This window comes from Pyrus communis, chromosome 15 (assembly GCF_041283825.1).
Source record: "Pyrus communis isolate YQ-2024b chromosome 15, ASM4128382v1, whole genome shotgun sequence".
Classification (NCBI taxonomy): domain Eukaryota; kingdom Viridiplantae; phylum Streptophyta; class Magnoliopsida; order Rosales; family Rosaceae; genus Pyrus; species Pyrus communis.
In genome coordinates this window covers 2,374,283-2,430,646 of record NC_142579.1, presented here as the reverse complement: position 1 = coordinate 2,430,646, position 56,364 = coordinate 2,374,283, and the positions used below count along the sequence as shown (strand labels likewise).

Genomic DNA, 56,364 nt, shown 5'->3' with positions numbered 1-56,364 from the left:
CTCATTTTCATTAACAGCATCAATAATTCTATTAAATTCAATCTCGCGCACGACGCGTAAGATTAATTATAAGGGCAAACAAAGAAACATATTATTTCACGAGGGTTGAAGTCGATTGAACGCAAACCCCGTCCCCAATTAAAACTTCCTCCCATCCCCAATTGAAACTCCTCCGTGCCCAATCTCATATTCCTCAACTTCCCATCATATTGACCAATCCACTCGGAGCAAATTGGATCAGTTTCTTCGACAAGACCCTCATCGGAGAAACAGTGAGGAGCTCAGATGCAAAAGGCTCAAGTGAAATCTCTATCTTCTCTGATGGCTTCAACTCTTCAAGAGCTTCATCCTGTTTTGCTGGACCATGTACACAGCAAATGTGGTCCCTCCTTTTATTGAAATTGGTTCTTCCCTTGATTTAATTCCACGTCTTTTGCACTAGCAAAACAAGTCGCATGCTTTTAGCAGTCGGGGGCGATTTTGTTGCGCCTGGATTTGTAGCAGTCGATTGTAGGGAAGCAAATTGCTTTTATTTCTCTAATGATCCTGTGATGAAGTTAAGTATTCTTCTTCTACTGCTTCCGGATAGTACTAGTGACATCAAAATGTTTAGATCAACCAGGTTGTTCGAGGTTATTGGATTTGATGTCATAAAAGTGGAAGCAACATTTGAAAAACTTTACAGTTGGTTCTGGGCATATTGTTAGGTAGTAGTGATGCACATTATGGATTTTATGCATGTTGTCTTCCTATGTGAAATTTGTGTGTTGCACTGTGCGTGGTGGACACACCGAGCATATATCATATTCTCATGGCTCACTACAAAAGATGACAAAGTCACCTCGGCCGATTTTCCTTTGAGGTATATGCCGACAAGAAGAAACATAAAGCAACGTTTCCTTCTTATTATTCAGGACGGGAATTTGAACAACTAAAGTTTTTGTAATTGGATGTTAGTAGATATGAGGTGCCAATGTTTCATACAATACATCTTTTGAAACATAATTGTTTGGTTATTACAGATAGGGCGAGTTATGTACTCATCTATTGGATATAATCTCAAAGATCTACAGCGATTGCGTAGACATAGTCAAATTTATGTTGAGATGAGTTAAAGTGCATTTTTGTTTTAAGTCACTGTTATTTTTATTTGCGTACACTTTTTAATTGTTTTCTAAGCAATTATTCTATTTTGCATATGACGTCAGAATAAACCTTAACAAAGATGTTCATTTAGTGATTTCGGTTGATTTGGTTGTCATTGTGGATGCAAAGGTTAAATTATCTTCCCTTAAGGCAAATTCTAAGTGTAAAGAACATAAGTTTAAGTTTGTGGGAATTGGTAAAACAAGATAAACATTGAAACCGTACTAATGGGATTTTGAAACAGAGTGACATTCACCTTGGAGAAACGGATACATACGACCTCAGTAATATGTTTCGATTCGCACAATACGATTATAGGTGAGTTTTAATTTATGTTTTGATTTATTTATTTTATTTGTTTTCTTTTTATAGTTTTTATTTTGATTTTGGACCAAAAAAAAAAAAATTAAAACTATAGGTTATTAAGAATCTTACTATAAGGTCCCACGTTAAATCGTTCGAAATAGCGAAACCGCATAATTATTAGACATGGTCAAAGTTGAATGATAATGTTGTTATGTTTGATGTAAGAATAAGACTAGACAATTAGGAGATTAATGTTTAAGGAGATATACAAGAAGAATGTCATTAATAGGTGGAATAATTGGAAGGATGAATTAAAAAAGGGAATGTCATATGAACTTGTACCTATTTTTCAATTTGTCATATATACTAAAATTTTAAGTAATTTGTCATACCAACTTTTCAAAATCATCAATTGTCAACTCATCCTAACTCCGTTAAGTTTTTCATCCAAAATAAGTCATGTAACTTGAATTTTATATGGGCTTTGTAATATAAGAAACGTGTTGAGGTTTGGTGCCACAAATGGAATTATAGATGCATATACCCTGCTCGAACACAATGAATGATCCACATGAATACCCTTGAACACAAAATTTAAGAGTTTTACTAAAGAAAAGTAAAGAACTTGTAAAAAGATCTTAAATGACAGAAATAACCATGAACACAAGTCATTTGCCTCACACATGACTTATTTTGGATGAAAAAATTAACGAAGTTAGGATGAAATGACAAAATGATGATTTTAGAAAATTGGTATAACAAATTGCTTAAAATTTTAGTTTGTATGACAAATTGAAAAATGTGAACAAATTCATATGACATTTCAAAAAAAAAATTCCATTAAAAAATGTGTTAGAGACACAAATTACAAGTAGTGAACATAGCATGTAGATAATTTTAACACATTCGATGGTTGTGATGCGTTGTAATTTTGCGGTTTAGTCATATTGCTGTGATACATACTAAAGAATAAGTATTCCTACTAGATTTATCTGTGTTCATAGTTTTTTTTTTTAAATTGTGTTAACTATTTGTTTAATTTTTTTTTTTCTTTCTACCTTTGCTAGAGTAACGGGAGGTGGATCGTGTCTTAAGAGATAGATAGCTTGACTTTATGCGTATCGCTTATCCACCTCCTCATCACTCAGTCAAAATTAGAAGGAAAAAAATAGTTAACCCAAAAAAAAAAAAAAAAAAAAAACAAACAAACAAACAGCGAAGCCGGATAAATCAAGTAAGAACAGCTGAGCTTCTTTGTGTATCACAACAATACGGCTGAACTGCAAAATTCCAATGGATCAGAACCATCGAATATGTCGAAATTATAAATTGGGAATATTATTTCCTCATTCATCTAAAGCCATCTCCAATCGAGAGCTGACCAGATGACTCGTTTTCGATCTCTGGTCCTCCAAGATCTTAATATTTTAATGATCAGTACATGACCATATTTGCCTTCGCCTCCAACCGAGGGCCAAAGGGTCAAAGAGCTCGTTTTAGCCCTATCATAAAAAACCGTCTCCAACCGAGGACCAAAGAACCATAGGGCCAAACATAATTTATTATTTAAAAACTACAGCTTAAATGTTGTTTAAGTTTCATGTTGTTAAATGTTTTTTTTATGTAGTATAATTTTTATGTTGGTTAATGTTATTTAATGTTGTTTCATATTGTTTCATGTTGTTTCATGTTACTTAATTTAATTTAATGTTGTATAATGGCTTAGGAAGTTATAGGAAAAAAATAGAATTAAAAAAAAATATGAAACAAATTTTGTGAAATAGAAGTTACTAGAATGCGTATGGAGAAGCAGAAGAAGAAAAAGAAGATGAAGAGGGGGTAGTCGATAGCTTACCCGACACTGGCCGTGGTCGGAGTTGACAGAAATCAACGAAGCCCTATGCGATTTCATCGTTGTGAGCTGTGAGAGAGAATACGATGGTCACATCATGATTTTATCACCTGAAGGTCGACTTTTCCAAGTCAGAAACAGAAAAATTAAAATTCAGGAACAATAAACTAACAGAAACAAATTACAGAAGAGGAAACAATCAAATTACCTCAACAAAAATCCATGATTATTCCATGAGTGCTGATTCTATAGGTTCTAAAGGGGGAAGGTTTTTTTATTTGAGATGGATGATGTTCGATATGGGGATTTTAGGTGAGCAGATTGAAACTAAGGGAAAGAGAAAGATAATGATGAAGAGAATGGGATCTGAGGGAGAGAGAAATAGGGGAAGGAGAGAATGGTAAAGTGACGATCGCACCCTGCCTTTCCATGATCATCAACACTCGGCGTCAAAATCAGCGGCAGAGAGAGACAGTGGCAGCTTCGTAAATAAACTGAAATGTGGTCCAAAACACTGTTCATTTCTACAGTGCAATTTCACCTCCTTCTTTAGACTAAAGTAATAGGAAAAAAAATAGAATTTAAAATAAAATGAAACAAATTTTGTGAAATAGAAGTTATAGGAAAAAATAGAATTAAAAAAAATATATATATGAAACAAATTTTGTAAAATAAAAGTTATAGGAAAAAAATGGAATTTAAAAAAATATATGAAACAAATTTTGTAAAATAAAAATTATAGGAAAAAATAGAATTTAAAAAAAATATATATGAAAAATAGAAGTTATAGGAAAATTTTTGTAAATAAAAAATAATAATAAAACTGTAAAAAAAAAAATTTAAAGCATTCCCGTCGATTATAACCGACAGGAATACATTCCTATTATTTAGTATAAATGTATTATTGTCGGTTAACCGACAGTAATACATTTATATTAAGTAATATAAACGTATTCCTGTCGGTTATAAGCGACATGATTTCCATTTTTTTTGGCCAACCCTTTGGCCCTTTCAGATTCCGTGGGGCCCTCTCAGATTCCACGAGCCCTCTAACCTAGTCCTCGATTGGAGACAGTTTTAGGGCTATTTTCGGCCCTCTGGCCTTCTGGACCCTTCGGTTGGAGATGGGCTAACAAACGACCTTGGCCAATCGGATGCCGTCATATGTAGGGCCAAACCCTAGCCCTGTGGCCAGCTACCTCCTATGAATACCTTATCTCCACCATTCATTGGTAAGCTTTTGCTACGTATACAGGTTCTAAACACTCACCCTTTTCAAAGAAACTAACGTAGGCATCAGAGATTCATTGGCCAAACCCCCATTTTCGTAAGTGCTTGAGACCTTGGTCTTTAATTAAAGGTGTTAATTATTTTGTAAGGACAAATTTGTTAAGACTGAAAACGATGGATATTGCTACCAAACCACTGGTTTGGTATTACTGTGTTTTGAAAAAAACTGCTTCTGCTATGCTATGAGAATAAGTAGCTGTGAAATAAAGCACATGAGTGTTTGGTAAACTTTTTTTTAGTCATACCACATTTGTGCATATGTTGTCTTTGTTTTCGATTTTGTTTTTGTCTCGTGTATTTTTCAAATCACAAAATGAAGCTGGTGTTATTGTAATTTTCATAGGGTTGGTTAACTAGCATTACAAAGTTATATGGTGCTAGCAGAAATTAGGAAGGGCCATAAAAGCATCCTTCCTTATAATTTATATATCTATCTAGAAATTAGTCCAGATTGTCAAGTAAATAATCATTCTGAACTTATAACGATCTATATTTCTAAATGTTCCTATAGATCCTATAGATTTGGCAAGTCTCAAGCAAATCGTGTAAGGACACTAAGTCAAGTGCGTTGGTGCTCGTTGATGTATAATGTTTGAAATTTCATCGTCACCATTGCAAGTGCGACTTTGTGTCATTCCAACATGGGAATTCAAGCTCTGTCTACCCTCTTTAGAATAGCCAATGGAGACCCCTCTACCATCTTTGAGGATTTATTTAAGACCTACTCCAGGGCAAGATCCAAACCTAAATATTTGGTTTTAAACAAAAAAAATGCAATCTAATAGAGGGACTTAAACCTAAAAAGTTTGGCTTTTGACCCAAGCTAAACCCAAATTTGAATTGTATTTTGTTGACCCTTATTTTTGGGGGCCCCACCTGTTTTTTAAAGCAACGGGCGAATGATTTATTGAAGTGGCCGCCACCTAAGCCATTGATCACTAACGGCACAGATTAAAATCCTATCATTTAGCAATTTTTAGATTTTGATCTAGTTGTTCATGTTTGTTTCTTCCAAATCCAACAGTAAAAAAAAATAAAAAATTTAAACGACTGAAATTAAATTCAACGTAAAAATAATAAAATAATTTTCTTAGAGCATATCCACTTTAAATTTGGATGGTGTGTGTATTGAAGTTTGGTTGGTTGTTTGTATATTGAAGTTTGGTTGGTGTGTGCATTGAAGTTTGGTTAGTTGGTTTGTATATTGAAATTTCATTGGTATGTGTATTGAAGTTTGGTTGGTGTATGTATTGAAGTTTGGTTGGTTGGTTTGTATATTGAAATTTGGTCAGTTTGTGTATTGAAGTTTGGTTAGTTAGTGTGATTTGTTCGGATTTGTAATTTTTTTTTTAAATTCATTGTTTAGGTTAAAACACTTGTAAAATTAAATTAAGATATAAACTCAAAGTAAAAAAAAAACAAACCTATTGAAAAGAAAATAAATTGGGTTAAACTATTTTCCACAACAATCAGTACATTTTAGGTCCTAAAATTTAGGTCTTGTGGGTTGGATGACATTCACTGTTTATAGATCTAAATTCCATCTTTTAGGCCATCTTCAACAGAAGGCTGGCCAGAGGACTCGTTTTAGCCCTCTAAACCTCCAAGATATTAATATGTTAATGAACAATACAAGACCATATTTGCCTCTATCTCCAAGCGAGGGCCAAAGGGCCATATGGCTCGTTTTAGCCCTGTCACAAAAAACCGTCTCCAACCGAGGGCCAAACATAATTTATTATTTAAATTTAAAAACTACAACAACTTAAATTTAAAAACAACAACTTAAATTTAAAAACTACAACTTATATTTAAAAACTACAACTTAAATTTAAAAACTACAAATTAAATTTAAAAACAACATTAACTTAAAATTTTTAAATTCATAAAATAAAAAAATTTGGCCCAAAAAAAAAATATTGAATCCAACAATAACTAGCCGTTGCATTTGAAAATTTGGCATAGCAGCCATCTCCAACTGAAGGCTGGCCAGAGGACTCGTTTTAGCCCTCTGGCCCTCCAAGAAATTAATATTTTAATGAACAGTGCATGGCCATATTTCTTGCCATCTCCAACCGAAGGTCAAAGGGCCATAGGGCTCGTTTTAGCCCTGTCACAAAAAACCGTCTCCAACCAAGGGTCAAAGGGCTATAGTATGGAATGTGAAGAATTGAAATAAAACGAGGTAAGAAAGTATGGAATAGTGAAAAATATGTGAGAAATGGTGTAGGAAAAAATTAGAAAAAAAAAAAAAACATCCAAAAAAAATAAAAAGGCTGCTAGGCATAAAAACAAAAACTGGGCTGGGACCATAAAAAAAAAAAAAAAAAAAAAACTAAGCCTTAAACCCTAAAGTGGGCTAGGCAATGGAAAAGAACCAAAAAAAAAAAAAAAATTTGAAATTGGGAAGTGGCCAGCCGGTTGCCCCTTTGACCTATTTTTGTCCAATGGGGCCCACAAGTCCTTTGGCCTGACCCTCGGTTGGAGACGATTTTCGGGCTATTTTCGGCCCTCTAACCCTCTGGACCCTTCAATTGGAGATGGTCTTAGTAGACTAAATATTTGGGTTTGGGTCCAAGGGTTAGAGTTGGTCTAAGGACTTTAATGGAAAATAAGTACATTAATGAACACTTAAGTAAAAATTCAATCATCAGTAACCACATTATTTAATATAAAATTTGATTTAAAAATTTGATCTCTCTAATATTATCTAAATAAAAAAAAATATGAATAGCACCAATTGGATAATAATTGTCCTTCCCTCTTTTCTATTGACCTCTCTCTCTCTCTCTCTCTCTCTCTCTCTCTCTCTCTCTCTCTCTCTCTCTCTCTCTCTCTCTCTCTCTTTCTTTTTGGTGAAATGTTCCTTATTTTTTAATATCTCAAACATTTTTTATTTTTCTTGAATTTTAATATCGATTTCATTGCTTCACTGATTTAAGAATATTGGTTGCCTTTTTGTTTAATGTTATCGGGAAAATAAGGTGGGATTAACTAGTTTAAGAAGAAGAAAAAGAGGAATATTGGTTGCCTTTTTGTTTAACTAGTTTAAAAAGAAGAATATTGGTTGCCTTTTTGTTCAAAGATATAGAGATGATCGCGTAGCACGAGTCAAATTTATGTTGAGCTAGGTTAAATGCATTTCACTTGAGTGTTAGTTTTATTTATGTACACTTTTTTACTATTTCTTGGTATTTTTTAGGTAGTTATACATTTCCATGTATTACGCTTGAAAGAACATTGGCAAAGATGGTTGTTTGATGTTTTCAGTTGATTTGATTATCATCGTGAATGAAAGGGTTAAATTACATTTTCCAATTAATATTCAAAGTGGACAAAACATATGGTGAAAGAAGACATAAATATATAACATGCATGGTGTAGTTAAGTAGATTTTAAGTAAGAGTGGCATTCGCATGAGAATAGTCAATGCTTATACACTAAGAATATGTCTGAATTCGCGCTATATGATTATATGTGAGTTTTAGTTAATTAATCTGTTTTATTTGTTAGATTTTTTATTTTGAATACATGGTCCGGTGTTAAATCGTATGGAAGGGCGAAATTGGATCTGTCATTGGACATGGTCAAAGTTCACCGATAGTGGTGTTATGTTTGGTGTCAAGAATAAGCCTAGACAATTGTTGAGACTAGTATTTAAAGAGATATAAAAGAAGAATAACATTAGTATGTGGTATAATTGGAAGGATAAATTAAGAAATGTGTTAGGAGTAACAAAATACAAGTATTTGACGAATCATGTCGATAATTTTGACACATTCGATGGCTGTGATTCCTTAAAATTTTTGCCGATCAAACGTATTGTTGTGATACACATAAAAAAGCAGATATTCTTACTTGATTGTTCGTGTTCACTGTTTTTTGTTTTTTAAAATTGTGTTAACTATTGGTTTTCTTTTTTCTAGCTTGGCATGAGTGACGAATAGATGGCTTGTGCCTTAAGCGATCTTTATCCTGCCTTTATGCATTTGCTTTTTCAGTTGATATACAACTTGATGCAATGGCCGGTGGAATTCGATTCCACCTATAATTTCAAGTAAGATATAAATATTATTATTTCACTTTAAATTCTGCTTGAGATTTCAGGTGGATTAGATCGAGATATATACCTTGATACGGCCAGATCAATGTTTATATCAAATCAAAAAGCAAATGCATAAAGTCAGGATACACATCGCTTAAGACACGACAACCTCCTCCTCACTCAGACAAAGCTAAAATAAATAGTTAAAACAATTTTAAAAACAAAAATAGCAAAAACGAATACATCAAGTAAGGGTACCTGATTTTTGTGTGTATCACAACAATACGACTTACCGCAAAATTTCAATGCATTAGAGCCATCGAATGTGTCGAAATCATCTATATGATCAGTCCAGTACTTGTATTTTGTGTGACATAGTCGATGCTTATACGCTCAAGAATACGACTGAATTCGCGCAATATGATTATATGTGATGGTGCAGCTTGTGGATCATGGGGATTGGTTGGTACTGGCGGTATCTTTTGTGATCATTTTGGTTCATGTGCAAGGTGTTTTACTACTTCTTTAGGGGTGGCTACCTCTTTTGAAGCTAAATTGCATGTTGTAATTCATGCGGTAAACTTAACTTGGGAGAAGAGTTGATGTTCCTTTTGGATTGAGTGTAATTCATCATTGGCTGTTCTTTTCATTTCTGCTTCTCATAATTGTATTCTCTGGCATTTGAGGGTTCATTGGTTGAATTGTCGAGTATGTGCATAAGGGTTACACATATTTTTTGCGAAGGGAATCAAGTGGCTGACTATTAGAAAATTTTGGAGTGGACCATCCTGGGATTTATTGGTGGAACTCTTGTCCTCCTTGTGCTATTGGCGCGTATCATCCTAATTTTTCTCTTCGCCCCAATTTTCGATTTTGTTAGGATGGGTTTTACCTTGTTTTTTAGTAATTGGGTTTCTTGTTTCAAGTAGTTTTCTACTTCTTGCTAGGATTTGGCTTCAAAAATTGTTTTAGTGGGTATTGGCCTAGTTCCCCCACTTGCATTACTTTTTCATTTTTTCTTAATATTATTAATAAAATCTAATAGAGGGGGCGGGCGGGCAGTTTCTAGGTGAAATCCTTCAGGAGAGGGTTGGTGCCTCATACACAACTGTTGATGAAGAGCTAATCTTGCTTAATCTATCTCTACAAAAAAAAAATTAAAAATAAAAAAGTTAATTGATTCGTTTTATTTGTTAGAATTTTTATTTTGAATACATAGTCGGGCATTAAATCGTACGGAAGGTGCATCCGTTATTGAACATGGTCAAAATTCAAGGAAAGTGGCATTATGTTTGGTGTAAAGAATAAGCGTAGATAATTGGTGAGACTGGTATTTAAAGAGATATAAAAGAAAATTGACATTAATAGGTGGTATAATTGGAAGGATGAAGTTAAAATGTGTTAGGAGTAACAAAATACAAGTATTCAACGAATCATGTCGATGATTTCGACACGTTCAATGGATGGCTGTGATTCATTAAAATTTTTGCCGATCAACCGTATTGTTGTAATACACACAAAAAAATCAGGTATTCTTACTTGATTTTGTATTCCTTGCATACATAACTGGTATGCATTAATCTGCTCTACATTCATTTAATATTTCTGATTAGTAACTTACTAAGATGTTGGGTAAATTGAGTGCATTTTGTTAGACAGGCCAGTGGCCGCCATCTTTTCAAGTGAGTTTGTTTAATAGAATCCCGTAAATGATGTGTGATTTGATTACGATTTACATTCTTACTTTGTTGGTGATGGAATAATGTGTATTTGATCATGAAATCTTCTTGAATGGAGTTAAGATTTTATAGGAAACAATCTAATGAAAACTTATCAGTTTATCTCTCTTTGCTTGTCACCTTAAATGTTTAGATATATTTTTTCTAATATTGGGTACTATGTGTTTGAAGAATGATTATTTGCAAAGACTGAGGGGGAAGGACTTAAAGTGTAATAATAGTTTATATGTTAATGCCTAACCCATAGACAAGGATTGGACACAGTTGCAGGGGAAACGGCAAATAAGAAATGAAGGAAGAAAGGGGATTTGACGATTCCAGAAATATTTCGGAAACCGAGCCTAGTACTGATAAGATTTCAATAAGCTATATTGGAAGAGAAAGTGTTATCGACGAAGTGTTCCATGAGGCCTCGAGTAGGAGTAATATTATAGAAACTAAATTTATTAACTAAATTTACAAATTAAATGATGTGTGATTCATAGAAAATGAGTATGTTTATCAACGTTCAAGTAATAATCCAATCATCAACTTTTATGTCATTTAGTTTACTGAAAATATAACTTTAGTCTCTAAAACTTAATTTTCTCCACATAAAACCCAACATAAGTTTTTTACTCGAGTAAAACTTATTTACTAGATTCCATGACACACCCCGACCGAGATCAGGGCGTGCTGGCCGTCACACGAAGGTGACGTAACCATGTGCACGTGCGGAAGCTAATAAAGTAGCAATATAAAAAGTACGAATAATTAAAAACTAGCATACAAAGTACTAAAACAAGTGCTAGCGTAAGTGAGACACAAATTCAGAGCAATAAGTCTACAGCAGTCCAAAAGAAAAGATGCGGCAACAGTACACCCGAAGGTGACCCTACACTGGTTAGCGCCTGTCAGAAAAGCCGGGAGAAACCTCTGGGAAACCACCGAAACTGCTAAGCAACTAGAACCTGGAGGGGCGCAAAACAAAAGCGTGAGTGGGCAAAAACAAAGCTTTTCTAAAACCATTTAGTAAAATACATTCTAACCCCTCGCCATAAAACATGTATACTTCCCAGAAAATAAACATATATACGTATGTATATAGATATGCCAATCATGCTCAAGAATATACCATGACGAAATCTCATAATGAAATGCAAGTGCTCAGGTATATCTCATAACGATAACATATAATCTGGCAGCCGGAGTCACCTAACGTGACCTGTACGGCTGCATATAGAGCTCAAATCTCAAACTCAATAACTGAACCTGCCCACGAGTCGGAACCACCTAAAGTGGTCTGTACGACAGGCCTGGGTGTAATACATATATACGCTCTAGTGCTACGATCACGTGAAAGCTGTGCGAATAATCGCGGGTCACCTACGAGTCGGAACCACCTAAAGTGGTCTGTACGACAGGACTGTGCACCTAACTTGGATCCAAGCTGAGCGTGTGGTGCGGGAGGTGAACATCACGTGAAGGACTGTGTCCTACTCTGGGCGAGAGCACTAACACCGGGGGTGCAGGTTATGAGCTCTCTAAGCATCTCAAACCACTACTGAATATAAACATGCATACCACTTACCTGGCACTTACCTGTGCGTCCACAGCACCCAATATGCATATGTATGTGTAAGCAACTAATAATGCGGCTAAGGGTGCATAATCAATAATAATAATATGCATGGCATAAGACAAATAACCCTTTTTACTCAATTTCTGGGAAAATAATTGTATATAGGTATATACGGAAAACCAAAAGCCCACTCACTGATATGTGGAAGGGTCGTAGCCCCCCTGCCTCGAGTGACCACGCTCGTCCTCGGGGTACGTATCACCTATATGCGAAACAACTATAAAAACGTCAATTTTAAAGCACATAACCAACTTCTCGTAATAACTTCTCATACATTGCTCAAAATGGACCAACGTGCTCTACACAACCTCAGGATCACACCCAAATTTTTAGAAAAATTTTCCACCGCCGCACGTGCCTGGCACGCTGACGGCGTCAACTGACGCCGTAAGGAATATTCCGTCAGTTTTGACAAATTCCGTTAACGGCGTCAGGAATATTCCGTCAGACTTGACGGAATATTCCTTCTCCTTCTCCGGCGAACCTCCAGTGACGTCGCCGGCGCCGGAAAACTGGGGAGTTTTATAACTTTGATTTCTCTCTCGTTTTTCAACCATTTTTCACAATTCTTGTACCAAAATGACGCCTAGAACTAGGAGAACATAAATATACTACATTTGAGGGTCAAAAGCTACTCGATCATACCTGTCCAAACCTCCCAACTCAGGCCAACTTCAAACGCAGCGATTCCGACGTCAAAACCCTTCCAACGAAACACTCCGAGACTCCTTGGGACCTCACCAAGTCACCTACGAACTTCAAAATCCCAAAAACTTGCTAAATTATTTTTGCATGAATAGTACTCAAATCGGACCTTGTGAAATCGACGTGAAAACGTCGGAGTTCTTACCTGAAAATGGTACGATCGTGCTCCTCTCAACCTCACGAGCTCGAATATGGGTTTAGTTCCCTCGATCTGCAAAGATTTGATGGGTTCTTGGTGTGTCCGTACGTATGTGTTTGAAAGGGAGAGGAAAGGGAGAACGGGAGAGAGACAGGGAAAAAGACAGAGAGACAGTGAGAGTGAGAGGGTGTGTGTGTGGCCCAACACATGCCAACACAACCCAAAACAGCCACTAAGCGTAAACGAAACGAACTAGGGGTAAAAATGTCATTTCACAGGTACGTTTTCGATATTTCCGGGACGGGATGTCACATTCCACATCAGTAAATTCATTAATTATGTTTGACTTAACATATTTAAAATTTTCTGAATGCTTAAAATACCTCTATTTGAATGTTTGATGTACACAATTAATGTCATGCGAATTATAAAGGAGAATTAATAATTTTACTAAAAAAAATTTGTTATTCATTGCCTAATATATAGTAACAATATAAAATGTCTAATATATTGACATGCTTAATTAAGTCACTAAAATTATATTTTACATATTAATGTAGGTAAATTATTTCACACACATATATAAAAAAAAATGACTAATATATGTAAAATTTCATGCAATATAATTTACCTAAAAAAATGTTATTTGATTCAAATAGTGCACCTATTATTAAAATTTTAAAATGTTAGATTGCTCAAAATAATTTACCCTATCTATGCAAAATACATGAAAAATAATTTACCTACATAATAAACAAACTCCAACATATGATAATTTATCTACATAATAAAGCAATATTATTTTATTTAATACTAATTTACCTATTAATTTACCTACAAAATATATTATTTGCTAATCATAAATTTACAAATAGGTAACTAATTACATATAATAATTTTTTAACATATATGTTAGCACTGCGCATATATATATTTGAACGTATAGTAGTACTATATACATATAGGTAAATTATATGTATATTGAATTTTTAGTAGTATGATATACTTTTGAATGTATTTATGTGTGTGTGTGTGTGTGTGTGTGTGTGTGTGTGTGTGTGTTAGGGGTAATAGTATGTGCAATAATTATTTGTTCATTATAATTAAGGTAAGTACTAATACTTATTGGTTTGATTTGAATATTGTGGCACAAGTTGTAAATATTTTGTAATAATAGGTCAATTACTTTTCTATTTGGCAGTCTTTTTCAAATTTGGATTTTATTTTGATGTTTATAATTATGTGGGTTTTGTATCTAGGAAATAAGAGTTGCAATGGTCTATATCTAAAGAACTCTTTAGTTTACAAAATTTCGTCTATAAATTTAGTTTCGGTAGCATACTTCTCGAGTAAATATGGATATAAAGCAGATGCTAATGACTTTTCAACAATCGATACCCACCATATCTCAGGATCTACTTGCATATATTGAGTGCTTTTACTTGCATAGGCTGGAGTAGAGTGATAAACTGAGCATAGCATGAATTATAACCCTCTGTTGTTGTAGTTTGCATAGGACCTTTAAACTTGTCGGATTTTAACTCTTTTGAGGCCTTCTCTTCTGTTAAAAATCCTAATAGCTTATTGTAAACTCAAATCTGAACCACCGTTAGAAAGTTTTCTTATGCATGAATAGCTGCATCTTTTGTGACTTTTACCTTTTCTGTAAAGCCTTACGCTGATACTTCCTGTGATATTTAAGGTACCGAGCAATTTGGACAAAGAAATGGAGAATTCAATTGGCACTACTAGTCAAGAATAGTCTTATGACATCTTTCCATTGAAAGAATCAATTGATGAAAATGACGATGACGAAAATGTCATGCCAAACGGTAAATTTATTCCTTCGTGGTCAAGGTATGTTCTACAGCTATATACGAAATATGATTGGTTAATGATTGAAATTAGTTTTTGTTGTAACACGTTCTATTTGGTTGTGATTAAGTTGCAGTTCAAAGAAAAAACTACATACACTCAACAAGAAAATGATGCGTTAAGAATAGAGTGGGCTCAGTATGTTGATGACTTCATCCCAATAGATGAAACACTAGACTAGCTAGTTTGTGAAATTTTAAATCAAGTGAACTAAATAGTTTTTTTTAGTAGGAAAGCTCTACATTTTATAAAGTGTGTTGACTGTGAGGTTGTCTTTTGTAATACTTTGGTGGTGGATGAATTACAAATTTGTGAAGCAATATTGGTTTATTTCAGGTAAATATCTTGCTTTCTGGATGAATTATGTAGGTCTTGTTTTCAAATTAAAAATACATTATATATGTCATCAAACATATTTCAGGACATGTAGTGGACATTTTACGACAAACTTTGTGTGTCGTTGCTAATATTCAATGACGTTGCAAATGGTTTAAGTGCTAGTACATGACGCTATACAAATATCATGTTTAGTATACCATGATGCTCATTCCTCTGTTTATGAACACATATTCCACGTCTCAAATTGAAATAGATGACATACTTTTTAAATTCAATGACGCTTGTTAGGTGTCTCTAAAAGCTATACATGACACTATGTGAATGTCATGTTTAGTATAACATGACAATCATTCCTCTATTTATGACACTTATGATGCGTCTTAAATATTAATAGATGACATAAGTTCCTAATTCAATCATTGTTCTAAAAATTCTCGCCTAGCACCGCCCAGGCCCTGCCAAATGCTAGGCGGCTAGCCACCGTCCCGATTAAGCCCTAGGCATTTGAAAATAAAGAAAGAGCCCCTAGACCTGCTTAGGCGGCCGCCTAGAGCGCCTTGGTGCCCGCCTAGGCACCTGCCTAGGTGCCCGCCTAGGCACCTGCCTAGGTCGCAACTCTCACTTAGATAGAAAATAGATAACTTTCATTTTGCATTTTATTTTTTTAATAAATTTTAAAAGATACATAGATTAACACACACTATATGTCACATCCCGGCTCATGCCCCCACCACATTCCGGCCTTGACTCCACCGTAGCACGATATTGTCTGCTTTGGGCTCCAACCACGCCCTTACGGTTTTGTTTCTGGGAACTCACACGAGAACTTCCCAATGGGTCACCCATATCCTAGGATTGCTTTAGCGTGAACTCGCTTAACTTTGGAATTCCTACGGAACCTGAAGCCAGTGAGCTCCTAAAAGGCCTCGTGCTAGGTAGATATAGGAATATACATATAAGGCATAGAGGATCCACCCCCCTGGGCGATGTGAGATCTCACACTATATGTTGTTCCCATGTTTTTATTATATTCTAATACTTAATAATCTCCATATCATCATATTTTGCAATTTATGTATCTCAATGCAATTATGTATTTTTTAAGTATAAGAAGACAATTTTTTATACAATATGTAATAGATTTTACTTAAATCCGCCTAGTCCCTGCCTAGGTGCTAGGCCCTAGCTGAACATCCGACTAGCGCCTAGCGTTTTTTAGAACCTTGAATTCAATGACGCTTGTTAGGCGTCCTTAGAAGTAATGCATGACACTCTTTCAATCTCATAAAAAATATCTTTAATGACACCCACAAGGATAACATTAAACCCTTGTGTCATTAAACTTTTAACATGACCCATAAACTGCGTCATGTATGTAAAAATTTGTAGTAGTGATCTAACACAAAAATAAGATACTGAAATTCTAACAGTGTTACCCAAAATGACTATTGTTCTAAAGTTTGTTAAGTTTGAATGCAGTAGTCATGAAATTTTTGTTTATGGAAAGTACCAAAAAAAACCATTAGCCGACAAAGATGTTTTGCTGGGAAAAGTGAATTTTTGTCGTTGAAGATCTTTTCCGTTTTTCATTGTGTGAAAATCTCATCTCTAAAGATATTAGACAATAAATATATGATTTTTATGGTATGAGTAGACATGTTACAATAAATATATGATTTTTATGGTATGAGTAGACATGTTACAATAAATATATGATTTTTATGTCGTTAGAGATAATGTGATCAAAATAGTTTCTTTGCTAAGAAAGTTGGATGTTAAAATATTAATTTCGTCGTCAGAGTAGTAGAGTGTCCGTGTCAAGTGTCGACCAAGAACCTCATAGAAATACAGCGACAAAATATTGCATTGATTGTTTCATGAGGAAACATTTTGCGGTTATACATCCTAAAAGATGTTCAGGGTTTTTACAGAAAAAAAATTCCCATGACCCACTATAGAGCCAGGGAATGTAATTTCACTTCCAAGATGGTAGAATGTTAGTTCCGTAAGAATATACATGAAAGCAAACAAATTAAATGCTTGAAAAGAAGACCATTGCCATATTTCTCTTTGATTGCCTTTTCAACCTTCTGAAAACACGAAGAGGAAAGTAGAGAGATCAATAAAAGTGAAGAATGTCTTAATCTATATTCCTTATTCAGTTGCATCAGTTAAGAAACTTTTCCAGTTGACCTGCGATCCATGTGCAAGGGAAAAAAATGTAAATGATCATTTGCTTATGTTTGGACCTAAAATGACAGCTATGAGCTGAGAATGATTATGGGTTCGGCCCAGTATATAAAATGGGGGTATCTTAGCATATACCCAAGAAAAGCCCAACCCAGTGAAGCTCGCCCAAATCCTATCAGAAGACGATCTCATCTGGATAGGAGGGTTGGCCGAGTCCTAATATAGCAAGGAGACCTTGGATACCATTTATACTTCGAAACAAGAAAGATGCAAAGAATCAAGGACTAAATCTAGAGAATAATAGAGTTGGATTCAGAGTTCTACGTGGACTAGGATTGGCTAAAGAATTGTAGTCCGAATGGGACTTTACTTCAGTCATGAGAGAATTACTACTATAGATAGAGAAGGGATTGCATCATTCAAACCCCCACCAAATCAACACACAAAACTCTCATGCGCAAATTCTTGCTCTACCCATAACCTCTCAAACATCTTGAGATTTTTATTTTACATTTTTTTTCCCATCAACACACATCTTCAGTTTGGATAAACAACACTACTTCGAGACCGACTATTTATCTATCCAAGTCTCGGTCAACAAGGAACCTCTAAATCCTTGTTGGAAGAGGTCATCTCATTAGCCTTCTCGGCGAAGTGGGGTGTTACTAGGTTACTTAGCATTCGGCACATTGAAAGCCGAATTTGATATTGAACTTCGCATAAACTAGTAGGCTCTAGAAGGCTGAGACATGTTCCTTCCTCGACTGCAATCGCAAGATTCAAGACTCATCAGCGCCAATAATGCCACAACAATATTCATTTACTCCCTGGCTGAGCTCGGTCGACAAGTTGACATGCCCCGCACTCAACCGAGTGATGTAGTTAGCTTATTAGCTATTCGGCATGCACGTCACGTAGGTTAAGTAGTTTTTAAAGTCAACAGCTTATGAATTTCTTGGCCCACAAATTAGCTTAATCTAAATAGAACGGGTTGAGCTTGATAGTTTTCCCTAAAGTTGGTATTTTTCTTAAAACCTATGTCCAACTTATTGAATCCTTAATTTACCTTTTATTTTAAATGTAATTTTTTGGATGTCGGTACTCTTTTCATTCGTCCGCGGTTTGTCTCACTGATTTTTGTTCAAGCTAAGTTTTTACGAGACACCAAGTGTTCTCTCATATTTTTATTTTTTTTATTTTTTTACAAATTCTTATCTTTTGATGAAATTTACTAGTTTTTCTTAGATAATTTCGAAACTATTACAATAATTTAGATAACAAGTTTTGAACTTGAAACGCATAGGTGAAACTTAACACCTATCCGCTATGATATTGAATCATATGCATTGTACTCATTTGGCTAATAAGTTTGAACATGTATAATTATGAATGACTTATTGTGTGACTCATTGCAAATCATCACCCTTTCAAATAGAATATCGTTGCTTCGGAATTCGGAAACACTAATTTTTTTTTTTTTTGTTTTTAAATTTTAGTGATTGTTTGCAGAGGACATCATAAAATTAAAGGTCGGCCCTGCTTGTCATAGTAGGAATTCAAACAACCTCCAACGAAATACAAAAACCAAGTAGAGAAATTAATGGCATAAACGTGTGCAATTTTTAGTTCATAAGAATTGCTATATCATAATTAATTAGGAACTCACCCAACCTAACCATTTCACATTCAATTTTTTGTTGTACGCCCTGGAACGTAACTTTAAGCTCACTTTCTCTTTACAATTCAAATGTTGTCACTAAACCTTCCAAAAATTATAGAGCACATAGCAAATTAACAAAAAAAATCTAGAAGCTGATAAGATGCACACGATTCTCTGAGTACCTAGGGTTAGAGCAAGTAGTAGGATCTTTTGGGTGCCAAGTCAGTAATCATGTCTTATCCAACACCGCGGGGTCCCGGACAGACTTATTTTGTGAAAGAAGACACCAACTATAACACAGTGGCTACTAATTGCACTGGTTCCCCTAACTTACTCTGCAGGCAACAGCCTGCAGCCGCTACATATATAGATTCATCTCTTAAACCTCCATCACTCATGTTCGATATTTCATGAGCCGACTAGGTCTCTAGTTATTATTATTATGCCTAGGCGTTCTCTCTTATGCCTTTACTTTGAAGCTACATATAATTGCAAATTATTGTGTTTTTAAACTTTATACACCTCATGTTTGCATGTCTTATGTATGTATTTACGTAAACTTGTATTGAATTACACACACACACACGCGAGTATATTTCTTATTTTATACGTGTTGACTTTAATAGAAGAGTAATGTTTATAATAGTTGCGAGATGTAATTCCATGTTGACTGTAAAGAGTAAATTGCCAGTTTTCGTTCTATGAGGATATAACTAGTTCGCAATCGAATCATAGGCCAACATGGTTAGAAATCGAAAATTCTATGTTCTTGAATTAGCGGGTACTTGTTTTCACACTCTGTGTTTAATATTTGACAGTTAAACACATCAAGTTTATTAGAGTGCCACAAATAACCAGGAGTGTCAAGTTACACAAAACTCATACCTTCACTTCCATTTTGTGCATATATTTTAATTCGAACGGTTGGATAATAATCAACAATTAATGACAAATATATATATATATATATATATATAATCAAATATGTTAATAAATAATAAATATAACTCATAATATTTACGTATTATAAATAAACGAAATTAAATATCAAACAAGTAAAATAATGATTGATGCTTGCATACCATAATGTCCTAGAACCAAAATTCCGTCCCTAATCAATGCTTGTAGTTTGATGGACCTCTGCTTCACCAAGATTCAACGATCAAACCAAGATTTCAGCACCAGAAAACTTTTTATTGTGACCAATGTAGGGCAATAAAATAAGGGATATGATATCTACACACAATTTTTTACTTCTCACACACTACTTTAATTTTCGGTTATCGGATTGGATGAATTGAAGAAGATCAAAAGAAAAAAAATTAATAAGAGGTGTGTGAGAAGTAAAAAAATGAGTAGGGATAGCACACCCCTAAAATAAACGATAATTTTAGGAAGACCAAATTTTAAACCAAATGATGTGTCACTAATAAGAAGCAAGCAGATTAATTGACATTTAATTAATAATTCAATCATTTACAACCACATCATTTAATTTGTAAATTTAATTTAAATTTTTTTATCTTTCTAACATTACCCTAAAATGAAATGAGATTCTACTCAAAACTCCAATACCAAGTACTTTTTTGGGCTGAGACACTCGAATACAACAAACTAGTTAATACAAAATATACTCATCTAGCTGGTACTAATTAAGTAAGATTTAAATAAAATACTGGATATATAGTCGAAGGTGTGAAAACTGACCTGCCAACCACTTAAAAAGGCCGGATCCTTTTCCTGGGATCATGGGGACCTCACGATCTGTTTATCATAAATCATGCGATCAGAAATCATTTTAAAATTTAAAATTTAAAATTAAATATAAATAATACCTAATGATTTCTGACCGCACGATATATAATGAACATACACAATCACAAAATTTCTAAGATCCTCAAGGATCCTTTTCCCTTAAAATGCTTCACATATCCAAATGCAATGATTCTTCCAATTTCGGTCGTCAGGTGAATGGAAGGCAAAGGAAAAACCCATCATGTGTGATGAATAATATGACTGCTGCTATTTTTTTGTCACAAACCTAATTAACCTTATTCATTGGCTTCCAATTCACTCTCTAATTATCAGTCGCTGCTAGCTCTCAATTGTTTCATAAAAATAATATTTAAGTTGTGATCATTTGACAACATATATAGTAGTAGCAGAACTGCTCACAAACTTGAGTTAAAAGGTAGTAATTTTTCGTTCCACATACAGATTGGCAGTAGCAACATTTTTAAACAATTTAATTTTTTTTCTTTTCTTCATTTTTAACACTGAAATGAAACTACAACGAGGATTCTCAACTGATCTTAATTTTGAAACATGTCAAAATTTAACCTATGCAATATTGAAAACGAAAATTACTTGACCAGATACATGTTATCATAGGAATATTTAGAAAAAGCTCATCTATCGAAACCATATTTTCTTCTTTATACACATGAATAAAGAGAGTGATTGATTGATTGCTGCAATATTCAAAGGCACCAAATTGTATAAAGTTGTCATCTTCTTCATATTAACTAAGCGATTGTGGGACCTCAACAGCCAGAAAATCTTAACCACAAAATATCCTTAGGATTTAACAAGATACAAAAGCTATAAAGTCACTCGTGGTGACCTTTCTAAATTGGCACCCATAACTTCTTTTTGGTCAAAAATTGGCACCCATAATTACTATATATATATATATCGCATGAATCTTCTGACGAGGGGCTAAACTTGTGATTCAAACGGCACGGTGAATAATGTACATTTGATGCTTTTTGACCTTTGGACATCTTTTAGAGGTTAAAAACAATTTTTAAGTTTATTACGTGTTTTGAGTGAATTTGTAATTTTATTTTTTAATTCGTTATTTTGTAATTAGAGTTTTTCCTATGAAAAACGTGATTCAAACGGTGCGTTGAATAGTGTACATAAGACACTTTTTGACATTTTGACATCGTTTAGAGGTTAAAAACAACTTTTAAATTTATTGCGTGTTTTGAGTGAATTTGTAATTTCATTTTTTAATTCGTTATTTTGCAATTAGAATTTTTCCTAAGCCTTTACATTCGACTTTTAGTGTTGTATTCATTCAACTTCCATCATATTATCAATTTTTTAAACAATAGCTTTTTTCAATTCTTTAGATTTCCAGAATTCTAACAAACGGGAATGTTTTGTAAACCCTTAACCGAACACTTCCGTTGTGTCTTCTTCATACTAGTATCCTTGATATATATATTTCAGAATGTCTCAACGAATCAACAAATTTGGATGTTAGAAAAAGAACAGATAAGATTTCTCCAAATGACAATATCTTTTTTTGTTTGGATCGAAAACCAAATTACAATCTAATCAGGGCTAACCGCGACATTTGATGAGAAAAGAAGCATGGCTAATTTACACTGACATGCATTGTGGAGCCAAAAATAATCAAGAGGCGACACGTGGATTTTTAGGTGAAGAAGACAAAATTACCCTCGAGGCACACCGGGTTTCCTATACGCAAACAGTGGAGAATCATCCATCAACCGAGTCAAGAGTGCTCAAAATAAGTAACAAGTTTATCTCATCCATCTTTACTCCATATCCTTTACAAGGAAATCATTTCATAACCTTCAAAACCTTCCTTATAAATTAAATTAATTAGGCTAATTAATGGATTGATTCCTAATTAATCCATTAATCACCCAATTAATCACCCATTATACCAATTAATCACCCATTACACAAATTATCACCCATTACACACCAAAAATACCCCAAAGGGCCGGCCACCATTTCTCCAAAGGGGACCAGCCATGCTCTATATATTGAACTCCATTTTTTCTCTAAAAGGCTAGTTCCACACTCTTGCAAAACTCCCAAAAACTCTCCAAACACTTTTCTCTCTAAATTCTAACCTTAGCATCGGAGGTTCTTCGGTCAAAGCCTCTCCCCCCCCCCCCCCCAATCATCATGGGCGAGTGGGGCTCTTGGTTTTGACCTAAAGTGTTAATTGTTTTGTAGGTGCAATTTTGTCCAAGAAGAAGAAGGCGGAAATTTGCATCCACATGCAAGTTATTTTTGTATATGTTCTTCTTAACTGCATGTGCCACTATCTTCATATAAAGTTTTTGGGTGAAGTGTCGATTTAGTTCTTGAAACTATAATCTCAATGAAAATTAGGTCCCCAAATTATTATTTTCGGTATAATAAATCACTAAATTCATTAAAAATTGCTAATTTTATCCCTAGTATTATATTCAAGGTTATTTTATTCAATTTTTCGTCAACTTAAGTCATTTGACACATTTTAGAGTGTAATATCGTCACTTTCTTGCCTATAAGCCATTAACATTTCATATAGATTGCGAATCTAACATCAAATTTACCCTTCAAAATTAACTCCATACACCATTTATTTATGCAAAGTTACCAATCTACCCTTCAATGTGTATTACATGCAAGTAACGTAATTTAAATTGACAAAAAAATTGAATATAATAGCTTCAACTATAATATTAGAGATGTAATTGGCAGTTTTTTTATAATTCAATGACTGATTTTTCAGAAAAAAATAGTCTAGGAACTTAATTTTCACTCAAGTTATAATTGAGGGACTAAGTGAATCTCGGCCGTGCTTGTGCCGTAATATAATCGCTAGAGATGTTGTTTCAGTTGGAATATAATAGCTAGAGATGTATCAATAGTGGTATGTATATGCATCTCAGCAAGTTAGTACGGTGCTAAAATAATCGTTCCGTATGTGATTCAAGTCTTCTTCTTTTTTTTTTTTTTTTTTAATTGACGGATCTCAAACCTTCGAAATCGCAAACTCTCCTTCCGTGAGAGACCTTCTCTCCTCTGTGAGAGTTTTCTTTCCCCCTTTGGTGAGGATCTTCATCTTGCCTACCTTCTCAGGCGCCGACTTCGGCTTCGGCTGGAGTGGGTTGCCTCTTTTCCTTTGCTTCTTCTGTTTTCTTCTCTTCTCCCCTTCTTTGTTGTGTTCTTCTCTTCTCTTTTCTTTTCTTCTACTACTTCCTCCTCTGTTTTGTTTCCCAATTTGTTTTATGTCTCTTACCTCGCTGGTATGCCTCGTTCTTGTTCATCCTTGGTTCGATTTTCAGCCATGTTTCCTGTTGAGATTGTGTGTACAGCTCTGGTGGCTCGGGTGTTTCCAACACCACCACTTTCTCGTTGCTATCTGCCTTTTTCGGCAGTGTTGTTTGTGGGTCTTCACGAACTTCATCTTGATAGTTGTTTTCTTTGTCTTTGTTACTGGCTATCCTTACTCTATGGCTATGCTTGCGGAGTAGATCGGAATTGGATGGTGCATTTGATGAGATTCTGCTTGGTTGTGGGTGAGGATTGGAGCAAATCGGAATTCTCTGTGGTGGCGGAAGCAGTGGATCTTTCTAGTTACTGTTTGTTGTGTTTTGCCTTTTGGGCCGGCTTTGTTTGTTTGGCCATTTGTTTTTCTGTTTGTGTTTGGGCCTTTTGCTTGTTTATAAGTTAGTTTTGGGCCCATGGGTTGTTTCTTTGTTTGTGTTGTTTTCGGTGTTTAACAAAAAGCTTGCTTTCTAATAAAAAAAAAATCATTTTTTTTTACACAAAATTTTCATTCAAAAATTTGTAAAAGCTGACCAAAATAATTGTTTAGTTGATTGATTCGTAACTAATTTACTATGCATAGAAAATATTGTATTCGTCTTATTCATTATATGATCATAGTAAGATACAAATAGGTTTTGATTTGAATGAATTATTGCAAGAATGTCTTTTTTCTAATAATTTAATAAACGAACAATGCATATTGAAATACACTATGAAATGGGTCTAAACTAGCTAACGTCAAATTGTTATCATTAAATAAAGATCTCATTGTGGAAGAAACTAACTATATTATTTAAAGGGTTAAATACGAATAACTATCTAAATCTTTTGGGGTGATTTTAAATTAGTCTCAACATTTTAAAATATTCCAAATAACTACTTAACATTTTAAAATTAGACATCAGTTAGGTTACCAGTGTTAAGTGATGACCTTACCAACATTATAAATGATGATATTTTTAGCATTAAATGAGAGTAAAACCCCGTTTTAATAATTTTCTGCTTCATCACTTAACACTAATGAACCTAACAAATGTCCATTTTTCAAAACGTTAGGAAGTTATTTGAAATGTTTTAAAAGGTTTGAATCAATTTGGAATCACCCCCAATGGTTTGGTAGGTATTTAGACTTAATCTTATTTTAAAAATAAAAATAAAGACCTCACTTATTATTATTAAGGTGAGGGGAGCGTTCGAAATTATTGTTATTAAGGTGAGATGAGGGTTTGAAATTATTACAATAATTAAAGAGATGGAAAGTACCAAACCAGGCCGGACTTATAGATAGAAACTCAACACTCTATCTACTAAGATATTTGATCACATGCTTTCAAAGTGTCAATCAAGTTAGAGGTTTAATCATTTGTCACATAAATTCATGAAATAATATAGTTTAAATTATTTTCTTTATGCCCATGAAATTAAGTTTTGCATTAAAAAAAATGGGCTTTTTAGCCAAAATGGTCCATGAGATTTGCATAACTCCTCACTTTGGTCCCTGAGATTTCAAATCAATAGAAGTGGTCCCTGAGATTGTCCACCATCCATCATTTTGATCCTTCCATTAAAAACTCTGTTAAGTGTCCCAGAGCTCTTGGCCGGAAGTTTAGGCAATTTTCAAAGCTTTGTAACTCAATCGTTTCTTAACCAAATTCGACTCATAATATATCAAAATGAAGATAGGAAAGTGTAGAATAAGATTATACCTATTTGGAAGCCCAATGGTTGCTGGAGATGATCAGAAAATAGCCTCAAAGTTGACTGGTCCGAGGGAAAACTGGAAAACTCGCCGAAAACTGGGCAAACTTTACACGTTCTTAACTTCTTCAATACTCAACGAAATCAAGTGATTCAAAAACGAAAATCATACTTCTAGACGAGATGAAGAGAATGATACCTTTTTTAGCGGATAAATCTTCATGTTTTGGCCGTAAAACAGCTCGAAAGTGGCTGTCTTGATCTCAAGTTAGCCATTTTGGAGCCATTTTCCGGCCAAACCACAAAGAGTTAGCCCCTGAAAAAGGTACCATTCTCTTTCTCTCATCGAGATTATGATTTTAGTTTTTGAATCACTTGATTTTGTTGAGTGTTGAAGAAGTTATGAACGTTTAAATTTTGCCCAGTTTCCGGCGAGTTTTCCAATTTTCTCTCGGACCAGTCAACTGTGAGGCTATTTTCCGACCATCTCCGGCAACCATTGGACTTCCAAATAGGTATCATCTTATTCAACACTTTCCTATCTTCATTTTGATGTATTATGGTTCGAATTTGATTAAGAAACGATTGAGTTACGAAGTTTTGAAAATTGCTCAAACTTTCGGCCAAGAGCTCCGGGACACTTAACGGAGTTTTTAACGGAATGACCAAAATGATGGATGGTGGACAATCTCAGGGACCACTTCTATTGATTTGAAATCTCAGGGATCAAAATGAGAAGTAATGCAAATCTCATGACCATTTTGGCTAAAAAGCCAAAAAAAATGCACTGCAGCTATGTACTTGTTACAGTACCATCTGGAACCATGCATGGTTAGCATCAAAATATTTAGCCTCATGCCACAAGACAAAGTTCAAAGTCACGAGGGTCCCTAAAATGTCCTAATGTCCATGTACATGCATGCACAGCTAGATGAAGCAAAAGCATTTGGAATTTTTACAATTCACATATAGTGCTTTTTTTTTTTTTGGTTAAGAAACCTCGACAGTACAAAAGAAATGAAAATTTACTACTATTAAGAGGATGAGAAAGAGTTCGAAACTATTACATTAATTTAAGAGATAAAAGAGTTTCAAACTCATAAAGTATGGATGGAAACTCAACATCCTTACACATAGTTAATACTCAGTATTCAATCTATAATGTAAGTGTAAAACAAATCAAATAAATTTTAATACAAACCAAATTGCCTGCCTCACCAATAGTACTCAGTTGTTTCTTTTGAAATTATGCCCTACTTATTTAGTTCTTTTAGGGGGCGTTTGTTGCGCCGGACTATTTCGGACTGGATTAGCTTCAAGGACTAAGCTGGACTGGCTTAGACTAGACTAAACTGGACTAACTTAGTGAAGCGTTTGGTGCAGTATTGGACTAAGAAGCTGGATAATAACAAATTATAATATTATATTATTTAATATATAAATTATTAATATTTTATTATGATCTTATCTTTTTCTTCATTTGTTCCTACCATTTCCTCATTAAATCGGATGAAGTTAGCACCGCCAAAAAATTCATCACCATCCCTGGACTGAGATCTTAGCTTTGAATGCTCGAATCTGTCATGGATTTGAAGAAGCCCAAACAGGCTGAGACTTCTAGGCCATTTTCCAGCCACATTCGACCACATTTTGGCCTCGATTCAAGTAAAATCGTAATCTTGTCACTCCCAGCTTCAATTTGGTATATTTTGTATGAAAGTTGGTTGTGAAATGGATCTGAAAGAGAGTCGGAAAGTTAATGATTGATCTAGGTGACCGGAGATGACGAGGAGTTTGTCAAGAGTGGTCGTTGAGCATGACGAGGACGAGAAAGAGAGGATAGTCTTAGCTAGTCCCATGGTTATTGGGGGGTCTCGCTAAGACCTCTTAGTGAAGGGTTTTGTCCATGCTAGTCCCCTTTAGTCTCATTAATGTTAGTCCCAGCATGGAACAAACACAGTATTGGACTAATAGCTAGTCCAGTCCAGTCCAGTCCAACTTAGTGAGGGCAAACAAACGCCCCCTTAGGAATTATACCCTAGTACTTATAAGCAGTAAGTACACTCCGCGCGTAGATGATTACAATGCAAATGTGGGGATGCCTACAATGATTGATTTTATAATTGCCGCCTCGATGATTACAGCTAATATTCTTTTACCAAAAATATACCCAATATTATAGGAAGAGAAAATTTGAAACCATTTCAAGCTCTTTCTCACCAATGAGAATTGTGCTAAATAATTTACGAATACCTCGAAAAAAATAAATATAAATATATTAAGTGGTTTCACTTCTAATTACATTGAGATTAATAAAAAAGTTTATTAAAAAAAATCAAGAACATATGGAACAATCATGTCAAACAAAACCAAGAGTCCACACATGCCAACAAAAACACTACAATTTCATAATTACAAACTCATCAAGAATACGATACAATTTCTTAACCATAGAGGACACACGTCCAACCAACATGAAAAATAACCTTACAAGAACTAAACCATGCAACCTACAGACCTACGTAAAGGCACCACGAGGTACCCTCTGATCTTCCAACCGTTGACAAAGAAGCATTGTTGAGTCACCTCTAAAAAACTTGAATGTTTCTCATCATAGTGTTTTCTCGTGCACCCAAAATTAAAAGAAACACAAAAATCATCTACCTTATTCTTGGGCAACAGATGCCGCTCAGAGTTTTCCTCATCTGCTCTGTTGTGCATGTGATTAAAAAAAAAAAAAAAAAAGAAAAAAAGAACAGTTTAAGATACAATATTAGCATAGTTAATAGAGGGTTGCTGAGAGGTCTTTCTAAAGAAAGTGCGGTTGATAGTGGGACCACTATCAAAACCAAAGTTTGAATACCGTTTTAACCTTTTTAAAGTAACTAAACCAAACATTAGAAACAATTTGTTTTAAAATTTAGACTAAAATACATGTACTTCTAGATTGGGGTGCGTATGACTAGATTTGTCTTGCTCACCTAATATGACTGATTTGGTTCAGCTTTGGCTCTATGCTCGATTTTTTCAGCATGATTTTTTTTTTTTTTTAATTTATGAAAGGTTTTCTCCTTCTTGGTCGCTTCAAACTTGTTAGAGAAAATGCTCACATGTGTGTTCTGAGAAGCAAATGTTGCTGCAAACCAATTAACCAATTTAGGGCTACTCTCCTCTCCAGTCAGATTTTTGTGAGTTCTCAGCTTACAAGTCTGTCTCACATTCTGTACGTGTGATTGTATTATTTTAATTGTTTATATTTGGTATTTTGCAAGTTCTTACATATTTGTTAGGTTTTGTGATATAACGATATATTTACAATATGATGTGGAAAAATAAATTAATATTGAACCCGTCTTTCACGAAATCATTTACAAATAAACAAAAATATCTACACCATAATACTAATATTATTAAAAAGACCCTACTAATATTATTAATATTGAGTATTGTGATTTGTAGGGCTGTCCCAAGTGCACGACTTACCTAGGGTTGGGTTGGGTTAGGATAGAGCCGAAATATGATGAATGGGATATTCTCTCTTACCGTTTCACGTGAGTGGTAATGACATGCCAAAACCGACCCCCATTGGCCAATTCTCAATCTCAAAAAGAAGGTCAAATTAACCTGCAGCACTAAGTCATACCAACATAAGCAGCAAACCATGGAGAAATTTTTAGTTGTGATTGAGTGGTGGGAAATTTTATTTTTTAAATTATTAACTTTTTAGCACACATATTTCACTATTTGCATAGTGACACATAGTGTACCATTTCGTATACTGATCACACTGAAAAATCTCTCCGAACCATGTCCTATTATCCTCCTCTAGTCCTATCCTATGCCTCTCTCTCTCTCTCTCTCTTATATTCACATGCATGCATGGCATACATATTAATGAAAATATGATTTTAACCCTTCAAACTCAATTTTCTTCATCTAAAACCCTACATAATTTTTTTACTTAAAGAAAACTCAATGACTAGGATCCATATACACATTTTACATTTTTCACATGTCTAAAATACCCCTATTACATACTTGATGTAGACAATTAATTGTAAGGAAATAGTAAATGATTTTGCAACAAGAAAAAAAAGAAAGACATTAAGGTTAAAAATTTATTGCATATTAATTTTTTAGAAAGGTTTTGAATTTTCTTAAAACTATTCGATTTAGTTTTTTCACCCTACTCTTGAATACTTTTGAATTTATCCCTTTTTATTAATATATTAGAATATTGTATTTCATTATCTACATGCACATTAATTTACCTACAACAATTATACCATGGGTGTAATATAATATCTCTTTTTTACAATGACAAAATAATATTTATACCAACAACAAAATGTGTGTAACATATGTACTAATTACATGGAAAATAATTTACCTATATTAAGAAGGAATGTAGTTCGATGCATAGTATTAAAAATATTATGTTACACCCATGTTTATATAACAATAAAACGTGCCTAACATATCTAACAATACATGGAAAATAATTTACCAACAAGTTAGAGAAATGTTATTTGGTTGGGTGTAGCATAAATTTTTTTAATAATTGGAAAAATTAAATATAACTAGGTGTCGTGTAATTTTTTTTATATAATTAGAACAAATTAATTTACCTACCCTACTCTTTGAAATGTTCATTTCCAATGATGCAAAATGTTCATTACCTAACTACAAATTAATTTCCAATAATTTACCTACAACAATTATACCATGGGTGTAATGTAATATCTTTCTTTACAATGATACAAAATATTGGATGTACCAACAACAAAACTTGCCTAACATTAGTACTTGTACTGGAAAATAATTTACCTATAACAAGAGAAATGCAGTTTGATGTATAAAATCAACAATATTATGTTCAACTCATGTTTATACAACAACAAAACGTGTCTAACATATATAACAATACATAGAAAATAATTTACCTACAAGTTAGAGGAATGTTATTTGATTCAAAATATATAATATAGGTGCAGTATTTTTTAAAAAATAATTGGAACAAACTAATTTACTTGCCAATTAATATGGATAAAATTGCTACAAAATATATCACGAAAAAAAAAAAAAAAAAACCACTTTTCTAGTTTAACATAGATACGGTTAATGCAAACACCTTTTTCATTTTATTTCACTTTTTCTACTACTTTTAATTTGGCATAAATTTAGGAATTTGAAAAAGGGACCATAAAGTATGAGTGGCATGAGTGTAAATAAATTGCATTAATAGGTCAATAGTGTTTCTATATGTTTGCAAAATTTAAATTTGGGCTTAAACTAGATCTTTAAAGATATATGGGTTTTTATCAAGAAATAATGAATTGTAAGGGCTAAAATCTAAAGCACCTTATATATTATACAGTATACACTCCCAAAACGCAGAAGCAGAAGACCCAAATCCCAAACAGATAGAAAATGGGGAAATCCTTCACGGACTCGTATAAGCGATAGTATATATATTATATAAATAGATAAGCGCCCCGCGCCGCGCCACCCCCCCCCCCCCAAACACCAAGTACCAAGTACTAGCCTAGCTCTTCCTACTGCCCTTCTACTTTCTAGCACCAAAACATTACAATAGATTCTCTCAAATGGAAAATGGTGCTTCCTGCCAATGACAACATGTCATGCACCATCCCATTTAAGGGAAGCTACTAATTAGTCCTCCCAATTGCCCTTCACGGGCTGCTAAAAAACAACGAGTTTTTATTTACTCGTACTTCTCTTTTTATTTCCCCTTTGCTTACCTACTTTCTACATTCTAATTATTCACAATAACCAACCATATATTCTTTATATTATATAATTATTTATATTTACGTATATACTTATATATATGTGTCTGTGTGTGTGTGTGTATGACTACCAGTGCTATTACAAACCCATGTGGTATTGAAGGCATAGGAGGCATTGAGGAAATGCATTGAGGCAACGATAACAACCCTTTTGATTCTTTGGCAACTTGTTAAAAGAAGCCACCACCCCTCCTTTCAAAGTTAGAACAATGGCTTCCTCTATCATTCGGTTCTCTGTTTTCCTCTGCTCCTTTTTGTTTCAATACTTGTTATTCTTTTCTCCAAATTTGAAGGGCGTTTTAGGCCAATCGTCACCGGTTTTCGCTTGCAATGTCGCTAGCAACGCAACCCTATCGAGCTTCGCCTTCTGCGACACATCGTTGGGGGTCGATGCGAGAGTGGCGGACTTGGTGAAGCGGCTGACATTACCAGAGAAAATCGGGTTTTTGGTGAACAGTGCAGGGAGTGTGAGCAGGCTTGGAATTCCTAAATATGAGTGGTGGTCGGAGGCATTACACGGCGTGTCATACGTCGGCCCTGGCACCAAGTTTTCGAGTCTCGTTCCCGGAGCTACCAGCTTCCCTCAGGTCATCCTCACTGCCGCTTCTTTCAATACTTCTCTTTTTGAAGCCATTGGCAGGGTACGTACGCAACTGACACTACTTAATAACTTCACCTCTTTCACTTTCAATCTGTCAATTATATTCGTGCCATGCAACACACTACTTATATTTGCATCATGTTTGGTTGCTTTGGATATAATTTTCATTCAAACTTGATGATGTTGATTTTACTAAAGAATTAACGTGCACACGGCTATTGGTGGCCAAAATTAACTAATTAGCAATTTTCCAGGACGTGATCAAAGTTGGATCGATTAATCATAGATTTTGTTTTACATCTTGAATCTTTCATCGCCATGTTTTACATCTTGAATCTTTCACCGCCATTTGTGTCACTGTCATCCTCACCATCATCAATAATCATTACATAGATTAGTATTTATTAGTTTGTTTTTTTTGTTATGGTTGAGTTGATGGGTCTAAACTAAACGTCACAAGCTTAAACCCACTAATAAATTGCGACAGAAATATGTATTATAATTGTCTAAAGCTGTACACATATTTTGTATCCGAAAAATGCTTTTACAGCTATTGAACAGAAAAGCATCCGTCAGTGGCTTCCATTTTAGATAATTTGAAATAGGAGAAAGATTGTTAGTGGTAAGGCTGCCCGATAACATCATCCGTAGGCCATCTCAAACATTTGGACTCTATTTTTATTTTGGTTACCGAATTATATATTGACCACATATAATGTAAGAGGTGCCTTAGTCAAGTAGTCAAGTATACTGAAATTCCTCTTTTTGAAATAAAATCCGCGGATTTTATTGTCGATGGAGAAAAGTGGTTAGAGGTTAGTTCTATATTGACCAAAAAATAAGGAGGTTAGTTTAATAATTTGATATGCTTTTACTGTTTCATGGAAAACAGTTGTAGTTGGTGAAAAAGTTTGATTTTTGGGGTCACAGGTTCCCCAAGTAGATACACTTTTTTGGGCATTCCAGCTTGCAGATGAAGAAAACGTACAAGGCGGGATGATACTGATACTGATCGATCACCTGTGAACATTGATTACTGCATATATAAACTTATCATATCTTTTAAAGGGAAAGCATTCCCACAAAAATATTAAAAATAAAAATGAAAAAAATATCATGTTTTGGACAGGAAAGGCATGGACAAATGATGAACATAATTTAATGAAAAACAAGCTCAATCAATAAGCATATATATCTATACATACACATTCTTTTGTTACAGTATAAATATATAACCAATTAGTTTGTATAATGCATAACTTAATGATAACGTAGATTATTGAGATGGATAGATCCAAATTTGGGCAAAGTATATGATTGAAATAATGGCGCACTGATCATTTTGTTTGACTGTGTCACGCTTACTATTTAACACAATAAATTGTCTGGCCGCATCTGCTTCCATTTTACAGATGTTTTTTCTGAAAAAAAAAAAAAAAAACACTAATATCTATGAGTTTGATTGGTGCATGAGATGGTCAACTCATTTGCTGGTATTGTAAAATTTAGGGATAACATCCATAGGATCGAGTTGTATGATGGTAAACCCTGAACCGGATCGCTAACCCTAAACTCTGAAGTTATAATTCTATACATAAAAGATAAAACCCTTAAACCCTTCGTAGTAAGGATCTCATTCAACTATAGCAAAAACGGGGCAATAGTACCATCTTAGAGATTCTAAAAATCACTGTACATTTGACCCTCATATTATGGAACCAAAAAAAAAAAAGGAAAAAAGTGAAATGTACAAGAGGTCTTACATAGTGCATACATCGACCGTTTCTACAGTGGTCATATAAGAGGTCTTAAATAGTGCATACATCGATTGTTACTGATATATGCTAATATGATTAATTTTGTATTCGTGCAATTACCAATGGCATACATAGATGTAACTAAACGGCCATTTTCTGCTCTGTCAGGTGGTTTCGACGGAGGCCAGAGCAATGTACAATGTAGGATTGGCAGGACTGACATATTGGTCACCAAATATTAACATATTTCGAGACCCCAGATGGGGAAGAGGCCAGGAGACTCCGGGTGAAGACCCGTTGCTCTCGAGTAAATACGGATCCGGATATGTTCGAGGCCTTCAACAAACCGACGATGGTGACAAGAATAAGCTTAAGGTTGCTGCATGCTGCAAACATTATACAGCCTATGATGTAGACAATTGGAAAGGGGTTGACAGATACCATTTTAATGCAGTGGTAAAGAAACTGAATTTTCTTAATTAAATTTGTTGATTAATTTGCACTAAATTTCCATCTCAAATAATTTCTCGTTTTGCTTGTGATTATTAGGTGACGAAACAAGATATGGACGACACATTTCAACCGCCGTTCAAAAGTTGTGTTATGGATGGCAATGTTGCGAGTGTCATGTGTTCTTACAACCAGGTTAATGGGATACCAACGTGTGCAGATCCCGACCTTCTTGCTGGAGTTATCCGAGGCGAATGGAAACTAAATGGGTACGTACTCTTTCGGTTGTATGATTATTAATATTACTGTGAATGGTTGAGAATATGTAGGTATTGAAGTTGAAGTTACATAAATAAAATTGGATTGGATATTGGTGCAGATACATTGTTACGGATTGTGATTCAATAGATGTGTACTACAAAAACCAACACTACACCAAAACACCAGAGGAAGCTGCAGCTAAGGCTATACTGGCAGGATTGGATCTCAACTGCGGATCTTTCCTAGGAAAATACACCCAAGGTGCAGTCCAAGCAGGACTCGTGAACGAGGCCGCCATTGACAGGGCCATCTCCAACAATTTTGCCACTTTGATGCGTCTAGGCTTCTTTGATGGTGATCCCAGCAACAAACCCTACGGAAAGCTTGGTCCAAAAGATGTGTGTACCTCAGAGAACCAGGAGCTAGCCCGTGAAACCGCGAGGCAAGGGATAGTACTGCTTAAAAACAGTCCAGGATCACTGCCTCTGTCTCCCACGGCCATCAAATCCTTGGCGGTCATTGGTCCCAATGCCAATGTCACAAAAACAATGATCGGAAACTACGAAGGTACTAATACGTACACTACACATAACAAATTGAACTAATTTTCTAGTTGTATCAAACGAAACTACAACTACAGTGCCCTTAAGTTATTGTTGTGAAATACAATTTTGCAGGCACGCCGTGCAAGTATACAACTATTCTGCAAGGCCTAAGTGCTTCAGTTGCAACAAGTTATGTTCCTGCCTGCGCCAATGTGGCTTGTGGTACTGCACAGGTAGATGATGCTACCAAGACAGCAGCCTCAGCAGATGCAACTATACTTGTCGTGGGTGCAGATCAATCGATTGAGGCAGAGAGTCGTGACCGGATTGACCTATATCTTCCGGGTCAGCAAACACTCCTAGTAACAGAAGTTGCAAAGGCATCCAAAGGCCCAGTAATCCTTGTAATAATGTCTGGAGGAGGATTCGACATTACATTCGCAAAAAACAATACTAAAATTACAAGCATACTTTGGGTTGGTTACCCCGGCGAAGCTGGTGGAGCCGCCGTAGCTGATGTAGTTTTTGGTCATTATAATCCATGTAAGCTAGCTACTTATAGTCCCTTTTTTCTTCATTTTTCAAATTTTCAATGCTCATATAATAAATATGTATATATATGTGTGCATATATACATATATACGTATATACATATCATTATCCTAATAGTAGCTAGATGACTTTATCTGTTATTAATTGCCGCAGGCGGGAGACTACCTATGACATGGTATCCACAATCTTATGTAGACAAGGTTCCAATGACAAACATGAACATGAGAGCGGATGCATCCAACAGTTACCCTGGCCGGACTTATAGATTCTACACTGGTGAAACTGTTTATTCGTTTGGAGATGGGCTAAGCTACTCGACCTTCAATCACAAACTAGTTCGAGCACCTAAGCTAGTATCGATTCCCTTAGAAGAGGGTCATGTATGCCACTCATCAAGCTGCAAGTCACTTGACGTCGTGGAAGAAAGATGCGAAAATCTAGCTTTTGATATCCATTTGGGGGTGAAGAACGCGGGGAGCATGAGCGGAAGCCATACGGTGATGCTGTTTTCGAGCCCTCCCGCAGTGCACAAGTCACCTCAGAAGCACTTGTTGGGTTTTGAGAAGGTATTCCTGAGTGCTCAGAGAGAAGCATTGGTTAAGTTCAATGTGGATGTTTGCAAGCACTTGAGTGTGGTTGATGAGCTTGGAAACAGAAAAGTTGCTTTGGGAGAGCATGTGCTTCATGTGGGAAGCTTGAAACACTCTTTCAGCGTTAGGATTTGATATAAGTTTTCAACTCCTCTCTGCTGCTGTAATTCTTTTCTATCTTATTTCACAATCATTTCCGTAAGGCTAGATATAGCGGAATGGAAAATTTTGAACAATGAATAAGTCGAGGGCGTTGTTAAAACTCTCTTAATTTTTTGTTCAAATCCGAAGCTATTAATTTAGAAAATGAAATCAAGTATTGAGTTTGGCTTGAGTTTTTTGGTTTTCTTTGCAATATTTGTTTGGCTAGGAACGAATTCGCATAAAAAATTGATTACCTCTCGACGATGTCACAGTAATATTGCAATGTAACCTTTCAGTCCAACTCTAAGCTTAACCTTTGTTGCAAAGTGACTTCGTGTCCTAATATCATTCTATAGAATCCACCAGGCTTATGCTTAGAGTTGGGCTACTTTTGTGTCACCTTTTGACGATGTCAAAGCAAGCACACTCTAAACTCATATTAGTAGGGTACATCAACCCCAAGTAGGTGAGTAGCTGATATTCTACCATCCTTTTAGACCCCTGCCAATGTCACAAGGCCTGCCACTTAAAGTTGGGTTTGCTAATCCATTAGGCTCTTGCTTTTGATATAATTTAGAATGGAATTTGTAGTGCTAAAATTTCTATTCTTGTGCTCAATATGGCTCGTTTTCCCTTGGAGATCATATTGGGCTCAACGTGTGGCCTTTGATCTTAGGCATTTACTTGGAATTTTTGAAACCCCGTGGTTTGGTTGGTGTGTGAGGTTGAGGGGGATCTAACAAGCTCATCGCACGTCACTTAACTAGGCTAAGGTCAAATAACCAGTAGTTTTAGCCCTCTTTTGGTATGACCGTATGAGGATTGAATTGGAATGATAATTTCTCTAATTTCAAGATATGTTAAGGGGAGAAATGAAAATATTATGTTCAACTCGAAGGTAGAATATGTATTACTCATGAAGAAAATTTATTCGTTCCAATCCTCTTTAAAATTATAAGATTAGAAGGGATGAGTTTTATTCATGTACAATACTTTTCTAAACCTATCTAAATGAAAAATCATTCACTTATACCTCCAATATGCCTTGAAATTGGAGAGTTATCCATTCCAATTCAGTTCTACATAACAAGCGAGCTCTTAATTTCTTTTTATTTTATTTTCTCTACACTTTAAGAACTATTTAATGAGATGCATATTAAATTTAATTTTAATTAACCAATTTAGGGTGTCCTAAAGTAACACAACATTACCCAAGGAAATATAAAACTTGGATCTACCATATGTGTCTCTATCTTAACAATGCATGCTAACGTGTAATATAAACCTGATATTGTCGTCATTTCTGATTAATCAAAGGTGTTAGTTGGGAACAGAAAATGACAAGGAAACATCCAACTTATTGAAGCTAGGTAAGGTTTATTTGCTAACCATGATTAAGTTTATCCATAGAAAAACAAGTGAATGAAATATTCAAGTTGTCTTATGTCACAATGTGTATCCAAAGTCAACAAATTGGGATCAACCAATGAACTTGTTTTTCTGATAAATAAAAGAAGGAATAATGATACTATTTCCAATATTTTGAGTATGCAGTGGTTGTGTTTCCAATATGATTTAGAAATCAAAATCGAAAACATTTATGAGTTATTTGATAACTATTTTGTTTTCGATTTTTGTTTTCACTATTTTAAAAAATGAAAATTGAAATCTTGTTTGTAATTACTTTCAGTTTTCATTTAAAAATAAAAAACTATTTTCGTGAGCTTTCAAAATTTGGCCTTATGTTTTTACTTTTTGGTTTTCAGTTTTTATTTTTTATTGAATGCAGTTGAGAGGACATTTGTGTACTTGAAGTGACAATGTTATTAATTTGTTTCGTTGTCAAAAGTAAATTAAGAAATAAGAAGAAATAATTAAAGAGATAATTAGAAAATAATAATAATTTTTATTTTAATTGTGAATACCTGAAATACAATTCAAAAATCTTATACTAAAAAAGTTCTTGAATTTATTAATTGTTCAAAAGAAAGTCCTAAGAAATATTTTATAAAAAAAAAAAAAATCATAAAATTCCAAACGGACCCTTATTTTTACCACTTAAAAATTTTCGAGTAGACTTTCAATTCTGAATTTTCGACCTCCACCCATTTTGTTTGGAGCTCCCAAACGTTGTAAGTTCCTGTACTAAAAACTGCAGTACTATTGGTAGACTTAGGAAGTCATAAAAAATGTTATGCCAAGAGGCAAGGGTTGAGTATGGTCTCCTCGTATCCAACCAACCAACTACCAGGTTGTGCAGTATTGTTTATAATAAATCCGCCAATACTTCTTTATTATTTTACTCTTTATTTATTTATTTATTAATTATTGTAGTAATATTCTTCGCAAATTTACACCTATGAAGCACGGGAGCTTCAGCTTGGTGACGAGTTCCGCACCCGAAGCGGGAGAGGGATTGGAAGCGGCTACCTTCCTTTGGGTTTGTCGGGAACTCGACTTGGAAACGACTCAAAGCAGCTGAAGCGATTGAGAGAACGGCTTAAAGTGGTTGCAATACGCGATGACTGAGTCATTTGAATTTAGGTTCCGTACAACTTTGTAACCTCCGTGTGTCGCCAAAGCTCTTAGGCTCTTTCAATCTTCTCTTGTTCAAAGCACAACGTGTGGAAGAAGATAAGTTTGATATAAACGACGCCGTATCGTTTTATGTAATATTGTTTTTATTTTTTCCCTTATCAATAGAAATATTAAACAAAACTAAAAATAATAAGTCTAGGCATTCTGGTGCAGGTTTTATCTCCATTGATTTCCCTCTCCCCTTACATTTAAAATTTGAACCAACAAACACTATCGTTTGTAAGACAAAAAATAATAATAATAATAATAATAATAACTAAATAAATAATGAGACTTCTAATGGTAATAGGACAATTTGGAACACATTATTTTTACTAAAATTATTTTAATTGCCGAATCACTGCCCCTCTCAATAATTTAGGGTTCTTTGAGTTATGACGAATCGCCGAATATGTCGCTACCAAATCTCGGAATTGTTTAATCCCAAAACCTAATGAATTGGAAAGAAAAAAAAAGCCCAACTACCAAAGCAATTCACAATTTGTAGTATAAAATATAATCTTAATTGGCACAGGATATGCATCCAAAGTAGTTGCAGGAAATTAAAAAATAGAGTTTTAACAAAAAGCTCATGCTACTGTTCACTTTAATGAAAAATCACATTTTTACACTAAAAATTTAATCCTAGTACAATTCACTTTACCCTTTATTTTGTTCTTATCATTAAAACTCAAAGTTTTCAAGCATTTTTCATTAGTTTTCCTATTAAAAAAGTCATGGAGTTATTACATCAAAATTTTAGCTAAAATAGTCCATGAGATTTGCATAACTCCTTACTTTGGTTCCTGAGATTTGAAATCAAAGAATTGGTCCCTGAGTTTATCCACCTCAATCACTTTGATCATTCGGTGAAAAATTATGTTAAATAAGGTCCAAAATGACAAAACTATCTTCAATTTAATAAACAATAAGGCCCAATTTGACAAAATTTGAGAGTATTTTTGTCATTTTATCCTTATTTTATGGAGATTTTTTTACGGAATGACCAAAATAATTGATTGTGGACAAATTCAATGACTAATTCTATCGATTTCAAATCTCAGGAACGAAAATAAGAAGTTATGCAAATATCAGAAACCATTTTACCCAAAAAGCCATGTAAATATAATAAATTCTAATTTTACTTCTTTACCCTATTGTACTGTATTTTTCTTTACCACATAAGATTTGAGAAAATAGAATATGGGAGGAAATCAAAAAAGAGGTTGACAAAGCTTCTTCTCTTAATTACAGTATGTAGATATGATAAAATAGATCTTTTAGCCAGCCTCTCTGCACGACAAAGAGGGTTCATCTAATTGTATTATTTTGTTTTATTTGTTGGTTTACAACGACAGTGTTTCTAAAAAGAAATGAGTACCAATATAGCGAAGACAATTAAGAATTAAGTACATTTGAAAATCAATTTTTCATCTACAACTTGCACATAACCCTCACACGTGAGATGAAATTTGACCTTTTATCTTTATTAACCTATCCAGCATCCCTCTATCGTTTTGACCAGTATAGCCAAGTGTATAAGCCAACCTCCCCACACCCAAAAAAAAAAAAAAAATCACACCGCGTACTTGAGCAATAGTCATAGCTTTAGATTTGAGAAGTTCAAAGTCTACCTTATTGTGAAAGGCCTTAAAAGTAGTTCTTTTTTAGAAGGTTGTAATTACAATTTATGAACCATATGCAACAAAGTGAAAGTTGAAACCAAATGATCAACGAATTGTATTGGACATAGGACAAAGATTTGAAAGCATAGTAGGCACAATCGTGGTTTAAGTGGTTGGGGAAGAATTTTAGTTTCGTATTCCGCATAACAATGTTCAATTTTGATGTTGAAGAATTATATAATGGTGCTCAGAAAGATGCTGAAATGTATCTGTGAGTCTTTCCGTCTTTCAAAAAATTGAATTACCATGACAAAACCACTAGCTAAAAAAAAGCATTAGCAGGCTCCTAATGAGGATATGTTGTCGTTGGTACACATATGGCCCATGCCATGATGCGGATAAACGCGAAGCTAGCGTCGAATAATACGAGGCATAAAATGCATTATAATTTAGGTTAGGCAGTTGCCATCTTCATCAAGTTGTGTGGTGATGCTTTGGTTTTACCTCCCATCCAAGTTATTATAATGTCGAACAGTTTTGTCCTATTCTCTCCCAAAGTATTAGTGCCATTTTCAATGACAGCAATCTTATATGATATGATTATACTACAAATAATGTTAAGTAGACTAATTTTTTTGATCAAATTTGTAAATTATGTAATGTGTCACCAAGAAAAAATAAGCAAGTTAATTAATATTTAAGTGATAATCCAACTATCAACAACTACAAGTTAATCAACACTTAAGTGATAATCCAATCATTAACAACTATGACATATGGTTTACAAAAGGGTAATGCTATGGAGACTAAATTTGTAGACTAAATTTTATAAACTAAATGACATGAAAGTTGATGCTTAGATTATTATTTTAAGTGTTAATTAAGTGCTTATTTCTTATTAGTAATACATCATTTAGTTTGTAATTTCAATCTACAAATTTAATCTACTTAACATTATTCTTTACAAAATATTGATATTCTCCCTAGCATTGCCCTTATGTCATTAAAGTAATAATGCATAAAGATAATACTTGTAGTTCATCTTGGGGAGGATGAGCTTGTTTCCTCAATTGCAAATAACGTTCTTCCTATTAAATGTTATAATCTAACCATTCAGTTTCTTAATCTTCATTTGAAAATAATCCTTACAAAAAATCATTCGAATTCAAGATGGTTTGGTCATTCAAATGTATCAAATGAATTCACATTATGGGTACCAAGTAATTATTATAGTGCGCTGTTCATTTATTTGATACATTTAGATGACTAAACGATCTCAGACTCGAATGATTTTTTTTGTAAAGGCAATCTTTATGAAGATTAAAGAATTGAACTGTTCCGATTACGAAATTTTTATGAGGTGAAATTATGTTATTTGCAAGAGAGAATGAGCTCATACTCTCAAGGGGTAAAGCAAATATTATCACATAAAGATAATTATTTATGCCTTGTATGATTAGAATAGGAAGTCATTGTAAAAGTATACACATGATATACAAGTCATTTTTACATGACACATATACATCGCTTAACATAGCCAACCCAATCCAATAAAATAGAGACGCGTAATATTTTATCTACGTGATCTTATTTAGAGTAGTCCTTTTCGTACTCTCCTCTTTAACTCCTACACATCTCTATTAATTTTTATTCATTGATCTTCTTCAATTCATTCAATCCGACTATGAAAAATTAAAAACTATATGTAAAACGTAAAAATAGACGTATAGATAACACCACCTTTATTTTATTGACACAAGACGTTTTTCATAGTATATTGGAACTCATATCATATCCGGATCCATGTGTGTGGAGCATGCGGGCCAATTAATCTCAGCCTTTCGCCAATAATAGTCCGTAGCTTGGTTGTTGGATGGGGCAGGACAAGTAGGACAAGACAACGAAAACACAACCACACAAAGCACGGAATGTCGCACGCGCCCTAAATGCTTGGTAGTTGGGATTGAATCGCCCGGGGAACTGAACAATTATTGGAAGTGCTGGACAATGTGAGAACAACACGTGACGCGTTGTTAGATTCGACGAATTGCAGTTGGGGAAGTGTGCGTCAGCTAACTGGAACTGAAGCCACCAGAAAACGCTCAACTTTAAGGAAAGTTCAAACAGATCGAGGGGCAATTTTGTCAAAATACAATTACAGCGTGGACTGTTTCGAGGAACCGTCTACCTTGATTGTCACTTATTATATAGAGTAAAGCTTCAAATCCTTTTCATATAACCATGTCAGGTAAGGAGGTTTGGCTGAATTATTAATAATTTGGTATCAAACATTTTGGAGAGTCGAACGTAAAAACTCTTATTTATAAATTAAGTAAAATACTACTGAAAAGTAATGTTAGTTGTGAGTAAATTGTATATTTGTATTAGTGTGTGAGATTATTTTTTTCAACCGAATTGAAAGCTCCAACATAATTTAAGGGGCAATTAGCTACAATAAATTTTGACGTTTCATTGCAAAAATTATCAGTTTTCATGACATCATCATTATATTGTCGTTATGTCATCATTGCATCGTCAATATATGACGCATACTGAAAAATGATTATTTGTGCAAACCAAATATCAAAATATGTTTACTGTAACTAATTCCCTTAATTTTAACAAGGCCACGTTAAAACACTTTAATCTTTTTTTTTTTTTTAAACGATATTATCTGGGATGGTAGAAGAGGAGGCGAAACCTCACAATGGGCGAGCCAGAATAATGTGGTTCAAATTCGTCTTTGGGGAGAATCGAACCTAAGATATCTCACTTATAAGTGAAGAAGAATATCACTAGACCGTAATATTAAATGGCAACACTCTAACCTCTTATACATATTCTTCAACATGCATTCAAATTCAATAACTTACTTAAAATAAATAAATAAACAAAAAAACAACTTATTTTTCAATATACCCAAAAAACGAGTTGGTGACGGATTGTGCACCCGGAGCGAGAGCGGGATTAGGAACGGTCGAATTCTACTGGGTTCGTCCGAAATTTGACTTGAAAACCGCTCTGAGCGGCTGAAATCCATTAAGGGAGCGGCTCGAGGGGGTTGCAATTCGCCAAGAGCCCTTTCGATTTAAGTTCCCTGCACCTTTGCAACATTCATGCGTTGCCAAAGCTCTCAGGCTTCTACAATCTTGAAAAGGAGAAGTCGTTCTCCTGTTCAAAGAATATCGCATGGAAGAGGATAAAGTTCGGAATAAACGACAACGTGTCGTTTTATTTAAAGAAATTGTTATTAGCACTCCAAAAATCTCTTTCTACACTCTAAACTTTCTATATTAGAAAAGAAAAATACATTTTGTGAGGAATGTAGAATGAGATTTTTGGAGTGTCAATAACACTTCCCTTATTTAATACCGTTTCTATTTTTTCCCTTATCAATAGAAATACTAAATAAAATTATTAATAGCAGATAGCACTTACCGCAATGGCAAAAAGAAATAATGCTTATGCATCTAGGTGTGAGTTTGATCTCCACCACTTCCTCTTTCCTTTAATAATTTAACTCATTAATGCTATCGTTTGTATAAAAAATATATATATAAATTATTAATAAAAAATACTAAATAATAAGACTCCTAATATGAATAGGACAATTTGGAACACTTAATTATTATTAGCATATATAGGCATACACAAAGTGTGTGAGAAATTTTTTTTATTTTTGTTTTTGAAATAGAAGGAGACAGAAAGAGAGTGATAAAGAAGGTGAGAGTGAGAAGTTTATTTATTTATTTTTATTTTTAATTAGAGATATGTTAGGATTACATGTAGATGAGACTTTGAAAAGAAAAAAAAACAAAATTTGGTTGTGTGAAATTACATTTCTGCCCCATATTTCTTATTCATCTTCTGTTTTAATCAGAAGGTTAAACTGGTAATTTCATAGGATTTTGGTTGACAATGAGTGTTTTATTAATTAGTAGAGATTACTACAAGAATTATAATATTTTTTTTAATTGCCAAAGCAGTCCGCTCCCAAATTAGGGTTTGAGATTTGACGAATCGCCAAAATCACCATTCCCGAATCTTAACTCTCACTCTTGAATTCATATTTCATAGATCTATACTAGGAGGGATTTTTTGTTGTAACGGAAATATGGACTGGTACACCAACTGTTATAATACAAGTGTTTGGAGATTTTTATTTTTTTTTAGTTTCTGACAATTTGTATTATGATACTTGGTGTACCGAGACTAGCTTTAGGGACTAAGCTGGACTGGCTTAGACTAGACTAAATTAGATTGACTTAGTGAAGCGTTTGGTGTAGTGTTAGGACTATAAAAAAAAGTACTATAATTTTTATTAAATTAATTTCTTTTCTATCAAAAAATTAAGTTGTTCCTACAATCATTCTCCCAGCAAACTCTACTCTTCCCCTTCTCGATTTCTCTACAAGCTCCTCCATTTACCTTTTTATCTCCACAATCTCACCATCTCTCTCACTTATCTTATAGTTATCTTAACTTTTTTTAAACTAATTAATTTTCTCCTTTAATCTTATTAGATACCAAATTGCATGAAAAATGAACAGATCTCCCCAACCTTCATCGTCAACCTCTCGATCTGCTTCTCGTCAGCAACGCCTACCGATGGTAGCATTGCCAGGTGCTCCATCAACTCGCGATTTTTGCCTACAGCAACGTTGCTTCAGCTTTCCCAGGCTTGGGCCACGAAAGAGCAAGCAGCATCGACGAGCTGGCCATAGTGACGGTGCAACAAAAGAAGAAGGCTGAGTGGATGTCAGGGTGTAGCAAGTGTAGGCCTCATTTTCCATTTTAGTCCTGCTTAATACCAAGCGAAAGCTCCGGACTAAATAACGAGCTTTAACGAAGCGCATAGGGACTGTTAGTCGGAGCGAGTCCCATTCATTCTAGTCCAGAAACAGACCAAACACAGAATTATAGTCCTACTTAAGTTAGTCCCTCTTAAGAAGGTGTAACAAACGCACCATTATAGTATAAAATATAATGTTGGCACGCATAGTTGCAGGAAAGTAAAAAGTCATGAAGTTATTACATAAAAGAAAAAAGAAAAACAAACTCTTTCAAAGTGAAGCTCTCTATGGACTCTCTGCCATATCATAATTTAACGTTAATTCTCATGTTAATATTATAAAATATTGTGCGAAAAAACATGAGGTGACAGAGAATCCATAAAAAGTCTCACTTTTAAGAGAATCTTCTTAACATTTCTTCACATATAATTAATATAAATACAAATAAATCCTATTTTTGCTTCTTTACCCTTATTGTACTGTACTTTTCTTTATTTTACCACAGAAGATTTGAGAAAATAGAATAAGGGAGGAAATCAAAGAAGAGGTTGACAAAGCTTCTTCTCTTAGGACTCTTAATTCTCTTAATTGAAGTATATAGATATAGATAATATAAATCTTTTAGCCAGCCTCTCTGCACAACAAAGAGGCTTCATCTATTTGTATTTGTTCCGTTTTATTTTTTGGCTAAACTGTATAAACGGTCCTCATGATGACACTGAATTTGAAAGATAGTCTTTATTTAAAAAATAAAAAATAAAACCTATATGGTGAAGATAATTTAAAAATTAAGTGTAGTTGAAAATCAAATTTTCGTTTAGACTTTGCTCGTTAGCCTCACACGCGTAGTGAAATTTGCCCTTTTTTCTCTTTTAATTTACATCCCTCTTCGTTTTGAAACAATAAAATCACGATGTGCGCATTTGCCGTGTATAAAATAGCCTCCAAAAAAAAAAAAAAACAAAAAAAAACGCAACCGTGTACTTGAGCAATAGTTATAGCTTTAGATTTGAGAAGTACAAAGTTTATCTGAATTATTGTGAAAGACCTTAATGTAGTTCTTGTTTAGAAGGTTGTAAATTCAACTTATGTACCATATGTAACAAAGCGAAAGTTGAAACTAAATGATCAACGAATGGTATTAAACATAAAGAAGAGGATCCTCTCCGGATCCATTTTGTAGGGATCCTAAGAATTCCTACATTCTAGCCATTTATTGTACACCGTGCGATCAGTTTTCGTCAGATACTATTTATGTTTAATTTTAAATAAAAAAAAGTCAAACGATGTCTGACCGCACGATACACGATGAATTACTAAGATGTAAAGATCCCTAGGATCCCCACAAAATGGATCCGAATGGAATCCAATTCCTAGACATACGATAAAGATTTGAAAGCATAGTAGGCTCAATCACCACTGGATGACCTACTAGTTAGAGATGAATTTAAATCTCGTATTTCACACGGCACGTCCTAAGTTTGATTTCTGACATTGATGAATCACACTGAAATGTCTCTGTAAGTCTTTCTGATCTCAAAAAAAAAATAAATAAATAAATAAATAAAAAACCCTATCATGACAAAGCTATTAGCTATAAAAAAAGGAAAACTAATGAAAATGACTAGAAAACTTTTAGTTTTAATGATAATGACAAAATAAAGGGTAAAGTGAATAGTACCAGATTTAACTTTTTAATGTAAAAATATAATTTTTCATTAAAATGAATAGTACTATAGGTTTTTCATTAAAACTCTCAAAAAAGAAAGCATAGACTCGTAAGAGGACATGTTCGTAGTTGGTACGCATGGCCCGTGCCATTAAGAGGAGAAACGAGAAGCTAGCGTCCAATAATACGAGGCATAGAATGCCTTAAATTAGGTTAAGCCAGTTGCGTCATCGTTCATCAAGTCCTGTGGTGATGCTTTGGTTTTAGCTCCCATCCAAGTTATAATTATGTACCAAAGCTTTGTCCTACTATCTCCCAAAGTATTAGTCCCCTTTTCAATGACAGCAAACCTATATGACCATGATTATCTTATGCGTAGAGAAATGCTTTGATTTTTGTCATTATAGTTTATAATGTTAACACATAAATTGGCGTTAAACTGAGAGGTGACAGAGAGTCATACTTTTAAAAAAAGTATCTTTAGTATTTCTCAAGTTAGAGTCTCTTTAACATTTCTCAAGATAGCCCATGTTTTTAGATCAATAAAAAATAAGTACGTTAATAAATATTTAAGTGGTAATATAATAATTAACAACTGCATCATACAGTTTACAAAATATGATTTAAATTTATGATTCTTCTAACATTACCCTTATATTATTATATCAATAATACATAAAGATAATACTCGCATTCTAGAGGATGAGCTCATTTCCTTCATTGCAAACAACGTTATTCGTCATTAAGAGCATCTCCTCCCATCCTCAATTGCCCTTGAAATTGGGTGAAATTGCCTTCTTGCCCAGAAGAAGTTGCTCCATCGGTAATAAAATAGGAGGGCAATTGTAGGAAAGGCAGGTGCTTTAGTAGCTGACCTTCCAATTACTGTAAGGGCTCGTGCTCGAGTGGAGAAGCATCAGACTGGAGGGCCCACCCCTCGTGAAGGACCAGAGCCAATCGGCTCAATTTTGATGCAACAGCAGGGCAATCAGGACTGTTAGATTCTAAAAAATTGAAAAGTTGAACCGCCAGGATTAATCCAACTCCCAAAAATCCAAAAAAAATCTGAAAAATTACCAAAAATTTTGAAATTTTATTTAAAAGCATTCAAAAACAATTTTTTTTAAAAATATTTAAAAGCATTAAAAAAACTTACAAACTTCGCACTTAAAAAAATCTTACAAAGTTCAGCACATTTGTAAAGTAAACATTTAAAATTACGACAATAACAACATGTGAAGGATACGATGAAGAAAAAATAAAAAAAATAAATTTGTGAAGAGTAATCTCCCTTAATGTTGCCCTTTATTCTTCCAAATGGGTGGACTTTGCACTAAGACAATTACAATTTAGAGTGAATAGTGAGGGTAATTGCCGTTGCCCTCCAATTACCATTGCCTTCCACAAATGGATGGAGATGCTATAAGATTTTATAATTCGGACAATTTTGTTTCTTAATCTTCATTTGAAAATAATTCCTGCAAAAACTCATTCAAATTCGATATTGTTTAGCCATCCAAATGTATCAAATATATTCATGGTATAGGTACCAAGTAATTACTAATAATGAGCTGTTGATTTATTTGATACATTTAAATGACTAAGTGATCTCATATTCAAATTTTTTTTTTTTGTGAGAACGATCTGTAAACAGGGCCGGTCTAGAGATTTTTGAGGTCCAGGGCGACGCCAAAAAATGGCCCCTCACTTTATATAAGAAAAATATTTGTTTTCACATGTAAGACATCGATAAAATTATACTTAGAAAAACACTTCAAACTTAATAATTTAGAAACACAGAAAAACTAATTTATTTTGTATCGTGAGAAGGAAACAAAAAAACTTCGGGTTTACGAGTAGATAGATATGAATTTTGTTTCCCATCTGAACTTTTAAAGTGTTTTTGTATAAATCGTGAGGTGTTTTTTCTTATTTACTAACCTTGTCAATATGGGACTAAAAAAATAATGATGTTATTGAGTTTGTAATTGATATGTATAAGTAATAAATGGGTACTAAATTAAACTTTTTGATGACATGTTATATGATTTGCAAATTTGGTCTAAAAATTTGGTCAACGCATTACTCTTCATTGAAGATTAGACTTGAATTGGAACAAATGTTTAAAAATAACAACCCACATAGCTACTAGCTACTAAGTAAAAATAAATTAACAACCAAATAAAAATTCGAAAAAATTGAAAAAAATAAACATGCACCTAGCATTTCAAACTTAGGACCTCTTGTCAATTTTAAACAACAGAAACCATTGATTCTAATTAAACTTCTTGATCATTTAGCCAAATTTTATATATTTATACTCTTATGAAAAGAAATTTGTAAAAATTGAAAAGTAAATAAGCACACACGATGTTTTGAACCTAAGACCTCCTGATTAATTTCAAACAACAAAACCACCATTTCTAGTTAAATTTCTTTGTCATTGAACCAAATTATATAAATTTATACTCTTATGAAAACATATATAAATATACTAACCTAATAATTTTGGTGCCCCCAATTATTTTGGGCCCTGGATGGTCGCCCTGCCAGCACCGGGCCTGGGCTGGCCCTGTCTACAAATGAAGGTTAAGGAGTTTAGCAATTCCGATTATGAAATTTGTAAAGTAAAATTACGTTATCTATAAGTGGGAGAATGAGCTCATACTCAAAAGGGTAATGCAAGTATTATCCATACATAAACACTTAAAAGAGAATTTGTATATGTCCTCGTATGATTAGCACATAAAAGTCACCATAAAAGTATACGCATCCGTACAAGTCATTTACATGACATAAATGTACCGCCTAATATGGCGCCCAATCCAATAAAATAGAAACACGTAATATTTTATCTAAAAAATCTTATTTTATCTAAAAAATCTTATTTTATCTAAAAAATCTTATTTTATTGACATAAAAACGTCACGTGAGGATAATATTTGTGTCATTTAAGCTTTCGCCATTAATAGGCCAACCAATTTACCATTCAATACTCCTATCACAGTAGTAGTCCGTAGCTTGGTACTTGGGTGGGGCAGGGCTAGTAGGACAAGACAACGTAAGCACGACCACACAAAGTAGAGAGTGTCAAACGTTCCCTATATGCTTGGTAGTTGTTGGATTCAACGAATGGCAGTTGAGGAAGTGCGTCTCTTATGCAGCAAATTGGCTGTGATATTTGGTTGCAAATTGCAATAATGATCAGTTACCATTATATTATTGTTGTTTTGTTGTTATATCATCGTTGTGTCGTCGATATGTGATCAACATATCGTTGTACAGAAAAATGCTCATTCCTTCAAACAAAATGTCAAAATTTATTTATGGTAGCTAATTCCCTTAATTTTAATGAGGCCGCATTAAGCACTCTATCTCTTCTACATATTCTTCAACATGCAATCAAATTCAATAACTTACTTTAAAAAACAAATATAAAAAACTTATTTTTCAATTTACTTGAAACGCAAGACACTACACCACAAGTCTTTATAGAATTAAAAGACATTACAAAATATATTGGGTTTGATCGTAAAAAAGATTATCTTCAAAAGAACCAAACTATTTTTGTTGTGAACTCAAATGTGGCAGATAGACAAAGTCCCCATTGATAGTCACACACTTCAGCAATCCATTTTATCTTTGAAAATTTTAATCTTTTCACTTATAACATGACACGTAATGTATTAACATGAAAAAATATCTCCGACTTTAGAAATAGCGACATGGTTTGCACAAAACTATTGGCAAAAAATGGTCACACGCCTATGTGTGGTGTCATATGACTAACATAATCACACCACTTGGTTGCTGGCGAGGGCAATGTTGACTTTTCAGGGGCCGTCTTTTTCAAGAAAAAGTATGGATGGTCCAATCTGGACGCCCCGCGCTCCCGACAGTTGTGACCCCAAAAGGCTATTTGTGGTGGAGTTGGCTTCTTGCTCTCCCATTTTCCATGAATTTCCATCTTCTTCATTTATGCGGTTACATTTAAATATGTTTACATTTTATATTATTATTATTTTTTTATCTTATTATTTTTATAAAAAAAATTAATATAAAATGTTAACGTGGTTTAGACCACACAAAATAGAAGGAGATGAGAGTATATGAGAAGTAGGAGGGCAGAGAAGCGAGCTCCATTTGTGATATACTTCACGAGAAATTTTTAATTGGGACGGGAATACAGGTAATATATTACGTGTTTTTATGTAAGTGGTAAAAAATTTTATTTTTTAAGTTATTAACATTTTAACACATATATCCCATCATTTATATAATGACACATAATATACCATTCCGTGTGATGATCACATTAAAAAAATATCTCATACTTCACCAAGTACAAATAATAATAATGGAGACATTATTTAAAAAAGAAATGTTATAAAGACTCTCTTAGAGATTTTTGTGAGTTTATAGGCTCTTTATCATTTCATATTTTAACTTCAATTTTTATGTTATTATTATAAAATATTATGAAAAAAACATAAGGTGATAGTAAATTCATGAAGAATCTTACTTTTGAGAGAGCATACTTAACATTTCTCTTGCTAAGGAGACTCTCTAAAAATGAGATTCTTCGTGAATTATCTAACACTTTATGGTGTAACGTTAATTCTCATACTAATATTATAAAATATTGTGTAAAAAAAATTAGGCGGCAGAGAGTTGAGTCCCACACTTTGAATAGAGCCTTACTGACATTTCTCTATTTAGAAATACCTAATTGTAAATAGTAGATTATACTACTAGTTGTGTGTTTGGCACTCTGGTTGTCTCATTTTATTTTTTCGTTTGAAGAAAAATTGGGATGTACGTCTCTTCTCCTGCAGCTGCCCAGATGCGCCATGTTTCTCCAAATTTCCTGTAAATTTTTCTCCACGGTAATTACATCTGCTACTGCTGAATTGCTCATGTACTTCTTCATCTCTTTCTCTTCCTTTCAACTTTCTTTGTTTTTTTGTTTGTTTTTACTGCAAGAAATTGGTTTTTGGTTTTGGTATTGGGTGGAGCATGGATGGTGGTGTTCTTCATGTATGACATAATTTCCTATCTATTTTATATTTATTTATTTGATGATTTTGCAGATTATTGAGTTGATTTCTGTGTATTTGACTTACTGGGTATTTTTCTTAATTAATTTTGGTGTAGATCTTGTATTTTTGTTATGGATTTACATGTATATGTAGTTGTTTGTTTTCTTGTTTATTCTGCTGTTGAAGTTTTAATGCTTTTTGTACTACTGTTTTGAAGGAAGGAGAATAATAAATCTGAATTAGGTAACATATTTGGATGTTGAAATTATATTAATGATAAAGTGATTTCAATTTCAAACAAGCAAGGATGGAGAGTTTAATTGCAAGCCGAAACCACATGTATCTGCGATTCTGTTCGGTTCTTAAGCAATAGTGAGTAGCAACTAGAGCCAGGAATCCAATATAAAGAATTCAACTCAATCGGAATAGTCTGGAAAGTTTGAATGAAATGTACTAAAAGAAATATATTGCATCTAGAAGCGATACTCGGTAACACGAGAAATTGGAGAAATATCAACCGTTAATACGATACCAGATAAGTACCGGTTAAGAGTTATTAGAATTAAATTGAAGTCAATGTTTAGTTGTTTGTTAAATTGAAAGTACAGATAAACTGAGTATGGGGATTTTGTCCCGGGAATGAAAGCGAATTGGTAATGAGAAGATGCTATGATTTTGTAGAAATTCTGCGGTTGCCAAGGAACTCTAGAAAAACCTTGATATGCTACTTGTTTAGTTTAAGATTATTGACATTGATTTGTTTTTCCTTTCTTCTTTTTTGAAGGTTGGCTGTCTTTGCTTAGGCAAATAAAAACAAACTCGGTTACAATTGTCAGGACTTGGAAGTGCTTTGTTCTTGTCAAACTCTGTTGCAACATGGCGAAAAATTTAACAACAGTTAACTCATCTGTGCTCTATAAGTATTGGGTTATAAATGTCAAATTTATGTTATTGAGTTGTGCGGTCTCCTGTTGCTGTTGCACCTTTGGATCGTGGGTTCATGGTTATGAGTTGTGAGTTTATATCATGTATTTAGTTTTTTAATTCATTTGTACTGGCATTTTATATTGGATGTTTCCATATTTTTTGTACTTGGTTTCCAGGAGAATTTATTGTTCAAATTCTTTCCAAGTTCAATGCATTATTCAATCTCAAGTTTCTCCAAAATTTTCATTCGTTTGGTTAATACGTGGAAAGCTAGATATTATTTGTCAGACTGCACTTGATTTAGATCAGACTCTCTTGCTTCTACTTATTTTTCTGTCATATATTATTAGAATGTGTCATGCTGGACTTTCTGAAAACTGTCTCTTCCTCTTGAATTGACACTGGCCACAACCTAGAATATTTTCCTTTTGTTTCTTGTTTTTTCGGAACTAAATTCCTGCAGTGGAATTGCATCGCATTGTTTAACTTTTCAGCAGATATCATTTCCATCAATTTGGTTTATTCATTAATTCAGTTGTGTTTTCTGTTTTCCTCTTACTTCAGGGTTAATGAAGCTAAATGATTTTACAGAAGGGAGCACAACAAGCTCCAACGATCTCTGCAGGCGAATATTAACTATTCTTATAAAGGGGTTCTATCCAAGAAACGTAGTCAGATATTTTTGGAAGTGATATTTTATTAATTCAGGTGTTGGGTCTGAGCTTGTGTAAGATGGACAGGTCAGACACATCAGGCTTTCTTAGCGGTGGAGGTTGCACATTAGCTTCTGCTTCATTTACTTCCGATGTGTCGACTTTCTAATTGCTTGTGGTAAAGAGTGATCTGTGACTTGTGTCTTAAAGCACAATTATTAGAAAATGGATTTGAACAAGAAGAGTATGCTATTTTCCCATGATGGGCAGTTCACGAAAAATGACCACTTTGGTGATACTGCTCTATGCTTGAATAGCCCTGGCTCAGGTGGAAGCAACGCAGGCAGGTCTAGGTGTACTCAAGGCAATTTTAGGGTTAACTGTTCTAGTGCTCCTGATGACAGCTGCAAATTGGTACTTGGATTGGGCCCAACACCGAGCGCGTACTGCAATGATTATTACAATTTTGGACCCACAAAGAATAGAGGATTAACTACTGCATTGTCTCAGGGATTTGCATCTGAGGGTGATTCAATACTTCAACTTGGTCTTTCTGGTGGGACTTTTGAAGCTTCAACTGTGCTTGATTATTCAATTTCGAGAGAGACTGATGTAAATATTAATTATGGCCAGAACCAAGTATCTTCTGGAGATAATCAAGTCTCGATTCCACCTGTTGACGAGGGTTCTACTTCAGCCAGGAAATCAGGTGGTTATATGCCATCACTTCTTTTTGCTCCGAGGAGAGACTCTGTCAATCTTTCTCTGTACGGTAAAGAAATTTTAGACCTCAGGGTCAAATGCCAGCTATCTGATCCAAGGTGTGAACCTTCTGCTACAACAGATTACTCAACAGAATCAATCTCTGAGCAGACAGCTACAGGGGAATCTTCAGACCACCGAACTGGCAATCTAAAAAAATGCAAATTTTTGGGCTGTAGAAAAGGAGCACGAGGGGCATCAGGTCTTTGTATTGGTCATGGGGGCGGACAGAGATGCCAAAAACCTGGGTGCAACAAGGGTGCTGAGAGCCGAACGGCGTACTGCAAGGCCCATGGTGGAGGGAAGAGGTGTCAACACTTAGGGTGCACTAAAAGTGCTGAGGGGAAAACAGATTATTGCATAGCTCATGGTGGTGGCAAAAGATGTGGCTATCCAGGTGGATGTACAAAGGCTGCCCGAGGAAAATCAGGGCTTTGTATTAGACATGGCGGAGGGAAAAGGTGTAAGGTGGATGGCTGCACTCGTAGTGCTGAAGGACAGGCTGGTTTGTGCATCTCGCATGGAGGTGGTCGCCGTTGCCAGTATGAGGCGTGTACAAAGGGAGCACAAGGGAGCACCATGTATTGCAAGGCACATGGTGGTGGAAGGCGTTGCATATTTCAAGGGTGCACCAAGGGTGCCGAAGGAAGCACACCACTGTGCAAGGGACATGGTGGGGGGAAGCGCTGCCTCTTTGATGGTGGTGGGATTTGCCCTAAGAGTGTACATGGAGGCACTAATTTCTGTGTTGCTCATGGTGGTGGAAAGAGGTGTTCTGTGCCAGGCTGCACAAAAAGTGCCCGTGGCCGCACTGATTGTTGTGTTAGGCATGGTGGAGGTAAGCGTTGTAAGTTTGATAATTGTGGAAAAAGTGCCCAAGGGAGCACAGACTTCTGCAAGGCCCATGGTGGGGGAAAGCGATGCATTTGGGGAGAGGGTAAATGTGAAAAATTCGCCAGGGGCAAGAGTGGTTTATGTGCCGCTCATAGCAGTATGGTTCAGGACCGGGGGATAAATAAGGGAGGTCTCATTGGACCAGGACTCTTCCATGGGCTTGTATCTGCGTCTTCAACTGCAGGGAGCAGCTTTGACAACAATCATTCATCTTCAGGCATCAGTGCCATTTCTGACAGCATGGATTCGCTGGAAAAGCCCGCAAAAACACATCTCATACCCTCACAGGTGTTGGTTCCTCTGTCGATGAAGTCTTCATCATCCTATTCACATTTCTTGAATTCTGAGAAGCCTGAGGAGGGGAGAGATGGGTATGGCATCGGTGTTGGCAGTTGTAGCGGGATAAAGAGCTTGGACTTCAAAATCCCAGAAGGGAGGGTCCATGGAGGACCTCTCATGTCACTATTTGGTGGTGATCTGAAAAATGCTATCGATGGCATGTGAGTGGTAATTTTGTATCTTAATTTCTAGATTTATTGGGTTTGGGATATTTTTTGGTGGAATTGTGCATAATTTTGCCGCCTGTTCAAAGACTCGTATATAGTTTGTGTGTTTTACTGTAATGCTATGGATATTTGATCTTGTTTGTGGTTATTCTGATGAGTGTTTAGATCAGTGTGGTGCATGTTTTAGATCTGTAGGTTTAAAACTCAGCTCAGTTTCTTTTCTTTCTTTATCCTAGCTGATATGCAATATCTGAGAGTCTCGTTTGGTGTCTAAGATTGAATTGGATTGGATTGGACGAAAGAAGTAGATGCAATGTGAGGTCGAAGGAAAGAAGTAGATGCAACTTCTAATTTTTTTTTATTTATGGATTTGTCACAAATGAAGCTTATCCTTTCCAATTTTTTGCCAGTTTTGTAGAGATTGAAAGGGATGAGAGTTTTCTTTTATGACCACGTCATCTTTTACCTTCAACTTCACAAAATTAAAAGTCTGACATTCATTTTTTCATCCAACATACA

At 34.5% G+C, this 56,364-nt stretch overlaps 2 protein-coding genes across 6 annotated transcripts; both read left to right on the top strand.

The window, feature by feature from the left end:
- Window positions 1-31,519: 31,519 nt before the first annotated feature.
- On the top strand, window positions 31,520-36,590 carry LOC137745890 (beta-xylosidase/alpha-L-arabinofuranosidase 1). The gene is made up of 6 exons (XM_068485927.2): window positions 31,520-32,141; window positions 34,027-34,314; window positions 34,408-34,577; window positions 34,688-35,136; window positions 35,247-35,657; window positions 35,820-36,590. Exons 1-6 carry the CDS (start codon window positions 31,710-31,712, stop codon window positions 36,389-36,391), a joined length of 2,322 nt encoding a protein of 773 aa, XP_068342028.2. The 5' UTR covers window positions 31,520-31,709; the 3' UTR covers window positions 36,392-36,590.
- Window positions 36,591-51,729: 15,139 nt separating this feature from the next.
- Window positions 51,730-56,014, top strand: LOC137711195 (uncharacterized). 5 transcript variants are annotated; one of them, XM_068450406.2, is made up of 3 exons: window positions 51,730-51,950; window positions 52,888-53,116; window positions 53,595-56,014. In XM_068450406.2, the coding sequence occupies exon 3, from the start codon at window positions 53,909-53,911 to the stop codon at window positions 55,841-55,843; it is 1,935 nt and encodes a 644-aa protein (XP_068306507.2). In that variant the 5' UTR covers window positions 51,730-51,950; window positions 52,888-53,116; window positions 53,595-53,908; the 3' UTR covers window positions 55,844-56,014. The 5 variants fall into 5 exon arrangements, with proteins under 5 accessions (XP_068306507.2, XP_068306532.2, XP_088542366.1 ...); XM_068450431.2 differs by having other exon boundaries at window positions 51,782-51,950; window positions 52,888-53,000; XM_088686240.1 differs by having other exon boundaries at window positions 51,810-51,982; window positions 52,888-53,000.
- The last annotated feature ends 350 nt before the right edge of the window (window positions 56,015-56,364 follow it).

Excerpts from the sequence above, each read along its gene's own strand:
- LOC137711195 (XM_068450406.2), top strand. The coding sequence starts at position 53,909 with ATGGATTTGAACAAGAAGAGTATGCTATTTTCCCATGATGGGCAGTTC.
- LOC137745890 (XM_068485927.2), top strand. The coding sequence starts at position 31,710 with ATGGCTTCCTCTATCATTCGGTTCTCTGTTTTCCTCTGCTCCTTTTTG. Across the intron at positions 35,137-35,246 it reads AATGATCGGAAACTACGAAG|GCACGCCGTGCAAGTATACA; the intron begins GTACTAATACGT and ends ACAATTTTGCAG. Across the intron at positions 35,658-35,819 it reads TTTTGGTCATTATAATCCAT|GCGGGAGACTACCTATGACA; the intron begins GTAAGCTAGCTA and ends TAATTGCCGCAG.